At 37.9% G+C, this 72,089-nt stretch overlaps 2 protein-coding genes and 1 non-coding gene across 3 annotated transcripts in view; 1 reads left to right on the top strand and 2 right to left on the bottom strand.

Annotated features, from left to right (window-relative positions):
- Positions 1–4,814, bottom strand: part of PDCL2 (phosducin like 2) — a 23,138-nt gene extending 18,324 nt beyond the window's left edge. Inside the window, exons 1-3 of the mRNA XM_008701526.1 lie at positions 4,785–4,814; positions 3,647–3,761; positions 3,000–3,090 (exon numbers count right to left, since the gene is read on the bottom strand). Coding sequence (XP_008699748.1) covers positions 3,000–3,090; positions 3,647–3,761; positions 4,785–4,814 — 236 coding nt within the window. The remainder of the gene's footprint in view (positions 1–2,999; positions 3,091–3,646; positions 3,762–4,784) is intronic.
- Positions 2,534–2,606, top strand: TRNAK-UUU. Its single transcript has one exon. It is a non-coding gene; the product is annotated as a tRNA-Lys (tRNA).
- Positions 4,815–18,534: 13,720 nt separating the features above from the next.
- On the bottom strand, positions 18,535–47,552 carry NMU (neuromedin U). The gene is made up of 10 exons (XM_040624910.1): positions 47,174–47,552; positions 40,358–40,416; positions 33,406–33,453; positions 30,028–30,087; positions 28,368–28,397; positions 28,222–28,272; positions 26,547–26,621; positions 23,066–23,119; positions 21,771–21,810; positions 18,535–18,722 (listed from the first exon to the last, which is right to left on the bottom strand). The coding sequence occupies exons 1-9, from the start codon at positions 47,550–47,552 to the stop codon at positions 21,775–21,777; spliced, it is 792 nt and encodes a 263-aa protein (XP_040480844.1). The 3' UTR covers positions 18,535–18,722; positions 21,771–21,774.
- Positions 47,553–72,089: the final 24,537 nt, after the last annotated feature.

The raw sequence follows: 72,089 nt of genomic DNA, 5'->3' as shown, positions 1-72,089 counted from the left end.
CTTAGCTGGCTTAACATCTTTGTCTAATAACTCTGACATCTGGGCTTCCTCAGGTATATTTTGTATCGATTTATTTCATTCCTTGAATGGGCCATATTTTTCTGTTTCTTTGTATGTCTTGTGATTTTTTTGTTGAAAAGAACACTGGATTCTTATAATGTGGTAACTCTAGAAAGCAGATCCCCGCCTCCTATGATTTCTTTTATTATTGTATGGTGCATCTGTGCCAGAGATCAGCCTGAGATAAAAGCATTAAGGTTGTCTCAGGTCTCCTCTGAGCTTTCATTTTCCCAGGGCTTTCTAAATTCCTTCATTCATATGGTAGTTCTTGAATCTCCAAAAAAGAAGCAAACAAACTAACAGATGTGGCTCCTTTAAATCCTCTGGAAGCCACCTGAGCCACTGAAAGTTGACACCATGGCAACCACTCTTTGTGCCTATACCTCCACATTCAGAAGCAACAACTCATAATCAGAACACACAACCTGGATATTGAGGACAAAGTCTTTATTGTCCACTCTGGCTCCAGCACGCTGTGCCAGAAACACAGGTTGCTGTCCAAACAGTTGCCTACCATGGGGCTGGGGATAAGGGATGGATAGCTATTACCACACTGAGGACTGACATCTACCAATATTAACTACAACTTACCAGCTAAACTTTATCTTAGAAGCTGCAAGCGTTCAAATAGACTCCGGAAATCCAAAGCTGTTGCTTGAGACAGTCTCTACCAGTATAATAGTTATCTAGGTGGACATATGGATTCCTGGAGCTTTCTACTCTGCCATCTTTCCTGATGTCAACCTGATCAGCTGTTTTCTGAAAGTCTCTCAACCTTGGGTTTCTCTCATGTATTTTTATAATTTGACAGAGATTATGAATTATCAGCAAGGATACTACAGAGGTAATATGTCCTCCTCAGTGCATCCTATCAGGGGTTACTGGATGTCAACATACGTTATTGGTCTTGTTAACCTTGGTCACTTCCATAAGATGGGATCTGCCAAAACTCTACACTGTAGACTTACTATTTCCTCGTAATTACTAAATATTTGGGGGGAAATATGATTATGAAAATATCCTGCTTCTGTTTAAACTTCCCCACTCATTTCAGCATCTGTCAGCAGAGCTGGCCCATGGGGGATTATTATTTGGTGTTCTGATGGTGATTTTTCTTTCCCTTTTTTTTTTTTTTTTTGCTTTAAGATTTTATTTATTAATTTGAGAGTGAGAGAGAGAGTGAACACGAGCTGGGGGGAGGGGCAGAGGGAGAGAGAAAGAGAAGCAGACTCCCCTGTGAGCAGAGAGCCTGAGGTGAGGCTCAATCCCAGGACCCTGACTCAGATCATGACCTGAGCCAAAAGCAGACACTTAACCAGCTGAGCCACCCAGGAACCCTGATGGTGATTCTTCTTTTTTCCTCATTCCATCTAACACATATATTGGAATTTTCAGGAGGAAGAGGTGTTATTTTCTCTGATTTTGTTCATGTATTAAGTTATTTATTTATATCACTAGGGACTCCTGGATATTTATTTTCTCATCCAGTATTATGATTATTTATTTTGCTGTTCAAGTTGTTCCAACTCTGGCCATTCTCCAATCTTTAGTTTGGCTCCTATACCTTTAAAACACATTTTTTCTTTAGTACTTCTTTACTTTCTGGTACCACAAGATGCTCCAAACTCATATTGTACTTTCCCAATTCACACAGTGTTCTCCAAGGAGCACTGGTTCCTGTTATTAAAGAATAAGCATCATAAAACAAGAGCTAAGAGCTAGGTGTACTCATTGCTACCAGACTATTGCTGCTTCTAACCCAATTCACTGTTGTTGGTGTGTTTTTTTTTTTTTTTCATTTTCATGTTAAAACAAAGCATTCTTGGGGCCAATCCCACTTGATTAGGATGTACTGTTCTTCTTTTTTAATTGCTGAACCTAACTTGCTAATACTTTGTTTAAAAATTTTGTGCTTATGTTCATAAGAGATATTTTTGTGACATTCTGTTTTTAAAATTTCTTTATCTGGCTTCAGTATCAGGATAAGTTGGGAGATATATGCACCTTTTCTAATTTTTGAAAGAGTTTGTCTATGACTGGTACATAATTATTTATTAAATGATAGACATTATCTTAGAAGGAAAACTGTGGCTCTTATTTGTCTTTTATTGATATTTTCCACTTTACTTATATGTAACTTGATGAAGTTTCACCGTGTATTATTGGATAGTTTTTACTTTTTTTTTTTTTAAAGATTTTATTTATTTATTCGACAGAGATAGAGACAGCCAGCGAGAGAGGGAACACAAGCAGGGGGAGTGGGAAAGGAAGAAGCAGGCTCCCAGTGGAGGAGCCTGATGTGGGGCTCGATCCCATAACGCTGGGATCACGCCCTGAGCCGAAGGCAGACGCTTAACCTCTGTGCCACCCAGGCGCCCCGGATAGTTTTTTACTTAAGCAAAGGAAAAATATTCAAGAAAAAAATTTTCATCTTATATAAAGTGAGTTGGTTTTAAAAGGTTCTTAAAGGGGCACCTGGCTGGCTCAGTTGGTAGAGCATGTGACTTTTGGTCTCAGGGTTGTGAGTTCAAGCCTCATGTTGGGTGTAGAGCTTACTTAAAACAAACAAACAAACAAACAAACAAACAAACAAAAAACTAAAATGTTCCTGGGGCGCCTGTGTGGCTCAGTCAGTTAAGCATCTGCCTTTGGCTCAGGTCATCATCCCCGGGTCCTTGGATTAAGGACCCCCCATCAGGCTCCCTGCTCAGTGAGGAGTCTGTGTCTCCCTCTTCCTCTGCCCTTCCCCCTGCTCATGCTTGCGTGCTCTCTCTCTCAAATAAATGAATAAAATCTTTAAAAAAACTAAAATGTTCTTAAAAACTAGTTTTGTTCTTTTAAAAATCTATTCTGTAGGAAAAAATAGCGCTTTTTTTGTTTCATTCTTATAATACTTCTCCATTCAAAAACTCATAAGTTGCCCAAATAAATCACTGTACCTATATATTTCAATAGCTCTCATATCTTCTTCATCAAATTCATCTTCAGCTTCCTTCAGCTGTGCAAGAGTCATCTTTTCATATGGTTTAACTAAAACAAAATAAATTTTAGATAACTGAATTATTTAAAAACAATTTTTAAATACATGGCTAGAAAAAAACAATATATAGGTAAATGGAGATAAAGAATATCTTTAATGTTCCAGGTTCTCCAGTATATAAATCTATTTTGTGGCTGACTGATTCAGGTTTGTTTAAAGTGTGAGTTTCCCTCCAAGTTCACAGAACTATCAAGCTACATTTAAAGTAGATGTGAACATCAATTAGACCTGATTAATTTAGATTCCCCAAGTACCTGAAAATCTTGACAAATGAAACAAACTATATAAATGATCAAAATAGAAGATAATCACGAGGTAGAGCAATATGGCAGAGAAAAGGCTCACTAGATTAGATACCAGGACATTTCAGCTCTGCTACTAACTAGCTTGTGACATTTGACACATCAATTAAAAATTTTACGTGTCAGCATCCTAATTTCAAAAATATGGGTGGGATTTCTAATGTCCTTTCTCCCTCTAAGTTTATGAAATAAATTTTCACTATCATTTTCTCCTTCATCCAGCCCACTAAATGCATAACTGTACCCATTGCTTCTTTCTGTAAACGTAAAACCATTTCTTCAATTTCATCTTTTGGCTCTTCTTTTGGAGGAAGAATGCCAAAATCTCTTAAAATTTCATTCCATTCTGTATCTTCATTTGGATCCTATTAAAAAAATAGAAAATCTATTAACATAGTTATGCATTTTAATATGTGTATGTGAAATTGATATATAGCATTTTCGACTATGCAATTGTTCATGAGCTCTATGATAACTAGATAATTAGTTTCAAAGACTAGAAGAAAGGCCTACTTTTTCCTCACTTCCCAGCACTAGTGGTATATATACTTCAATAAATAGGATACATCTTCTATCCTCAAAGTTACCCTGAGATGTTTAATAAAAAATCAATTTGGAACACATATATCAAATATTAATGAAGTAAACTCATAAATCATGGAAAATTCTCTGATGACTATAGAGGCCAAAACCAATTCACATCATGCACAAATACTGTTTTGTTTTTCTACATAGGAATTTAAGACCTCCACGTGAACATGCATCTCTTTTCCAACTGTACAGCTTCAAGGGCTCCTACTCCCAGGCTAAATGTTAGAAGAGGCTAGGACTCAGGGCGTGATCCCGGCGTTCTGGGATCGAGTCCCACATCAGGCTCCTCTGCTGGGAGCCTGCTTCTTCCTCTCCCACTCCCCCTCCTGTGTTCCCTCTCTCGCTGGCTGTCTCTCTGTCACATAAATAAATAAAATCTTAAAAAAAGAAGAGGCTAGGAATTTTTCCATAGTTTAAATTCTGTCTAATCGTAGTTTCTTTCTGTGAAAGTTAATCTTTTCCTTTTACTTAGACTTTGATATTTTAATTGCCACTTTTCCAGAGGTTGTAATATATTAACTCTTTTCTTTCTAGTCTGCTGTCCATTTTCTCTGATATTTCCAGAAAAAGAGAGAACTTTATATACATGAAGGAATACTGTGGCAAAGTATTTCATGACCTTGAATGAGCTCCACATTCTGGTATTCACATCACATCATAGCTTCCTCTCCTTGATTATGGGTGGGAACTGTGATATGCTTCTAACCAAAAGAACATGGCAAAGATGAAGAAATGTCATTTCTGTGATTATACTCCATGTTATAACTCCATCTTGCCAGCATGCTTCTCACCTGGCTGGCTTTGATAAAGCAAGCCGCCATATTGTGAGGTGCCCTATGGAGAGAACTATGTGACTATGCATACCCCAAAATCAGCTAGACATTGAGGTCCGTAGTCAAATAGCCCCAAAAGAACTGAATTCTGCCAAATACCATGTAAGCGAACTTAGAAGTGGATCCTTCCTCTGTTGTGCCTTCAAATGAGACCCTAGCTTTGGCTGACCCCAGCCACCAAGTTTGTGGTGATTTTTCATGTAAAAATAAATCACAAATACAAGTATCATCTTATTTGTCCTCTTCATTTTATTCTTTGGCCGAAGTTTTGTTTTTCTATCTACTCTTTGTCTTTTACTGGTCTCTCCATGAGATCTTCCAATCCCTATTCTGTCTATATGTCACACAACAATAAAAAAAATCAGCATCAGTAGGAGTTCTGCACTTGGTAATGGTAGACTCAGTAATTTGAATCAAGCCTTTTGCTGAGAACATCTAGTAAAATTTGAAAGCACTGGAGAATCAACAAGGCAGTGAAGAGCATTATCAGGAGAAGATCTTAGAGGAGAAAGAGACCTAGTGAGGAGTTCTGTGTTTGGGGCCATTCCCCTTGGACCAACTACTAATTCTGGAAGAGGCCAAGAAGCTGAGAAATTGAATAAAGGCTCACAGATTTGAGCACAGTGACCAAAGAGAGAAACTGTTAAGAATATGATAACTAGGAGATCATCATATATTTGGAATTTAAGAAAACACTTTCTAAATAACTCATCGGTCAGAGAAAAAATCACAATGGGAATTAAAAAGCATTAGGAATTGAATGATAACAATAAAGCCACATATCAAAAATATGTGCACTGCAACTAAAGCAGTTCATAAAAGAAATTTTATACCCTTAATTTGATATTTATATAAAATAAAAAAGGTTTATATATTAAGAATCCAACCAAGGAAGTCAGAAAATCTCAGAAAATCAAGATAAGTGGCAAAAAAAAAAAAAAATCAAAATAAAGATAGAAAGACTGAAAATAGAAAATGGTGCAATGAAAAGTGAATATATAATAGGATCAACAATGAGAAAAGCTGATTCTTAGAGAAGATTAATGAAATTGATAAACTTATAAACATTTACCAAGACTGATCAAAAAACAAAAAGTGAAAAAGCACAAAAAACCAATACTAGCAATGTAAAAGGGGAACTCTTGACAGGTGATATGAACATTTTAAATGAGGGTCCTCTCTATTGTATTTTGCTCAGCTTTTTTTTTCTACTTTATTATTATTATTTTTAAAGATTTTATTTATTTATTTGACAGAGAGAGACAGCCAGAGAGAGAGGGAAAACAAGCAGGGGGAGTGGGAGAGGAAGAAGCAGGCTCCCAGCAGGGGAGCCTGATGTGGGGCTCGATCCCAGAACGCCAGGATCATGCCCTGAGCTGAAGGCAGACGCTTAACGCGAGCCACCCAGGTGCCCCCTTTTTTTTTCTACTTTAAGGTGGAAGCTTAGATCACTGACTATGAACTCTTATTTTCTAATATGACCACTGACGGCTATATATTTCCCCTTTACAAAAAATTCTTTAGCTGCACCATACAAATTTCGGTATGCTGTACCTTTATTATCATTCAATTTAAAATATTTCTAACTCTTTTGTAATTTTTTACTGCCATTGTAATTATTTGGAAGGATGCTGCTTAATTTTCAAATAATTTGAACTCTTCTAGATATCTTATTAATAATTTATAATTTAATTCTCTTTGGTTAGAGTACATACTTTGTTAAATTTTGATTTTTTGAAACATATTGACTTGTTTTATAACCCAGTATATAATGTATCTTCATGAATGCTTGAAAAAAGTGTGCATTCTGCCACTGATGGGATTTCTCTAAAAATCAAAGGACACTTGACAGATTTGTTCAAATCTTCTATTTTGTTAGCAATTTTTATATCTAGCTGTTCTATCAATTACTAAGAGGAGAGGTGTTAAAATCTCAAATTACGACTGCAGATTTGTCTATTTATCCCTTGAATTTTGTCAGATTTTGCTTTATGTATTAGAAGTATAATTATTATGCAAATACACAGCTATATTTGTTATATCTTCCAGAAGAATTTCTCCTTCTATCATTATAAAATCTTCCTCTTTATTTCTAGTAGTAATCCTCTTTAACTTTACGTCTTCTCTTAAAATTTGAACGATTTTGTCCATTATTTCTTTCAATTTTTTCTGCCCTCTGTCTTTCTTCACCTTGTAGGATTCCAGTTACACGTATGTTAACCCATTTAAAAATGTCTCCTCCGTTCTTTCAATCTCTATTCACACGTGCATCCTTAATGCCCATCACCCAGTTACCCCATATCCCCCACCCACCTCCCCTCCAACAACCCTCAGTTTACATACAAGTTTTTTTGCAGACTGTATTTGTTATGGATTTTTTTGTGGATAGTGAGGGCTCCTCAAAGCTCACAGTTACTTATAACTCAAAAGCAGAATTTCCTTTTCCCTTTTGTGGCTTATCCACCCATTTATGTTCAACTGTATCTACAAGTTTTAGACATATCTCATAAATAGCATATAGTTAGGGTTTTTTGTTTGTTTTTAATCCAATCTAAAAGTCTCTAACTAGAGCATAGAGTCCATTTAAATTGTAGGTAAATACAGATATATTGGGTTTAGATCTACCATTTTATTTTGTGCTTCTCTGTTGGTCCTTTCCATTTTATGTTTATAATACATCAATTCCATTTACCCTTTTCCAACTTATATGTTACTATCTTAGTTTGGGTGCTATAACAAATTACTGTTGACTGGGTGGCTGATAAACAACAGAAATTTATTTCTCACAGTTCTAAAGGCTGTAAATCTGAGATCATGGTGCCAACTCGGTTGGGTCCTGGTGAAAGCCCTCCTCTGGGTTGCAGATGGCTGCCTTCTCCTTGCAGCATTTCATGGCTGAAAGATAGCAAGCTAGCTCTCTGGCCTCTTCTTATGTGGGCAGTAATTCCATTCATGAGGGCCCACCCTCATGACCTGATTACCTCCCAAAGACTTCACCTCCAAATGCCATCACATTGGGGATCATATTTCAACATGAATTTTGGGGGAGGGGGAACAAACATTCAGACCATAAGTTACTCTTATGTAACTCATTTTAGTTCCATATTTTTTTTCTTTTAAAAAAATATTTTTTATTTTTATTAACATATAATGTATTATTTGTTTCAGGGGTACAAGTCTGTGATTCATCAGTCTTACACAATTCACAGCACTCACCAGAGAACACACCCTCCCCAATGTCAATCACCCAGCCACCCCATCCCTCCCACCCCACTCCACTCTAGCAAACCTCAGTTTGTTTCCTGAGATTGAGTCTCTTATGGTTTGTTCATATTTTTTCTTAATAATACATTATCATTTTTAGTATTGCTGTTATTTTAGTCAACATTTCCTTAGATTTACTCATATTATTTACCACTTTTTTCTTTATTCCTTGTTGAATCTCAGACCATCTGTCTGGAAATACTCTTTCAGCCCGAAGTATGACCTTGAGAATTCTTAGTCAGGACTTGCCAGAGCATTATTTTCTCAAATATCTTAAGCATGTTTTTATTTTGGTCTCTTTATAAAAATAATTTTTCTTTGCTTGGCCATAAAAAAGAATGAAATCTTGCCATTTGCAACAACATGGAAGGACCTAGAGGCTATAAGACTAAGTGAAATGCCGGAGAGATAAATACCATATTATCTCATTCCTATGTGGAGTTTAAGACACAAAACAAATGAACAAAGAAAAAAGAGACAAACAAACAAACAAAACCAGACTCTTAAATACAGAGAACAAACTGGTGGTTGCCAGAGGGGTGGGGGGTGAGGGGATGCGTGAAATAGTTAAAGGGGATTAAGAGTACCCTTATCTTCATGAGCACTGAAAAAATATATAGAACTTTTGAATCATATTGTATACCAGAAACTAATATAACACTGTATATTTATTATACTTCAATAAAAAACAATGAAATAGAATAGAATCTAACAAATCTGGAAGCCTAAAAAAATAATTTTTCTGAGTATAGTTTTTTTAAGATAGTCACTTTTTAGATCCACTGTTGAGAAATCAGTTGTCAGTCTCTTAAACTTTTGAAGATCATCTGTCTCTTCTTTGCCTGCATTTGAGATTTTCTTTGTAGTTCTCTGCATTTCGCATAATGTATTTAGCTGTGTATGTAGGGCCCACGGGCAGGCTGCCTCAAGATGGGCCACTTTGGCACACTGGGTATTTTAAAGTTACTTGAGAGACAGCCTTATGCAAGGACGCTCAGACTGTCTTCTGTCCCTCTGAAAGCAGGAAAGAAATCTTCCATGTGAAAAGTACCATCCCTGCACCAGGAGGTAAAGACACATCCTTATCATCAGAGATGGGAAATTAAGAGGCCAGAAGCCTGTATTAATAACCGTTTTTCCTTTTTACTAATTTACTACCACAGCCCAAATTCTGTTTAGAATTCGTTACTAACAGAAGCTCCCAAAGTTAAGTTTTCTTTGATTTGTCAATTCCTCACACATTTATTGTCTCTATCTAAAAAGTATAAAAACTGTCTGCCTTCGTCATTTCTTTAAATCTCAGTATCATCACTGGGTCTCCATGTGCACATAATAAAACTTTGGTTTTTTTCTCTTGTTCATATATCTCATGCAAATTTAATTTAGTCCAGCTGGAAGACCTTGAGGGTAGAAGAGAATTTTTCCTTCCCTTCACATATTTCTTTCATTTATCATGTGTGGAATCACTGGGCTTTTAGAAATTGTAGAATAGTATCTTTTAAAAGTTCTAGAAAATTCACCTCTACAAATGAAATCCAATTTGAAATGCCAGATTTTTCCTTATTTATTAATTTTTGTCTTTCCATATTTCTATAGTGACCTGATAAACCTATCCACCAATATTTTTTTACTTTTTTTATTGCACATTTTCACTTCAAGAGGTTTCATTTAGCTCTTTACCAAAAAAATATATATATATTTTTGAAGATTTTATTTATTTGACAGAGAGAGACAGTGAGAGAAGGAACACAAGCAGGGGGAGTGGGAGAGGGAGAAGTAGGCTTCCCACTGAGCAGGGAGCCCCACGCAGGGCCCGATCCCAGGATTCTGGAATCATGACCTGAGCCAAAGGCAGATGCTTAACGACTGAGCCACCCAGGTGCCCCTCTTTACCAAATTTTTTACTGTGGCAAATGTAAATAAAAAAAAAATTAGTACCTTAACCAGTTTTTAAAGGTACAGTTTAGTGGCATTAAGTACATTCACACTGTGGTACAACCATCACCATTATTCATCTTCACAATGTCTCATCATCCCAAACTGAAATTCTGTTCCTACTAGTTAATAACTGCCCATTCTTGAGCTGTACCCCTAGACTTGGTAACCACTCTTTTACTTTGTCTCTATGAATTTGACTGTTCTAGCTACCTCATACGAGTGGAATCATATGATATTTGTCCTCTTGTGACTGGTGTATTTCACTTGGCATGCTTTCAAAGATCACACATGTGGAAACGTGTATCAGAATCTCCTTCCCCTATAAGGCTGAATAGTATTCCATTTTAAGTATATACCACAGTTTGTTTATCCACTCATTCACTGATGGACATTTGGGCTGTTTCCACCTTTCAGCTAATGTGAATAATGCTGCCATAAATATCAATGTACAAATATGTTTGAGTCTTGCTTTCAAATCTTTTGACTGTATACCTCAAAGTGGAATTGCTGGATCATATGTTAATTCTATGTGTAAGTTTTCGAGGAATGTTTTCCACAGCAGTTGCGCTATTTTACATTCTAACCAGCAATGCACAAGGGTTTCAATTTCTCCACATCCTCATCAACATTTGTCATTTTCCGGGGCGCCTGGGTGGCACAGCAGTTGGGCGTCTGCCTTCGGCTCAGGGCGTAATCCCGGCGTTATGGGATCGAGCCCATCAGGCTCTTCCGCTATGAGCCTGCTTCTTCCTCTCCCACTCCCCCTGTTTGTGTTCCCTCTCTCACTGGCTGTCTCTATCTCTGTCGAATAAATAAATAAAATCTTTAAAAAAATTTTTTTTGTCATTTTCTGTTTTAATCGTTATCCTGTGAGTGTGGTCTCTCATTGTGGTTTGATTTTATTTTTTTTTAAAGATTTATTTATTTGAGAGAGAGAGACAGAGAGCACAAGCCAGAGGGGCAGAGGGAAAAGAAGAGAGAATCCTTTTTTTTTTTTTTTAAAGATTTTTTTTATTTATTTGACAGAGATAGAGACAGCCAGCGAGAGAGGGAACACAAGCAGGGGGAGTGGGAGAGGAAGAAGCAGGCTCATACCAGAAGAGCCTGATGTGGGGCTCGATCCCAGATCGCCGGGATCACGCCCTGAGCCGAAGGCAGAAGCTTAACCGCTGTACCACCCAGGCGCCCCAGAAGAGAGAATCCTAGGCAGATTCTGCGCTGAGCATGGAGCTTGATATGGGGCTTAATCTCATGACTTTGAGATCATGACCTTAGCTGAAACTAAGATTCAGATGCTTAACTTACTATGCCACCCAGGTGCCCCTATTTATTTTTATTTTTTAATTTTTATGTATATATTTTTTTTACATAAGCTCTATACCCAATGTGGGGCTTGAACTCATAACGCCGAGATCAGGAGTCATGTGTTCTACCAACTGAGCTAGCTCGGTACTGCTGTGATTTGGATTTATACTTCTCTACCAATTAATCGTATTGAGCATCTTTTTATGTGCTTATTGGCCATTTGTATATCTTCTTTGAAGAGATATATATTCAAGTTCTTTGCCCATCTTTAAACACCTTTTATTAATTTTTTTTATTAAGACAATTGTTTCAGAGCTGTTTTAGGTTTACAACAAAATTGAGAGAAGGGTAAAGAGATTTCCCATATACCCTGGTCCCCACATATGCATAGCCTCTCCCATTATCAACATCCTCCACCAGAGTGGCACCTTTGTTTAAAGCAAATTCCTCATTTAAACCTAAAATAAGGGGCCCCTGGGTGGTTTAGTCTGCCTTTGGCTCGGGTCCTGATCTCAGGGTCCTGGGATCAAGCCCCAAGTCGGGCTCCCTGCTCAGCAGGAAGTTTACTTGCTCCTCTCCCTCTGTCACTCCCCCTGCTTGCACTCTCTCTCTTGCTCTCACGCTCTCAAATAAATAAAATCTTAAATAAACAAAGAGATAAATAAAATGGTGGTTCAACATTTAAAAAAAAGCCAAAATAAAACAGCAACAAAATTTTTTTATTAAAACTTTATTTTTTAAGCAGTTTTAGGTTCACAGCAAAACTGAGTGGAAGATACAGTGATTTCCAATATACTTTCTGCCCCACACATGCACAGCTTCCACCATTACCAACATCCTCCATCGGAATGACACATTTGTTACAGGTGGTGAACCTACATCAGCACACCATAATCACCCGAGGTCTAGAGTGTATATTGTTGGTTCCCTCTTGGTGTATATTCTACGAGTTTGGGAAAGTGCATGATGACACGTATTCATCATTATGGTATCATACAGTGTACTTTCCCTGTGCTAAAAATCCTCTGTGCTCTGCCTGTTCATCCCTTCCCCCCTTTCAACCCCTTTCAACCTGTGATCTTTTGAATGTATCCATAGTTTTCCAAAATGGTATATAGTTGGGATCATACAGTTTGTGGTCTTCTCAGATTGCCTTCTTTCACTTAGTAATATGCATTTAAGTTTCCTCTATGTCTTTTCAGGGCTTGATAACTCATTTCTTTTTAAGCACTAAATAACGTTCTATTTTCTGGATATACCACATTTGTTTATCCATTCACCTACTGAAAGACATCTTGGTTGCTTCCAGGTTTTGGCAATGATGCATAAAGCTACTATTAACACCCATGTGCAGGTTTTCAGCTCTTTTGGGTAAATACTAAGGAATGTGATTGCTGGAATGAATGGTAAGAGTATGTATAATATTATAAGAAACTGTCTTCCAAAGGCTGCATTACTTTGCATTCCCACCAGCCATAAACAAGAGTCCCTGTTGCTCCACATCTTTGCCAGCATTTGGTGGTGTCAGAGCTCCAGCTTTTGGCCATTCTGAGAGGTGTGTCGTGGTCTCTTATTGTTTTAATTTACATTTTCCTGATGACATAGACGTGGAGAATCCTTTCCTATGCTTATTATTAACTGATTTGTCTTTCTGATATTGAATTTTAAGAGTTCTTTATATATTCTGGATATTAAAATCTTTTATCAAATATATAATTTACAAATATATTCTCCCATTCTGTGGTCTGTATTTTTCCTCAATTGATAGAGCAATGTCCTTTGATGCATAAAAGTTTTAAATTTTGATGAAGTCCAATTTATCTATTTTTTCTTTGTTTGCCTTTGTTTTTGGTGTCATATCCAAGAAATCACTGCCAGTCCAATATCACAGCGATTTCCCTGTATGTTTTCTTCTAAGTGTTCTATAGTTTTTGTTTTTACATCTAGGTCTTTGATCCTTTTTCAGTTTATTTTTGTTTATAATGTGAGTTAGAAGCCCAACTTCATTCGTTTGCATGTGGATATCCAGTTTTCCCAACACCATTTGTCAAAAGACTGTCCTTTCACTTGAATGGTCTTAGCATGCTTGTTGCAAATCATTTGACCAGTGAGGGTTTCTGTCTGGGCTCTCTAATTTATTCCATTGGTCTAGATGTCTATCTTTCTGTCAGTACCACATGGTTTTGATTACCGCTGCTTTGCAGTATATTTTGAAATCAGAAATTGGGTCCTCCAATTTGTTCACTGTTTAAAAGACTGTTTCAGCTATTTTGGGTCTCCTAAGATTTCATATGAAGCTTAAGATGGGTTTTTCTATTTTTACAAAAACTGTCATTGGGATTTTGGTAGGGATTACACTGAATCTGTAGACTGTTTTGGGAAGTACTGACACATTAACAATTAAAGTCTTCCAATCCATGAACATGGGTTGTTTTCTACTTATTTATGTCTTCTTTAATTTCTTTCAGCAGTGTTTTGTAACACTTTCTTTCAGTGTACAAGTCTTTTATCTTCTTGGATTTTATTCCTAAGTATTTTATTTTTTATTCTATTTTTTTTAAAGATGTACTTATTTATTTGTCAGAGAGAAAGAGAGAGCACACAAACAGGGGGAGAAGCAGAGGGAGAGGAAGAGGCAGGCTCCCTGCTAAGCAAGGAGCCTGATGTGGGGGACTCGATCCCAGGATCCTGGGATCATGACCTGAGCCAAAGGCAGACACCTAACCGACTGACCCACCCAGGTATCCCTAATCCTAAATATTTTATTCTTTTTGATGCAAATATATAAGGAATTGCTTTCTTAATTTTCTTTTGGATTATTCATTGTAGTGTATAGATATGTCTTCATCAAATTTTTAAGCTCACTACTCCCTGCAGATAATTTCAACTAGTCTTTTACTTTTTTAAACTAATAAACATAATTTATAACCTGTTTCTGATTATTCTAACAAAAGTCTTCTGTTGGTTCATGTTCATGGTGCCTTGTTTCCTTGTGTGCTTGGTTAGTTTTGATTATTTTGTTTGTTGTCCTTGAGAACTTACCTGAGGGAATTCTTTGAGGCCTAAGATAAAGATATCTCCCTACACAGAGGAATTTTTTTTTTAAAAACATTTATTTGACAGAGAGAGAGATAGCCAGCGAGAGAGGGAACACAAGCAGGGGGAGTGGGAGCAGAAGAAGCAGGCTCCCAGAGGAGGAGCCTGATGTGGGGCTCAATCCCAGGCCTCTGGGATCACGCCCTGAGCCGAAGGCAGACGGTTAACAACTGAGCCACCCAGGCACCCCTACACAGAGGAATTTTTTATTTCTTCCAGGCATTTATGGGCACTAAGTATATAACTAATATATATCAAATTCATAATTTGAGGCTTGCTAGACCACCCAGACAACATGCCTTAGGTTAAAATCTATGTGAGAGCTGCCTTGGGCCACAAATTCTTGGGGACAGGTATTACTCCTTTTCTTTTTCTCCCCTGTTCCACTAAGCATCAAGACAACCTTCCCTGAGTTCCCCTAGACATGAGTTTATCTCTTGTTCCTACTCCCATTAGTCTTCCATCCTTTGGTGGACCTTACTGCTTTGGTTCCTTCTCACCCTGTGATTATACCCAGGATGGAAACACAGACTGCTAATGCCTCCAGGGTAAAAGCGGCTTTGGAATTGTGGAAATCCATTTACCTAGCTTTCCAATTTGCCTTCAGTTCTGGTCTCATAGTTTCTTACCATCATGTCATCCCTTTGACGCTTTTAAGGAACTATGTTTTACATGTTAGCCAACATTTTTACTTGTATGCAGCAGGGGAGTAGCTCACTATCACCAGAAATTCCAGCACGACCTTTTTAAAAACTCCCTCTGCCTTTGACATCCCCTACCGTCTTCTCTTTTTTCCTTCATAAACTTCCTGAAACAATTGTCTACATAAGCTGTAACCATTCTCACCTCCCATTAACTCTTAAACCCACTCCAAAGTTTGCTTCCAATACTTTCAAAAGTGCTCTAGCTAATGTCACCTACGAGCTCCATGCTGTTCATTTCAATGGATATTCATCGTTTGATCTCTTAAGCAGAACTGGAGAGACTCTCATTCCTTTGTTAAAATGGTCTTCCTTGATATTCATGATACCACATTCCCATGGTATCCATAACTGATCTAGGAGTTCACTACAATGGAATTTAACAGTAAATGCTCTCTAGTCTATTCTTGCCTTCACTTTTAGAAATTATCTATGAAATTATATCTGATAGAAATAGGTACAAGGGGCGCCTGGGTAGCGCAGTCGTTAAGCGTCTGCCTTCGGCTCAGGGTGTGATCCCGGCGTTTCGGGATCGAGTCCCACATCGGGCTCCTCCGCTGGGAGCCTGCTTCTTCCTCCCCCACTCCCCCTGCTGTGTTCCCTCTCTCGCTGGCTGTCTCTCTGTCACAGAAATAAATAAAATCTTAAAAAAAAAAATAGGTATAATCTATTTGTTGAAATATTATGGCTTTTATCATATCACAAATAGTTACATCTGTCTCCCTCTTATTCCCCCATAGTAAACTCTTTTAGAATAAGTCCATAACTAAACATAAACACTGAATAACTGGCTATTGAATAAATCAATGAATAAATGAAAAAAGGTTAATGTGCTGTTAACTTCACTCTCAATTATTTGTTGGCCTACTTCTTGAAGAGCAGGTGTAAGTCCAGAGAAATCTGCAATGTTTTTACAGATTGGATAAAATGTACTTGCTAGGAATCTATTCACACAAAAGGGCTATCCATTAAAAATTATACATAACTTATGTTCAAAATATCCTAGTAAATTATACAGTATATGCAAATAAAAAAATACGTAAAACAAGAAAAATCACACTGGTTTTAATTTGGGGGAGCAGGTGTGAAGAAGCTGTTTCAGAAAGTCAGGAAGTGAGAATTTTACTCTGATAAAAGAAGAGACAAAGGCACAGGCTTCTGGTTAATAAGGAAGCTTTAGACAGAGGAGCCTCCTTCTGAGGAATAAATAGAAGTCTAATAGCTTTTGCGATCAGGTAGGAGAAACTCCAGGACAGCTGGTTTCTCTCAAAACAATGCAACTACCAGGTTTCCGTTCTGATCTTTTTTAAGATAGGGGAGCAGAATACTAAAATGGAATTACACTTGGGCTGAAGTTGCTGGTCTATTTCTCAAGTCAGAAATAGTGCAGCAGTAGCTCCAAGGACTCAGGCGTGACACACAATCCTCCACAACCCCGAATGCTTCCTCCCAGAGACAAACCGAAGTTTTGAGTGTTGAAAAATGGTGCTCTTCTGGAGCCAATTCGGACTTCCCTCAAACTTCGCCAGAGACGCACACAAAACACAGCTGGTACCAGAACAAACGTTAGAACCCACCCGTGGTAGGCCGCCCTCCACCTTGGTGCTCACTGTAGGCCCAGCCGGAATCCCCTGGGTGCCCACCTGCATGGTGTTCCCCTTCGCCCCTCGCGTGCCGACCTCGTCCTGCCCCTGGCGAGGGACTCCTGGTTCACACCGAAGTCTCCTTCCGGGCGGAGGCCAGCCAGGCCTAGCGCTTTCCACCGCCCAAGGGGAGGGGGAGGGGAGAACAACGCCTCCTACGCTTGTGCGCAGGGTGCGGCTCTGTTGCCAGGCAACGTGGAGGCGTGGCCTGGGGGTTGCTGTGGGTACAGATGCACCAGGTCTGCCGCTTGTATCCTAAGTGGTGCCTCACCTGTTGACAGTCTAGAACTGGTGCTCGCATTCTTCCCACCCTTCTTTCCACTACCACCAAATCAGCAAGTGGTTTCTGAGCCTCTGGCACCCTTCAACCCCGAGTCCTGTCTTCATGGAGAAATAACAAAATTTTGGGGAGACAACCCTCCAGAGGAGGGTTTCTTAACCCGAGCCCATAGCCTATATTTGGATGGATTTTAGGGGATCCCTAGCCCACAACCCCCAATGGTACATAATTTTGTGTATGTGTACATTTGTTGGTTGGAGGAGGGGGAGGGATTGGTGGTTTAGGACCAGAGCTTTCATCAGCTTCTCAAATGGCTCTCCAGCCCCATCTTAAAAACCCACTGCCCTATAAGACAGGAGCTCTGGCTTTAGGTAGGAAACCTAGACAGTCGGGTTCCTTGGTGGTTACGTTAGGGAAAGGATGTTTACTGGGAGCTGCCAGGAACATGAGGAAAACATTTGATATTATCACCAAATAAGGTTATATACATGGTCACAGAGATACACTGATAGGATTTGGAAAAGAAGAAAAGATGTTTTTAGTGACACAATTTTAATTTCTGATGTTGCAGGTGAAATGACTTATTTTGAGATAAATTGAACACTACCAGTTGGTAGAAAAAGCTAATCCCCTGATATGTTTGTAGCAATCAGACATCTCTTCTACGGTAGACAAATCAGAACTTGCTTCTTGGACTGTTTGGATGGATCACGGACAAATTCTCCAACTAGTGTAGTTTCAGTTGCTAGTCACATTCTAAGATAGTTAGCTACTGGACACTATGGTATTTATAAGAGCTGGTGATTTTGTCACTGATGAAATCCAAATAGGATGAACTAAAATATAGCTCATTAAATCTCAACTCTCTTCGGAGTGACTTTAATAAAAATAAAAAAAAGAGCACGTGTGTCAGTACACACTGAACAACACAGGGGTTAGAAGGACCCCCACACAGTCAAATCCCCCAAACTTAACTGCTAATACCCTACTGTTGACCAGAAGCCTTACTAATAACATAGTCATTGAGCACATATTTTGTATGTTATATGTATTCTATGCTGTTTTCTTACGATAAAGTAAGCTAGACAGAAGAAAATGTTATTAACAAACTAATAAGAGGAAACAGTGGTGCCTGGGTTGCTCAGTCAGTTGAGCGTTCCTTTGACTCTTGATTTCAGCTCAGGTCATGGTCTTGGGTTCCTGGGATGAGCCCAGCAAAGGGCTCAGCTGGGAGTCTGCTTCTCCCTCTGCCCCTCTCCCTCCTTGTGTGTGTGCTCTCTCTCTCTCAAATAAATAAAATCTTTTTAAAAAAAATAAGAGGAAATACATTTAAAGTACTGTACTGTATTTTTTGAAAAAAGTCTATGTACACGTGGCTCTTGCGGTTTAAACCCGTGTTGTTCAAGGGTCGACAGTACTGTCAGAAGCTGCAGGGATCTAAGGAACCGCATTATTTAGAGCTTTATTACATAAGAACAAACATTTTAAGATGCTTTTAAAATTGTCAACAAATTAAACATTTATAATCTCAACCAACTTTTATTGAGAATGTTTACAACCCAGGGATTCTCAAACATGGTAAGTTTAGCAAGAATTGTTTCTGAGAAGAAAACAAAATGTCAACATTTTGCATTCCCTGGGGCCGCTTCTGTGGAGAATAGTTGGTATCCTGTATAAAAAGAAAAATTATATTAGAGTCAAGTATAAGTAAGTATGTGAAGGTGTATATGTAATGTTAGTATATAGACATTTCTATAAATATTTCTTCATATATGATAAAATCGACATCAGAGAGATTTCTCAGCTCTTCTTCAGTCTGTATATTTTTAGCTATTAATATCTCTCTGATAGAACACTTCTATATGTTTGAATTTTCCAAAATTTTTTAGTATTTAACTATATAAAAGTGGTTTCCTAAAGTTCATTGATGTCAATAAGATATATGAATAAAATATTTCAAAAGTTGCAGTTACTCCTCATGTATTTATTTCCTTTTGTTTTGCAATTAAATCACCCTATTTTATGTCTAACCATTTTCTAAATAAATATAAGTCCTCAGAAGAGAAAAACAAAGAAAAAATCATTATTGAACTGTTTTGCTATTGACAAAATAAAATGAAATCTTTTAGTCCGTGTAAGCCCTAATCTTGAAAAAAATCCAAATAAATCTATTTTCCTCAGAGACAAGTTTTTACGACATTAACCAAATCACAGATTAAATTCCATTTCACATTTGTGAGCTCTCTACTGCTTAGTTTGGGGTTACAAGTACAGACATTTTTTTCCACTTAGTATCAAACTATTTTTTGTTCACATTTTATAAATGTCTCTACATTTGTAATATTATAAAAGATAGCTCCTTTTCCATTATCCTTTTGTTCTTAGTTCCTTAAAAAAAGAAAAAAATTCAGAATATATTTGCTCGTATTTCTGATGTGAACAGGCCTTTGCTGAAACAGGAATTAATGCCAAATATAGTCTGAAAATTTAAGTTCCTAATTATGTCCCATGAGCACATTAATTTCTTTCTTCACTTTTTCAATATATTTGTCTTTTTTCTTTCTTTCTTATCTAACTGAGTTGGCTAATGTATAAGAACTACATTAAATAAAAGGTGACGGAGTATTCTTGTTTTGTTCCTGACATTAGCAGAAATTCTCCAAAGTGTTTTACTATCAAGACTGCTACTGACTTTGAGACCATTATATAAATAATGTTAATAAAGATTCATCTCTTTCTATAAGATGTTCTTTTAAAACATCCGACACGGATGTGGAGTTTTGAGATGATCAAGTAATTTTTCTTCTAATAATGAAAATATTTTAATAGACCTAATGTTGAACCACCCTGAGTTGTTGGAACAAAGTTCACTTCTGTGGAGTTATATAATTTTAAAAATATACTGCTGAATACAATTTACTAATATTTCTTTACATTTTACATTGATATGTATAAATAGGATTGACTTAGAGTTTCTTTTTTTATACTACTTTTATAAGGTTTTGGTATTAGTATTTGCTGACTTTATAAAAAGTATTTTGAGATTTTCTTCTATCTCTGAGCTATAAAAATTCAAAATCTATTGGTCTAGTACTTTTGAGGGGGGAGTTTCTAGATAATGTTTTCAATTTTTTTTCCCATGGCCATTAGTCTGTTCAGAGGTTCTTTTTTCTTTCTTCTGACACCAATTTTGGTAGTACCTACTTTACCAGACAATCCTCCATTTTATTCAGGTTTTCAAGCTGATAGGCACAGAGATTTGCAAAGTACTGACTTATGATTTCCATTTCTTCTATATCTGTTTTAATTTCCTTACTTTCATTTGTATGTTTGTATATTTATGGTTTCTCTTTTTTTTTTTTCCTCGATTAGGGTAGGCTGATTAGGTTAGTTCATTTTATTTTTTGCAAATACTTGGATTTTGCTTTACCAATTCTTCTGTTTTACTATTTTACAATTTATTAATTTCATTTTTCATTTTATAATTTCCTCCCTTTTGCTCTCCTGAGGTTCACCTTGTTGTTCTTTTTTAACTTTTTGAACTAAATCCTTAATTCACTCATTCTTTCTGGCTTGATAGCATTTAAGGCCTTGATTTTCCACTGAATATGGCTTTGGCAGAGGCCCATAAGTTTTAACATGCAGTGTTTTTATTATCTCTTTATTTTCTAGATATTGTATAATTTTTGGTATTATCTTCATTAGTTAGAAATAGTGCATTTTGGGTGCCTGGGTGGCTCAGTCGTTAAGTGTCTGCCTTTGGCTCAGGTCATGATCCCAGGCCCTAGGATCAAGCCCCGCATCAGGCTCCATGCTCAGGGGGAAGCCTGCTTCTCCCTCTCCCACTCCGCCTGCTTGTGTTCCCTCTCTCGCTGTATCTCCTCTGTCAAATAAATAAAATCTTTAAAAAAGAAAAGAAATAGTGCATTTTGATTTTTGTTTCTATAAGAAAATACTAAGAATTTTAACATTCTTAAGCTAACTATGTATTTAAGTGTTGAGATAGTGATATGAAAAAATATTTGCAAAAATATGTTAAGCATAGAATCTGCATTTAAGATTACATGAAGTTAATAAAACGTACTTTTATTTGTGTGGTATAAATTTATCAATCTGCATTTGGGTTTAATTTCAAAATTCACAGACTAATAAGTTACTAGGATTAACGTATTTATTAACTATGTAGGGCCACCCATATATCTACTCTATCTCCAGGCTTGATGTGGAAACTCTGTGGGTCCCAAAGTAAAAGTCACACTCTCATTTCTTTCCACATTTTCTTAGTTCTCTAGAAGTGGTAAATCACAGCTTTTATAAAGAATCTTTGAATACAGGTCACTTGGAAGACAGAAATGCATTCAATCTGTGAGTTCCGGCCCATTATTGTGGACGTTAACACAATAATTATTACCAGAATAAGAACACAATCCCTGATATATCACTTGCACAATAAATGATAAAGTAAATGTCTACAAAACCAATGAGGACTATTGTGGCATAGTCTGAGGAACACACGACATGGGCAAAGAAAATCTGGCCCTAAAATGCTGACATTTTCCCTCATATAAAGCCCCCACTGCCCCATAATGGTGAGTAGATACAGAATATTAATGTACACATGCAATCAAGTAATAGAAATATACTGTGCATAGTTTAATTTGTGAATATCTGAAAATGACAGAAATTTTCAAACTGGGTTGAATTGGGAAATACATACTATTTTAAATGTAACCTTCTGACCTTCTTCCATTGCGTGGCTAGAAAATAATAAATAAGAAATAAATCAGTGTAACTAAGGAGTGAAGTTAACTTTCGTACAAAGCAACCTAACGATTTTGGTGGGAGTTCTTCTTTCTCCTTTTACCTAGTTTTGCTCTTCTTTCCATCCATTCTCCAATTTGTTGTTAGAATTAGTTTCCAAAATTTAAATCTTACTGTATGGCTCTTTTTAGCCTAACAATAAAGTTGAAATTCCTTAGTTAACTATTTCACGGGCTAATTCCTGTTGATTCTTCAAATTCAGCCCTTAAACCCTTCTCTGTACCTCCTCCACTCTCTGGCTTGGTTAAATGCCTTTCTTTTAGAAACCACAGCGCCTGGATTGAAGGTGCATTTAACAGAGAATTTTGTATTTGTTTATTTGTCAGTTTTCTGTATTCGGCTGTAGACTCTTAGAGCATAAGAATGGAATTCTATCTATCCGTATGCTTCTAGTCTTTGCAACATTGCCCAGCACCCAGGAGAAATTTTTAAAAGTTGCTAAACGAATGAATAAAAAATCTCTGGTAATGTAGTCAGGATACAAACATTATAGAAAGTAAAGCTGCTTAGAAAGAAACTCATAGGGGCGCTTGGCTGGCTCAGATGGTTAAGCATCCGCCTCCCGCTCAGGTCATGATCTCCAGGTCCCGGGATTGAGTCCCACCCTGGGGCTCCTAGCTCAGTGGGGAGTCTGCTTCTGCCTCTCCCCCTGCTTGTGCACTCTCTAGATCTCTCTCTTTCTCTCAAATGAATAAATAAAATCTTAAAAAAAAGAATCAAACTCATATTTTGTACACAATTTGGACATACAAAATACGAAATGCAATTACAAAGTTTTGTCTACTTACAGCCTCTAGAATAGTTGATTCTTTTACTTTTAAAAACTTATGAAAATAGTCATAACTCTTCCAGTCTCCTGAATCAAATATTTAGTAAATGATTCTTCGGAACTTAAGGAGTAATGCATCTTGAAGACATTTGTTTCCTGCACATGAAATTTTATAGAACTAAACTGTTTAATAGGTGAATGTCACTTGGGGTATTTACAAACATGAGGAGTGGATTAGAGAAAAGATCAGAGACACCATAATATTAAAACAATACGGTGGGGGAAGAAGTGAATCTCAGACTATAACACCTGATGTCAAATATCTATAAACAAACTTAAAAACTTAATGTAAATACATGCACAGTGAGGGTATTTTTCAATTTTAATGTTGAGTGATTTTTTAAAATATGGTATTTGCATACCCGGAACAAAAACTGTCTTCGAACTTGGCTTGCAATAGGACTTTGGAATTCTTCCTGGAAGAGAAAATGAGGGCATTACAAATCAACAGGAAAAATAAGTGCAAATTCTTAGTGAAGCTCCAAGTTATTTTTAACTACCATAATGAAACTCAAGGACTTGAGTACATCATTCCTATCAATAAATAATCCTTTTCACCTAGCAATATCACCAGAATGTTGTATTTTAAAATAATTCCCTAGGAGCAGCTGGCTGACTCAGGCGGTGGAGTGTGCAACTCTTGATCGCGGGTCATGAGTTTGAGCCCCATGTTGGGGGTAGAGCCCACTTAAAAAATTTTTTTATAATAAAATAATTTCCTTATCAACATAACAGCTTCTAGGAAGTTTGTCAGTTGTGTGTATATTCATCAGTAAGCAGAATGAGAAATGACAGTTCATAGATAACTACCTGTACTTAAAAATCTCCTCTCAGCATTTTGTTACAATGAAATAGTTTCCTTAAAATACATATTGTATGTGCTAACACAGAAACAGGAAAGAATATAAAATAGGATCATGTCAGAGCTAAAATATACTGTATTTCTATAGGAACTGAAATTGAAATTGAGGGACAACTTTGGTAAACTATATTTACTCAAGGAGACTTGAGTAGATTTTCCAAATATAATCATATTCACAGAAATGATCATGAAAAAAATACCAAATAAGAACAAACTAATTTTTCATAATGGGTATATTTTGAAGTTCTTCTTTTCTTAAAACATTTCATTTTAAACAATGGAAAAGAGGGGTGCCTGGGTGACTCAGTCCTTAAGCATCTGCCTTCAGCTCAGGGCGTGATCCCGGCATTCTGGGATCGAGCCCCACATCAGGCTCCTCCACTGGGAGCCTGCTTCTTCCTCTCCCACTCCCCCTGCTTGTGTTCCCTCTCTCGCTGCTGTCTCTCTCTCTGTCAAATATAAAATCTTTTTAAAAAAATAAACAATGGAAAAGATTTAATATTTTATGGTTTCCATAAAATAGGTTCTTATGGTTTCCTATTTTCAACAACTACTTCTTATAGTAAGTATGAGGATGGCAATCACCATGGAATTTGGCATGAAGGCCTTTTGAAATTATTCCATAATGTAAGTATAATCAAATTTTTAAATTCTAAGAAATGGCTCTGGCATCTATTAAAATTCTGAAATCCCATATTAATTTGGGGTGCCTGGTTGGCTCAGTCGAAAGAGCATATGACTTATCTCAGGGTCATGAGTTCGAGCCTCACATTGGGTGTAGAAATTACCTAAATAAATAAACTTAAAAAAAAACTTTGAAATCCTTGCTTTACAAGAAATGTATCTTAAATTCTCAATATTTTGTACCTAATTCTCATCCTGACTATAAACTCCCCAAATTACTTAATATTTTTAAATGTACACATAAAAACTATATATTTATATGCTTATATAAGAAAAGTTATGTATGTTATATTAAACAGAAAAAAAGGCAGGGAAAAATGTAACATAAATAGTGTCAAATTTTAAAACTTTCAAGCCCAAACAGACAGGTCTTTTTAGTCTTATTCGTGGTGAAAGAATTTGGGAAGTAGAGATAAAAAAGATGTGGGGATGGAAGTGAAGATGTCTAGCAAAGAACATTTAAGAACAGTATTTGAAAGCACTAAGATCTGAAAACTCATTTTCTTTAGGAACCCAAAACATTTCACCCTCAAAAATCTGTTTTAAAAATTAGGTGACTTAGGCCCAGCAAAGCTAACACTCTACTGTAATTTTTTTTCTGTTCATGTCTTACATTCTTTTCTTTCATCGGTTCCTTTGAAACTTGGCTTGTTGCAAAATACTTTTAGGAGTTATTTGTCCAACAGGATAGACTGCTAAGTCAGAGGTTACATATTCAGCTAGTTTTCTGGAAATATAGGCTCACTCAAGGTGGAACATTCAGACAAAGTACCAAACTGGCCACAACATGAGTGTTTAGCTCTGGTAAACAATGACACTGAAGTGATAGAGTAAACTAATAATTTATTGGTGTGTTTTAAGAAAGTGCATCTTTAAATTGAAATCTTACACTATTCATCAGTCAAGCAAAGTCTTCGGAAAGTAAAAGTTAATTCAAAAAAGCATATATTACTTCTAGGAAGTTTGTTGACAACAAATTCGATTTCCTTTTTTCATACTGGAAATCCTAAAATTTTGAGAGGCTATTAAGGTCCCTCTTACATTTCTTATTCGAGTTGGCAGCAGATATTGTCTTCCCTGATGGAAGCTTAGTTTAAGAATGTGAAGAATTTAGGAAGGAAATAGTGACCATAAAAATGAATTTTGAGGAATTTATTTGCCTAAACTGTATGCATTTTTAAAAAGTATTTGAAGACCGTTTGTTGGTAGTATTTTGAGAATAAAATTAACATGGTACTTAAATTAAGGGAAAATCTAACAATAAAATAATAGAAGTATGTGGGGTGCCTGGCTGGCTCAGTCGGTGGGGTGTGCAACTCTTGATCTCAGGGTTGTAAGTTGGAGCCCCATGTTAGGTTGTAGATATTACTTAAGATCTTTTAAAGAAACAATAGTAGTATCCAAGATTAGACAATAAAAAGACAGCATAGTGAAAAAAAAATATTTGCCTAGACTAGAAGTCAGAAAACTCTGCTGTAATCTCTAATCTCACTTACTAGTATGATTTGGGGAAACACCTTTATTCTGAGCTGTTTCTCTTTTAGTAAACTGGGGGATAGCAATACTTGTGTTAGTACTAACAGAATTGCCAAAAGAATAAACAGAGATAATATAAGACTTAAAACTATAATGAATTACGACAACGTAAGGCATTACTTAAAAATAATACTTAGAAACTTTCATCAATGAAAGAGTTAAACATTCTTTTTAAATGACAATTAAAACTCCACAATCTCTAGTTAAAAACGTATTAAAACTCAGTTGTATTCCTCTTAAACACAGATTCTGGATTGGGGCCATAATTCTGTTTCATAGTGAAAAGCCCAAAATGCCTGTGTTTAGTTTCTGATATATTTACCTCACAAGCCTTACTCTTCCTAACATTTTAATACTTGGGTAGAAAGTTTACCATCCTAGCCAACAGCCAACCTGTCCACCGAGGGGCGGTAAAATTGTCCTTCATCTTTTCTCCTGTTCCTACCTAAGGACTAGGCAGGTTGCTGTGTCCTTTCCTTAAACCAAGAATAGGTTTCCTCACTGGGAGGGTCACGGGCCTTGGTCGGGAATGTAACCCCAGCCTCCCTCATTGCCCTCAGCTTGAATGCAAGGGGAAGTCCTATGGGGCGGGGGAACCATTCTCTTCTTCCTGAGTGAAAACACTTCTGCAAACAGATGCTCTTCCAGAGGGTGTTTATGTCGGGCTTATCCTGAAAAAGAGTGTCTTACAAATCACCACAACTGGGAATTAACGGCCCCACGAAGAGTGGCAAAGCAAGCATGCAGTTTGTGTTACATACGTCCAGTCTGAATCTCTTCATTCTTCTCTCATGCAGTTGAGGCACAAGCTGCAGTAAGGGATGCACGACAGACGACTGAGAGACACGAACACACACACGTGATGAGCACAGAAGCTTCTCGGCATTGGGCATAAAGACGGTTTCCTATCTGTTTGGTTTTGGTTTTGGTTTTACCCACCCTACTTGCTCCAGACAAAAAAGAACAAGAAAGATGTTACGTAATGTAGCCCTTTGAGAGCACTTCAAAGAACGTGGAGACTAAGCCAAGAGATTGAATAAAATGTGGTGGCTCAATGCTAGGATCCTTGTCATTACGCTGAAGAAACACTTTTCTAGGGCCTCAGCTCCATCACGAGTTGCCAGCAAATAAGTCATCCGCCCGCGTCTCTGAGAGGCAAAAAGCTGTCTGCTCCCAGACTTACGCAAAATGGTTTGGACAGATGAAACCAACTCTGTGAGAATCAGTTTCCCACTATGAAGATGTCTGTCTGGAAAATTATTCTGGACACACGTCTGGGAATCTCCTTCACAAAATATATATTATATTTAAAACTGAACATACGGGACAAGACAACAGGGGACACAAAAAGTGACAGACGTGTCATTGATCGTGAACCAATGTGACTAAGATACATTTTCTCAAAATGTAAAGGTGTCAAGTGGAAGAAAATGAAAGTACATTTGAGACGTGTGGCTACCTGATACAGTTTCATTTCAAAGGCATGGCTTGAATTGAACCTTCTCACAAATATTAAATTCATTTATTGAATGGATTGCTTTAAGCCCTATGTAATGGTTATTTGTTAACTAATTCAACCTAACATTCAACTCCTCATACATAAGAATATTCAATATGACAAACATTTAAAACTGAGTTTATATTATAGTTAACTTTTCACAGGTACACATATGTTTAAAATACACTATGCTCCTCATTCCCTAAGTTGGTCCATGGGAGTGAGTCACAAGCATAGAGGGAACATTATAGTCGAATAATTACTAAGCATTCCAGATTGAAACACCAGAATAGCACTTTAAAAATCCATTCATATAAAGAGAAAAACTACCATGAAAACCACACAATTTAGGAGTGAACTGAATTCACGTTACTGGTATCTGGCTAATCTTAGTAAATTCTCACATTAAAAGCCTAATTACAAATACAGAGAGCTGAGGAACAGAAGTGGATAGTTCTAGTTATATTTAATGACATTTTTGGCAATCATTTTTAAAAAACTAATTCTTAAAATGACTTTGGTTAAATCTGTTTTTTTTCTTGTACTAATCGATATCTAAAACAATATGTTTTACTCATTTGTGCTTTTTTTTTTTTTTGTCATCTAGAATGTAAATTTCATACCAGGAGGGATTTCTTTTTTAATTTTATATTTTATTTACTGCTATATTTCTAGTACCTAGACTTGTGCTTAGCACATAATAGATACTCAGTAAATAACTGTTGAATGAATGAATAAGTAAACTTAATGTACATGTAGTTATTAAGATATAAAATAAATTAAATGTGTAATAAAAATTGAATTCCATTTGTTTATCCACATATAAACTTTTAAAGGAAAAAACATGAATTCTGATCTAGCTCTAGTAGAGAAACTGCAAAAACAGATTTTAAAAAAAATACCAGTGGTAACTAATAAGAAGTAATTCTACAACTTACCACAACATTTGAATTGCCCAACTTCCGTGTCTTCGAATAATGAAATAAGAACTGTTAAAAAAAAAAAAAGTAGTGAGATTTACTATAGATGGTTACCGGTTTCTTTTATTATTTTTTAGCACATGTATTTATGGAAATCACCTTACCCTTTTGGCATTATCTTTTTCATCTGTTTCCTGTTGAAAAAAGAGAAATAAATATCATATTATATATAACATATTATAAAATTATAATATATAATATATAAAATACTATATTATGTTATTGTAGAATATTTTATAATCCTATACTGTAATATATGTAGTATAAAGTTTACATTGTAAAATTAATTCTAATTTTTAAAAATATGTGACACATATGTTATATATAAAGTATAAGACTGAAATTGGTTAAGCATATATTGCTCTAAAAATAAATGGCAAACTAAATAAATACTGTTTATAAGTAAATAATAAAATTGGAAGCATCCTCATAGTTCAACGGGAAATTATGATATGATCACACGATAGACTAGTGAGAGAAAACGGCTATAAGGAATCACATCAAAATCCTTGTAGCTGTTACCACTAAATAATAAGATTACGAGTTAGTTTTGTTTTTTTCCATAAACTTTTCTATATTCCTCTCTCCCTCCAAAAGTCTATTTTATTAAGAATGAGTCATAGCATTCCTTTTTGTTGCTCTTTTTTGCTCTCATTGCTTTTAATACAAAAATAATCTCATGGGTAAACACCACTGTCATTTCTTCTATCTTAGTAAGAAAAAAAGTCAATTAAGTGTTTTGGAAAATAACACCACTAAAAACACTAAAAACAATACAGTTGTAAACACTTATTTTAGTTTCAGAAACATTTATGCTTTTAAAATATCAAGATTTCTTTGAATTATTGTATGTGAAAGGTGTAAGTCAGAATGCACCAATGATCATAGTTAGATAGAATTGTTAATGAAAAATGTAATTCTAAATCTGTGGCTCTTATCCTTAATCAAGTAGTTTTAAAATAAGTTCATCTATAGGATACAGAATACAATCTGAGGTACAGTGCATTATGCTATTTTTCAAGTTCTTACTTATCCTCATTCCAGGACAAAAAGTTCTCCTAGAAGAATCAAATAATTTTAATAAGAAACCAAGACATCACACTAAGAACATTATTTTCTTTTTTCTTTCTTTCTTTCTTTCTTTCTTTCTTTCTTTCTTTCTTTCTTATTTATTTATGAGAGAGAGTGTGTGTGAGGAGGGGGCAGAGGGAGAGAGAGAATCTTAAGCAGGCTCCACACCCAGCGAGGAGCCCAATGTAGGGCTCAATCTCACAACCCTGAGATCATGACCAAAGCTGAAATCAAGAGTCCGATGCTTAACCGACTGAGCCACCCAGGTGTCTCAGTAAGAATATAATTTTCAAGCTGATGTTGACAATATAGTTTGCTTTTTTCATATTCTCTCTGACAAAGTACAATGTTTTAACCTCTAAGTTGAGACATATCTGTTCTCCAATTGTAGTATAAGTTAGGAAGACCAAAAGAGCCAAAATGACCCCAAATTTCTCTCATCAGAACTAGAATACATCTTATGAGGGGAGGATATGATTTTCCAATTAGACGATTGTAAACTCCATTATTATTGATGCTAAATTCTCAGACATCTGAGAAGCTGAAGTATTTGTTTCTTATCCAAAATCAACTTAGGCTCTTTTAGCTCTTCAAGAAATGCTTCCTAAATTGGGCATGTTTTCTTCCAGAAGGAATTCCAAGGTATCACTGAGCAATTTTTTGCCTATAAATAAAACACTATTTCAACCTTACCTGGGGCTTTGGTGCAATCCCCATAATTGTGATGCAAAGCTCCTCCAATGCATTGGATGCCTAATGCAAATGAGAAGATACATAGGCCAAGCTTTTGCTTTCACAACACTGACGTAGAAGATAGAACTGTCGAATGTTAGGAGCGCAAGGATATTCCAAATACCCAGAATAGAATCCTTCTTGTGTCCCATTAAAACTCTGTAGGAATCCATTGCTTTCTCTCATGACAAAAACTTGGCTCCTGAAAGTAAAACCTTCCTTGCGACCAGAGGGGTGAATGTTATATGCTGGACATACGCGTGGATTAAGGCTTCCGCTATGGTCCAGATACACAGTTCTCAGTACTTGCTCAGGGCCCATGAAATTCTACGACTGAGGGAAACCAGAACAGGGCCAAAAGAGGATTATTCTTTCCAGCTTGTAGCAGGGTTTGAATCTACATGCCAAAGCTGTGAGCCTCGCAGAATATTACTCATTATTGGCTAATTTGAAAATCCTGCAGTGGCTCGCAAACAATGGGAGTTGGAGGGGAGGAAGCCGCACACGGTGCACCTAACCTGAGTTACCACCCTTCCAGGCTGCTGACTGCACACCCCAGGATCAGGTTTTTCAAAGCATCAGAGCACAGAAGTAGGGCAGGGCTCCCTGCGGTTAGGAGCCAGCTGGGTGTGGTGAGAAGTAACACAAATGGACAAGCAGGGGCGAAACCTGCTTTGCACAGAATTAAGCACACTAGCACCATGAACAATTGATTCCTTAATAAATGCATAGAAGTACGGAGGGGCTGGAACAGTGCTGAAGGTCGGGGGGGGGGGTGATAGCATTAGTAGTTAAAAACATGGGCTGTAGAGCGGAGCCGCGTGCAACTTGGAAGCAGCGCAAGTTCCAGTTCTGCTCTTCGGCTGTGTCACCCTGGGCTGGTTACCTAACCTCTCCAAACTTCGGTGTCTTCAGCTGCAAGTTGGTGATGACAACATCACCTCGGAGAGTTCTTGGAAGGATTAAGTGTAGGTAGAGCTCTTAGCACAGTGCCAGGTACATAGCAATTAGTTGACAATAATAGCATTAAAGAATGTGTGGCCTGTAAAGCTGGATTTACGATGGCAGTGACTCTTAATTTAGAAGACATGCCATAAAGGATTGTTTGGGGCCGCCAAGAGTCTCACCCTTGGAAGAGCAGAATGTGTTTACAGGGTGGGTTGTAGCTAGGGATCCAGACAGAGACCCGAACTGGCTTCTCTGAGCATCCCCCCAGCACATCAGAGATCCGCTTTGTTCTCGTCCACTTGTGTGCCTGCCATGCAGATTGTGGGGATATTTAGGAATAATATGAAAGGGCTCCTATTTATAAGTGTTTCAATAAATTGCAAAACACTTTCAGATACTTAATTCGCATACTGTCCTTAAAACACGACTGTGAGATCTTTCGTGTGTGAAGGAAGTGGCCAGTAGTTGATCCAGTGTGGAGCTCGGCCGTCTACATTCCTGTATCTCCTTGGCATTGACTGTTAAGCCTGTGGCTGTGGGGTTGGATGAGAGAAAGAGTAACACTGATATACTCCCTCCCACTTTTTCCCATCAGGACTGGCTACATAGGTCACCCCATAAAAATCTGGAAACAAATTCCTGAAACCTCCTTTTATGGCCCATCTAGAAATGCTGTAAAATACAAAACAATAAGAAGAAAATATCTAGTGATGTCATGTGTCTTTAACACACAGAATAAATTCAGTGTCTCCTGAGAACACAGCTTTGAAGCCGGACGAGGCTTGGCAACAAGACTGAAGTTTGACGGAAAAAGTTTCAAAACATGTTGCATTTTCTCCAGCCACTCTTCTCATGAAGTCATTATTCTCTGAACTACAACTATTCTTTAAGGATTTTTCTTATACTAAGTTTTTAATATTTTCTTTTTTATTTGTGGACCTTAAAGATCCTTTCTTTCCTCTTTAGTAAAAGTGTTTTGAATGTGAGTGTTTCATATGTGAATGTTTGGATAATCACATAAATAATAAAATTATAGTTAATGCGAAAAATAATGATTTTTAAAAGTTGTATCAGCAAATGTAAACGATTCCATAGTAAATTTACCAAAGCTCTCCTCAAAAGGTGCACAGTCTCCAAATCTAGTAAATCTTCGTCTGGCTTCATGGTGTCTAGGTGAGTGTTTTAAATTCATCCTTTTAGTACTGAAGAAATGATTCTGAGGGTGTTCGTGAATTTTAAATACAATGCAGAAGTTCATACGCTGGCTAACATCCTTCCTGTTACACAGCCATCAGTGTTCCTCCAGCAACCTGAGATACAAATCATAAATGTCATCTATTGTGATCCTGGTCTCGCTTTTCCATCTCATGCCACGAGCTCCGCGCACGAGGCAGGAAGAATATAGCCCTGCACAAGGCTGCTTCTGCACCTGGGTTGTGATGACACTCTGGAAGGACGACGTGACCTTGGCATAGCATGGCACCTTAGCCAGACCACTTAGGGGTTACGCCCCAGGCACACTGCTGACTGGTCTGAATGAGGCCCTCCTCTCCACCCAGGAAACTAGTGATACTGATGATGAAAGATACTAGTTACTGACACTAACTCTGCCACAGTCGCACTAGGAAGCAGAAGCAGCAGCACCTGGTCGAGATGGTGGAGAGAGGGCATGCTTATGTTCAACGCCTCACGCTTCCACGTACAGGAAGAGCTAGACAAACACTCCTCACTTCCCAGCCCTCTCTGAACTCTTTCCTGTGGGAAGAGGAGGGAGTCACCTGATCGATGACTGGGAGGAGGAAACCGGGCAGGCTCCGTTCAGCTCTTTCCTCCTCTGAAGCCAGCTTTCTGGCTGACTACTCTCGCGGGGGCTTTCTCTGCCCTGGGCCAGGAGACCTGACTGGCCGGGAGGCCTCGAGTCACTGTCTAAGCCCAGTTTAAATTCTGGGAGTAGCAAACACGCTTGGTGTCAGATCTAAGGCCACATTCATAAATTGACTTTTTAGTTACAGTGATATTTTGATCTCTGTAAGTCTGACTCCGTGTTTCTCTCTCTATGGGTTTCAAACTCAATTGAGGGAGAGGATATTGGCCTCCAAATGCAACAACAGATACATTAATTTTAATCTAACACAGAATTTGATTTTGAAATTAGCATTTTCATTTCCAAAATATGTGCATATTATCTGCAAATCTATTTCACTTAGAGAGAAAGGCCCCAGCATGACCTTACAACATAAACTCAGGGCACTGATTATTACCTGCCGATGATGTAATAATTTCTAATGTGTTGACATGTTTTAATGAGTCCATAAAGTTATGACGGGTCCAAAGGGAGAAATGGAGTGACACCTACTTATGTCACTACAAAACACCTCCAATCGGAATTACCTGAGGCTGAGAATCAAGGGACAGCAAGGCCGAACAAGCGTCATCTATCTGTAGAAAATAAAAATGCAGGTTACATCTTGGAAATAGAAAGAACGGCCTCAAGATTAAGGAGCATCCTGTTATCATGTGGTTCTTTATGACATAAATCTGATCACATCATCTACATGAACAAGATAATAGCATAAGTGCTAAATGATAAATAGCACACAGAAGAAACTCCACACAACAGCAGTCTACCCGTTCTCTAGCAGGGAGCCAGCATTAGGAAAGGGTTCTAGTTCAGCGAAGGTTTACTGGGGGATCAGTAAAGGTTTTGCCACACTCTTCACATTTGAAAGTTTTCTCTCCAGTTCAGCTTGTCATCCTTCTATTTAGACGTGACCACTGCCTAAAGACTTTCCCAGATTTATTACATCTCTATGGGTTTTTCCAGCAGGAATTCTCTGATGTTCAACAAGACTGGAGGACTGCTTTAAAGCTTTCCCCACATTCATTACCTTTATAAGGATTCTCTCCATATTGGATACCCTGATGTATAATAAGGTCTGACCTTTGCACATTTATTACATTTATAATGGTTCTCTGGAAAGTGACTCCTCAGGTGTTTATAGCATTTGAGCCTTGCTTAAACTTTTTCTCAGATTCGCTGCATTGATCTACTCTCTCTCCATTATAAAGGCTCTGGTAGGGTTTTAAAATTTTTATTTAAATTCAACTTAATTAGCATAAACTGTATTATTAGTTTCAGAGGTAGAATTCAGTTATTCATCAGTCGCATATAACACCCAGTGCTCATCACATCACGTGCCCTCCTTAATGCCCATCACCCAATTACCCCATCCCTTACCAACTCCCCTCCAGCAACCTTTGGTTTGTTCCCTAGAGTTCAGAGTCTCTTAGGTTTGCCTCCCTCTCTGTTTTCCTTATTTTATTTTTCCTCCAGGGGCTCTGGTAGTTTTGTATGTTTGACTCCTCTGTGAAGGCCTTTCTCATTTCACTGCACAGGTAAAGTTCTTCCCGATGACTGATACTCTGATACTTATTGGGCACTGATGGATCGTTAAGCATCGTCCCACGTTTAACAAGTTCATAGATTTCTGAATTCTGTGCTGTTCAGTAAGGCTTGAGTGCCAGTTAAAGAATGTGGAAAGACTTTAAACAATGCTAATCCCTGACTCGATATCAGAGCATTTATAGTGGAGAGAAATTTTACAAATATGAAGAATTTGGAAGCCCTTTAATCAGGGCTGAAAGCTTATTCAATATCGTGGAATTCATAGAGAAGCCTTATTAATGTAAAGAATGTGGTAAAATCTTTAAGGACTTCTCAACCCTCATCCATCGTCACAGAGTTCATACTGAGGAGAAACCTTACAAATAGAAAGAATGCAGCAAGCCTCTTGCTGGAACTCACAACTTACTCACCAACACAGATCTCATATAGGAGGGAAACCATAACATGTACAGAAAGTGGCAAACCCTTTAACTGAAATTCAGTCATTACTCAGGATCCCCAAAGTCACACTAGATTCAAACCCTACAAATGTAAAAAAAAAAAAAAAAAGACCTCTGTTTTAAAAAATACACCTTAGGAAACACCAGGGAGTGCATAAAGAAAAATAACTTTACAGATAGAAAAATTGAGAAAAGTATTTCATGGAACATCAAATGTCAATAAATGTCACAATCAACAGAAGTAAGTCAGTCACTCTTTTCAGACATTACTTCAGGTCAGAGCATTTATCACAGGGATATGAGTTAAATGCTTAGGTATTTGCTAGTATGCTTCAAAAGATAAAGGGGATGGGTTTTTGGACAGGTATAATTAAGTACAACATGCTTTTTTATACTGACCCTATTTGACAAATTTTAATGTACTTCTACTCTCCAATCACTTCATGAAACGCCTGTATTCCTAGTGGGTGTGTGAAGTCATGTGGGTGATTGTGCTGCGTCAAAGATAATATGATGCCCTTCTTCATTCCGGGGATTCGTGCACATCTAATTTTCCTTTGAAGATTAACGACAATATAATACACGATATATGATGAAAATCCAAATGGAGATACTGTTTGTGGCTGACTTATAACATTCATGTATGTTACCATGATAGAGATGTTTAGGAAATCTCCTGTTTTGTATTACTAAGGAATGTTTTGAATTTTATAAATAAAATGTGGTATCAGATGATCTTGATGAAAAAGAAGGTGGCAGTACAACAAAATATTGTTGCATTTTGTCATGGCAATAGTTAGGAGTAGGGAATACTAGCTGTTGTGGTTGAAATAAAGAAATCTTTACAGATTAAAAAAAAAAAGGTTTATTGAACTACAGTTGCAGCCGTTTGCAGGCTTTATCCTAAAGAGAAAAACTGAAAGACTTTAAACTGTAGTGTAAGAGATTTATATTAAACATTAAAAAACTGTGCTGTGAAGTTAAGCCCTAAAGCTGGATGTCTGGAGTAGTTTATGGCATTTATTTCTTTGGTGGCCTTTTAAAATGGGACTGGGAACAATAGTACTGATTTCTTGTCTGTATGGGATGATTTGAGTCCTGTTTATGGCCTAACATCTCAGAATTCTTTGTTGATCAGCTTAATTTAGTTTCCATTATTATACTGTACCGGAGAGGGGATAATCATACTCTTTGGTCATAATTCCTCACGCCTCTTATTGCTTCCAAGATGAACTTGTACTATAACATATGATTCTCCAATTTAGAGAATAACGAAGGGATACAATATTACAGAAAACCAAAGGTTTAATGTCTCTTTCCTTTTTATCTTTACAGAGCCTGTCATGTTCTCCATATGTCGCAAATATTTAGAAATTTTTTTTTTATTCCTCTCATCTCTTGTGCCCACCCTCCAGCTCCTCTTCCATGCCATACAAATTCGGAATCATGACTACAAAGGCACACACACACGGGGATAAACTTCTTGAGGGCAGGGGTTATATGCCATATCTGACTTGCCCAGAATAAGCGCTCAATCAATATTCTTTAATTAAATTGCACTGAACTTGTGGAAAGAAAATAAAAAGAGAAGTCAACTGAGAGGAGAAAGGCAAAAAGATGCCTTTCTAAAGATTCAAATTGTGACCGATGCTTTAATATATCACCTCCAAAAGTGACCTCGTTTGCACCAATAGGGTCGGAGTGGCTGGTTCCTCTGTAACGTTGTCGTGGTCCGCAGGTACCGAGGATACCACGTGCTCAAAGGCAAAGCTGCCCACCTGCAGACCAGGCTGCCCCCCAGGGGAGGTGGCCATGACCAAGAACCGCCAACCCTTGAGCCTAAGGGCTAACTAATCAGGCATCAACATTGAATAAAAATATCAGAATAAGAAAAAATACCAATTAATCAAATTAGGAGATAATTGCAAAGCTCTTCAGTCTTTGTTCTCTTTTCTTTAAAAGGCACAGCAACGCTGCTCACCCACTTTCCATTTGGATAAGCATTTGTTCATTTTACTCAGCTTGTGGCCCTAATGGTTTTAAGTGCCACTAATTGCTTTTGAGAACTCTGTAGAGTCTTTTGATGAATCTGTTTGAAAAGGTTAGGTCTCTGTCTAAGGTTTGAAAAGGATGTGTTTCTAGTGTCTGAATAGCTCAGTCATTTTTTAAAACCTCTAGCAAAAAAAGTACATGTTTTAGCATCTTAATTTCTTTAAATCTTTTTCTGTAAAAGAATTTATAGTGTTTTACAAGTCTAGTTTTTCCCCCAGCTTTATCATCTAAAATATTTTTTCAAAGAATTTTCACAGAAATAGAGATAATTTCAAGCTAAAATAAAAGTTTCTGTATTATACATTAATGTCTGTTGTCTAAATTACTCTTCATTTTGTTTATATACCTCTAGTATGTATTTTGATACACCAAGGCAGAGAAACTTGTAATAGACTTTATGAATTCCTATGCTGTTAGGGGTTGTATAGTACTTGGCACTTAACTATCCATCTTATCTCTTCCTTTATGTATTTTGTTAGAGGTGGCTCGGGTATACAGAATATTCTCCTCAGCTCCTAGTTCATGATCATTATTGAGCTCTCTTTATTTGTTCTTTTTTTTTTTTTTTGTAAGATTTTATTTATTTATTTGACACAGAGAGACAGCCAGCGAGAGAGGGAACAAGCAGGGGGAGTGGGAGAGGAAGAAGCAGGCTCCCAGTGGAGGAGCCCGATGTGGGGCTCGATCCCAGAACGCTGGAATCACACCCTGAGCCAAAGGCAGACGTTTAACGACTGCACCACCCAGGCGCCCCTATTTGTTCTTTTATATTTCAATTTCCTACTCCTATCCCATCCTTCCATGGGCAACTCTTCTAACGTATTTGAAGTGTATTCTTCGTTTATTTATGTTCTTGTAAAATTTGTATTGCTATTCAGTGTGCATGTATGGTATTTTCTTACCTTTTTTTTCACATAACACTATACTTTGAGATCTATCCATGTTCCTGGAGACATCTAGTATGTTGCTCCTAACTGCTATAGAATACTCTATAATGTGCACCTACCCTATGTTTGTTGCCTACCCACTCCCCAGTGATAGACAGCTGGGTTTCCTCCAATTCCACTACAAGCAAAGCTGTAACCAGCCTCCTTGTATCTGTCCCCCACTTCGGGATCTGTAGGAGGACATCTTTGGGCTACATGCCCAGGAGAGGGAATGCTAGATCCTGGGGCTCTCTTGGTTGCTTTCCAGATAGCTCCACCAGTTACACACTCTTCACCAGCAATGCATGAGGTTTGTACATCCCACATCCTTGCTAACACTTGCCATTATCTAGATTCCAATTTTTTGCCAGTCTAATGAGTAGAGAGTGACACTTTGTTATTGTCTTGATTTTCATTTCGTTATTACTAATGAATCTGAGCATCTCGTTAGATGTTTGTTGGGCTTTAGGTTTCTTCTTTGTAAACTCTCTGTTCTATCTTTTGACTACATTTGCTATCTTTATCCAATTGGTTTGATGGAGTATCTTAGAGATTTTAGAAATTAATCCTTTGTCAACTTTAGACATAGCCAACACCTTTCAAAGGCTCTTATTTTTTAAATGTAGTCCTTTAGAAAGAAATCTTCACTTTTAATGTAATTCAATCCATCATCTTTTTGGCTCTCTGATTTATATATGAAATTTTGTTTTAGACGTCATTTCCTGCTCCTAGCTCACAAAGATATTTTCCTAATAGAAAAGATAGATTCTATTAACTCTTATAATTTACCCTTTATATCTAGGTCTTTAATCCACTTAGAGCCCACTTGTTAGTTTTTTTTAATTAAAGAATAATTGGCATACAATATATTAATTTCAAGTGCAAACATAGTGATTTGTTATTTATATACATTACAAAATGGTGAATGGGGTGTTAGCTTTATTTTTCTCCATACAGCAAGCCAGTTTCTCAGCCTTCACTTGCCAAACAATCTGTGCTTTTTCCTCTGATTTTTAATGTTACTTTTATTGTAAGTTGTGCATTTCGGCCACAGTTTGGGTTCTCCCAGAAACAGACCTTGAAATAGTGATGTGGCTATGAGTAGATTATTAGGGAGATGATTGGTAGAATAGTGAAAAGACAAGCATGGAAGAGAAGGAAGCCAGGATATGTTATCAAGCAGATTACCACCATGCGTAACTGGGATCAGTCTGTCTGGGGATCTCTAGGAACCAATGCAGAATACATCTGTTATCCCAACTGAGGGAAGAGGCAGCTGTGCTATTTATCCACCAACTCCCTTGGGTCACCAATTGAGGGGTGTTCTTAGTGGTGGGAGCATTTACTCTCAGGTCCTTCTAGTCCAACTACACCCCACATGGGGCTTGAACTCATGACCCTGAGATCAACAGTTGCATGCTCTACTGACTGAGCCAGCCAGGTGCCCCCACATTTTGACTTCTAATGTTTTTATGTCATTTAATTCTAACTATTTTGTAATTTCCTCTTTAGTGTGGGGTTATTTACCAAAATGTTACTTATTTTCCAAACAGATGGGATATTGAAGTCATACTTTTGTTGTTAATTTCTAATTTTATTGCATTATGATTGGCAAACATTTAAAAGGGTTCCTTTTTAACTTACGGAAATTTTCTTTGTGTCCTAACCAGGGGTCTCTTTTTGTTTAATGTTCCAATTATACTCAAAATGAATGTGTATACTATTTAGTGTAGGTTTTAAAAAATATTTCTAAGAGATCAAATTTATTAATTGTATGGTTAAGTCTTTGCTATGTCTACTGATGTGTTATTTGATTTAACTATCAGTTTTGAGAGAGATATATTAAAAACTCTAACTACGAATGTTCACTTATCTATTTTTCCCTTAAGTTTTATCAGTTACTAAGTAAATTTTGAGTTTTTAAAAATACATATTAATAATGGTTGTATCTTTTGCCCTGTTCTTTTATCAGCATAAAACACTGAGCATAATTTAAGATCTGAGCATACTGAGATACTGAGCATAATTTAACAAAAGCATAAAATAAGGTTCCTCTTTGCTATGATGGTTTATTTATTTGAATTCTGTTTTATCAGATATTAAGACTGCTACTCCAATTTTTTTGCAATTCATATTTGCTTGGTCTGTCCTTTTCCATACATTTTGCTTAGCCTTTTTTTCTTTTTTGACTTTTATAGACAACTTATTGTTGGATCTTTAAAAGAAAAAAAAATTCCAATCTGAGAATCTCTATCCTTAGGTGGTATTTCTGGTACATTCACATTATTGTAATTACTCTATTATTAGGGCTTATTTCTGCCATCTTACTTTACCATTTACTATAATTGTTTTGTTTCTTTTTGTCTTTCCTTCTTTCATTTCAAGAATAATAATTCTGAATATTATGGTATCAGAATGTTAGTAAAATCATAGTTGTCCCAAAACTCAACTATCTTATTTCATTTGCTAATTCAAAGTAGGTAAAGTTTCCACCAGTTTGTATAAGGACAATGCTTTACCTCATTCCACAGCTGTAGTTCTTGGTCAGGCTGCAATCCTTGAGATAATACAGGAGCACCTAAAAATAAAGTTATACTTAATGTTATTTTTATAGCACTTCTTCTAAAGTTAAATATTTATATATAATTCAGTTCTGAATGACATTTTTCATTTTCACTGTACATCATTACCCTCCTATTCAAATAGATATTTCAGCATTTGACTTAGTATAAGGAAACATAATTATTAAATAAACCTTAATAACATTTCAAAGACATTACTCTAAGAATGAATTTCTTTTCGTCTATGCAAAAACATGTACGTGAATGTGCATAGCCGCATTTTCATAAGAGCCCCAGAGTGGAAACAACCCAAATGTCTGTTATCTGAGAATAGATAAACAAACTGTGGTGAGTGCCCATAATGGAATACTATTTGGCAATAAAAAGGAATGAAGTGATATATGCTGCATCAAAGGAATATCAGACATATTATGCTAAATCAAATAAGCCAGATGAAAAAGACCAAGTATCATATGATTCCATTCATATGGTATGTCCAGAAAAGGCAAATCTATAATAATAGAAGGATTGGTGGCTTCCTAGAGCTGGGGGTAGGAATGGAGACTGACTACAAATGGACATAACAGATTTTGGGGGGGTCATGGAAAATTGTATTATTGTGATAGCTGCGCAGTTCTTGAAGTCTACTTAAAACCCACTGAGTTGGGGCATCTAGGTGGCTCAGTTGGTTAAGTGTTCCATTCTTGGTTTCTGCTCAGGTATTGATCTCTGGGTCCTGGCATCAAGCCCCACATCAGGCTCTGCACTGAGTGTGGAGATTGCTGGAGATGACCTCTCTCTCCCTCTCCCTCTCCCTCTGCTCCTCCGCCTGCTGTCGTGCTGTCACTTTCTAAAATAAATGAATAAAATCTTTTTAAAAACCCCACTAAGTTGTATATAAAGTATATTTCAATAAAGGTCTTTTTAAAAAAAGAATAACTTGTTAGGCCCTTAATTATTATTGAAGTAAAATGTTAACTAGCTTACATCCTCTAAAATAATAATTTCTCCATAGATTCAATTTTCTAATTCATGCTATATAAGTTATCTCAGTAAAAACACTGAGATAATATTTATTAATATTAAATGTAAATACTACTTATTTTCCTATATATACACATTTATCTTTAATAAAATCAAGAAAACATCCTGTAGTAAAAGACTAAATTTTCCTAAGATTTCAAATGTAGCAAAGTTAAATACTTAACAGAACAGGCTTAAAGAAAAGAGCTTTTTAAAAATAATAAGATACCATCTACCAGCACCGATTGAACATTTACTTGATGTCAGTCACTATCCTGAGCATTTAAAATATGTCTTTTCACCAGAGTTTTTAAAAAAGATTTTCTTTATTTATTTGAGAGAGACAGCATGAGAGAGAGAGGGAGAGTGGGAGCACGGAGCATGAGCAGGGGTGGGGGGGTGGCAGAGGGAGAGGCAGACTCCCTGCTGAGCAGGGAGCCCAATGTGGGGCTGGATCCCAGGACCCTGGGACCATAACCCAAGCCTAAGGCAGACGCTTAACAAACTGAGCCACCCAGGTGCCCCTTAACCAGACTTTTGAAGTAGCTATTATCTTATTCCCACTTTAAGATGAGGAAACCGAAGGAAGGATGGATGAAGTAATTTGTCTCAGGTCACCAATATAGATATATAACAGAGACTGATTTCAAACTAGTTCTGGCAGACTCCAAATCCTGACAAATTTTTTTTCCCTAATTCTGCCACTTTTCAGTCAAGTCTTGCCTTAAGTTCACACAAATTTATACTATTATTTAAGTTCTAATAATATTAACGTTATTAGCTACATTTTCTGTGGTACCAAGCATTAAAAGTAACTTACAGGACTCAATGCAGTCTGTAATAGAGCTTTGATTTATCTCAGAACGTAATTGAATCCCCTTTTATAGGACAGCTGTTCAAGGTGGGTAAACCTCTCAATTACATATTTCTCACCATAGCAACATACGAACATATATCTCAAAGTTTCTGTTGCCTGGTGGACATTACCCTGAGCTGATTCTGTTTTCAAGAAGGGATTAAAGCAGTGCTTCTCAACTTTTCATACAAAACACCTGGTGATCTTACTGAATGAGATTCTAATTCAGTCAGTCAGGGCAGCCCCAAGAGTCTGCATTTCTAGCAAGCTCCCTGGTGATACTAATGCTGCTGGACCATGGGTAACGCTGAATATCCAGGGGGACAGAGCATTGCATTGTAGAAAGAAATGGAGGATGCCTCTTTACTCAACAGAACGAAGCAGCTCCAACAAACATTTTGGGTCTAAGCTTCTCTTTAACAAGTCTGACCATTTCCAAAAGGGGGATATGAATGTCTTCATGAAAACAGTCTTGAAAGGCCATAGGGGGGTGGGGGATTGGGATAGGCCGGTGATGGGTAGTAAGGAGAGCACGTATTGCGTGGTGCACTGGGTGTTATACGCAACTAATGAATCATGGAACACTACATCAAAAACTAAGGATATACTGTATGGTGACTAACATAACATAATAAAAATTATTTAAAAAATTAAAAAATTTAAGAAAAATAAAGAATATTTAAAAAAAATGAAAGGCCATTGCCCCATCCATTCCTCACAACTTGGATGCGCGTCTTGTCTACAGTTACTAAAACTGAATAATAGGAAGGTGAAAGAAGAGGAATGGAGGGCAAGAGCAGGATTTGACTGAAAAGAACAGAACGAGAGCCAAGTACTGATGCAAAGGGAAAACGCAAAGATTTCCACTCTGGATTCAGTCTTCCCCGGGACGTACTTCTGATTTCTCCACTCACTCTACCACTGTTCTGTGTGACAGGGTGTTCCTGTGAAAAGAATACAATTTTATATTCTTTCTACACCTGCCTGTCTCCCACCCTCTGGTACAAGTGGAAGCTCCTACCTCCACACTCTCTCCCAGCAACGGTGAGCTTGCCTGGACCACACAGAAATTGCCATTATATTTAACTTAGTCCCAAGCACTTATGTAATCAAAAAGGGTACTTTGTGGCTCTTACACAACACATGTAAATATAGTTCCAAGGTAAAAAGGTTAGAGGAGCCAACATTTTTAAATGTTTTTAATTTTAGAAACCCACCAGTATCTTAGTACCCAACGCAAACCTTAGGGGGAATTATTTTTCTCTCCTTTGTGTAACCGTTAAGGAAAGTTGATGTGATTCTCCACCTCTCCCCACCAAGATACCCTAGATGTGGGCTTTATATTGTCAAATACAGATACTAGATACTTTCTCAAATAATAGTCCGAGATACTGCCCTTATCTTCTAGATCATGAAAACTGCACTGTTTTTGATCAGTTTTGAGGTACTTATACTTACGTACTATCTAGTAAAGTAAAACCTTTAGCCTTATTTTTACAGTCTAACTAATGTAAATCATACAGAAAGACAGCTTTTGCATCTGTAAATACACCATCTGTAAGAGAAAGGAAAGCTGACCTTTTTATTGGGGTATAAGTGACATACAACATTATATTAGTTTCATGGGTACAACATAATGATCCTAAATTTGTATATATCGTGAAATGATCACCACAATAAGTCTAGTTAACATCCATCATCATACATAGTTACAGATTTTTTTTCTTGTGATGATAACTTTTAAGATTTACTCTTAGCAGCTTTCAAATATACCATATAGTCACCCTGCTGTACATTACGCGCCCATGGCTTATCTATTTTATAACTGGAAGTTTGTACCTTTTGACTTCCTTCACCCATTTCACACACCCCCACCTCCCACCTCTATGAACCGCTAATCTGTTCTCTGTATCCTCAGGCTTGGTTTGATTTTGGTTTGTTGGGTTTTTTTGTTTTGTTTTGTTTTCATTCTTTTAGATTCCACGTATAAGTCAGATCATACAGTATTTATCTTCCTCTGAAAAACAGACTTGATTAAACCTGGTGCTCATTTTCTCTTCTTGTTGCTAGCACTTCACTAGTGTAGGGTTTGAAAGGGAGAAATTGTTACTGCTGACTGAATTTTAATAATTACTCTATGGGTAGGGGTCTGAGTAGGAAAAAACACTTCTTCATTTAGTCTCGGGCACTCTGATCACGTACCATCACAAACCAAATCAAGGTTTGTTGCAGTTATCCAAAATGTGTCCTTTTTTAGGAAATTTCCTTCTTTATTTTAAAAATGTTCTCCGAAGAGTAAACTGCTTCATCCACCAAACCTGTAGCGGCTCTTCATCTTCTCTTGCTGTTGCAGGCTCGGCTAACTCGTTTTGCCAAGGATGCTCCGCTTACCGACACTTTTATTTCCCTCTGGCTTTGTGACATTTGTCTTGTTGTTTTTTTAGGTACATCCAGTTGCATCTTGCATAATAATTAATCTTGGTAGATTATCTCCCAGGTTGGTTATATATGTCATGCTTCCCCTCCAGTGCCATTTGTAGGGTCTCCAGATCAGGGAAGATCACACTATATGTCCTCCCACTCCCCTCCCCCACACATCTTTAGAGAGATAAGATTAGTTGTTTTTGTTTTTGTTTTTTTAATATCAAGAGCAGGTCTAAAGGGGGAAAAGATACAAAATGGTAGTCTAGGGGGTCTCTGTGAGGTGAAAAAACATCTTGTCCCTTTGCTTGAGAAATACTGGGGATATTTATGAGATGATTGGTCAGCCAGCAGATAGGCTCTTCTTCGAAATAAAACCCAAGACTTGTCTTTTTTGGAAAGCAGCCTTCCACAGTTTCTGCTTAATCACCAGCAGCCTGAAAATTCCCCCGCCTCCCAAAAAAGCAGTTGTCTCCAGCTGATGCAAATATCACTGTAAGCACATAACATGTAACATGCATGGCAAGTACATTTGCTTTACAAAGAAAAAGACACTTTAAAAACTCTAGGGGCGCCTGGGTGGCACAGCGGTTGGGCGTCTGCCTTCGGCTCAGGGCGTGATCCCGGCGTTCTGGGATCGAGCCCCACATCAGGCTCTTCCACTGTGAGCCTGCTTCTTCCTCTCCCACTTCCCCTGCTTGTGTTCCCTCTCTCGCTGGCTGTCTCTATCTCTGTTGAATAAATAAATAAAATCTTTAAAAAAAAACAACAAAAAAAAAACCCTCTAATTATCTGCTTCCTTAATAACATAGATAAAACTGCCATCCTAATTCTACCAATAACAAATTTAAAACATAAATAAAACAAAAAAACCCAAAAATAAAACAAAGTAAATAACGTTACTTTGCATAAGTTATGCTATATCATTGCTGGCTGTGTGATGGAGAAGATTTAGGTCTAGCTTCTGACTGCTTAGATTCCATAGCCACATGACCTCGTTTTTTAAGCAGGAGTGCCCCTCCTTGCCCCCTTCTCCAACGTCCCCAGGAAAGGGGGAAAGGTCACAACAATGAAAGGACAGCAATAAAAATAAATACATTGGAAAAGAAGACTAGCTTCAGTTTCTCCACTTCTTTTTTTTTTTTTTTAAAGATTTTATTTATTTATTTGACAGAGAGACAGCCAGCGAGAGACGGAACACAAGCCGGGGGAGTGGGAGAGGAAGAAGCAGGCTCCCAGGGGAGGAGCCTGATGTGGGGCTCGATCCCAGAACGCTGGGATCACGCCCTGAGCCGAAGGCAGACGCTCAACGACTGCGCCACCCAGGCGCCCCCAGTTTCTCCACTTCTAATTGAGGGCTGGCCTGCATGCTCTGAAAGGTCCCTGCAGTTAGGGTTTCAAGTCTCCAGTGTTCTGAACAATGATGAGATGGCCTGCCCACCTTTGCCTCACTGACAGGAGAGCAGAGGGAAGCTAAGAGAAGCTGCTGTGGAGTTAGAAAATTCGTGGTCTTAGCAGGATAGTGGCTGGCCCTGGAGAGGACTCTGGGTTAGAGGTGGGAGGTAAAGGATGGATCCCTCAAGGTCCCTAGAAACATAACCTTTAGGGAATAGGGAAGTGATCTCCCCATTCGAACATGCTGGGCTTGCCTCTACCTTGTCTTCTAAGCATCAGACAGCCCTCCCTGACCTCGCTTTTGTTTTTCCCACTTCTTTTCTCTAAACCACGCACAAGAAGTCCCTATTTTACCGATTCACATCTGCCTTCACTGGCTTTAGCTGTAGCAGGGACTGGAAGACCGGCTTGCGCACTTGCTTCTCCAACACTATGATTAAAAAAAAAAAAAAAAAAAAAGTCTCCATTCTTTTTCCTGATCTGGTTCATCAAAACCTAAAAGGCACAGAGCCCACCCATGGCCTCTTCTAAACGGCTAGAATGGGGCCTGTCAGGGTTATCTAGACGGAATAGGAGCTCACTCACTTAAAGATGCGCCCTCTCCAAGTTTACCTGGCATCAGCAGGTGAAATACCAAACTCTCGTTTTACTTCAGCCATCAATCCCTCTGGTAATTGCAATGAAAGGGAACGCATTTTAACTTTCACTATGTTAATTTATTAAAGTTTTCACGGGCCGCGGGCCAGGGACATCCCGAGTGTGAGGGAGGCCTACAAGTTTTCTCCAACCGCAGGCTGCCCAGGGCCTGGGGATTTCGGCCGGGCAGGGACTGCGCTCCAGCCCGGCCACTAGCACCTGCGCGGCTCGCTGCCCGTGGGCGGCGACGCGTGCGGGTTGTCAAAGGCGAGATGCTGGGGAGCCCCACAGCAGGAGGGGAAGGAGAGAACCAAAAGCCAACCGAAGAAGCGAGAAAGGAGGGAAGAGAGCGCGGCAGGTGGCCAGGAGAAAGGCGCAAGAAGCGGCGGGCGCGGGGTGGGACGGTGGCACGGGAGCCCGGGAGGCGCGCGGGGCCCGCTTACCTAGGCAGGTGCCCGCGCAGCAGGCGAGTAGCAGCAGCAGCAGGGGCCGGGAAGCGGCGGCCACCTGTCCGGGGGCCGGCGCGGGGCGGCGGTTGGCTGCTCGCGGCATTTCGGCGCTGGCGGGAGGCTCGGGGCTCAGAGTCTGCTGCGCCGACCAGCACTCCACGCGGGGGTCTGGCAGTGCCTCTGTGTCTCCGGCGCGCTGCTCGCGGGGCTCCGCACGCCGCCAACTTTTAAATCTCGCGGACACGTGGGCTGGGGCGGCGCGGTCCCCACGCGCGTCACCTCGCAGCCCACCGCCCCCGGCCTCCGTCGCGTCACTCGCGACCCGCTGCCTACCCCCGGCCCCCCACCCGCAGCAGGATCCGCCCCCGGCCATAGTTGTGACTCAGGGCACCGCGCATTTTCTCTCTGCCCGCCCTCGGGCTTTGGGATGAGCATGGAAATGAAACACTGCACGTCCATTGGCTTCTTGGCAAGGATTTGATTGGGAGCCGGAGGAGGATGGCAAACCAGGAGGCCGGGAGAGGCTGGGATCGGGGGGTTTTAAGCTTGCTGGTGGCGACGCTCTCTCATTTCTCACGTCTGCCAGGGATGCCCCTTCTTCACCCTCTCGGGAAGCCTTCTGTGCCCACCAACTGTGCATGCCTCTACCTTTGTAGAAGCGCCTCTGTCCTGCTCACGACTCGTTCATCCCCAGCTCCCAGCACCAGCTCAGTGCATATCAGCAGTGGTGATGTTGGTGTGCCCCAAATTACTGCAAGGTCTGAGATCATTTAGGAAAACGCAGTTATCTGTTGAAGAAAGTCGAGAAGAAAGGATTGCTGAGATTTGACCACACATACAAACGTTCCAATAGGTCTGGAAGGTCTTTGGCTGTCTTATGGATTTCCAAGTCCAAGGTTACTCCTTTGTCTATGCATTTCTCCTGCTGTCACGCCCTAGCTGTTGCCTTCTGTTTTCTAGGGTGATCGGAGCTCTGCTATCCCCCTCCATACTTTTCTTTACTTCCTAAGTGGAAATGTCCAGGAAGCAGTCTCTTCCAGAAATACTGGCTGATACTGTTTTAATTTCCTTCTACAGAAAGAGGGAAGACTGATCTCATCTGACCTCCTTTCGAAAGGAACACAGAGGAAAGAGTAGAAAGGATGTACATTAACATTTCTTAAGGGACATCTTCCCATGCTATTTAATTTAACACTCATGGCATCTCAGGGATATAAAAGTATTATGACTCTCATTTGATGATGCTTGGAGATATTAAACTGTTTGCCCAAGGACATCAGCCTGTGAGGGAGGCCCCTCTGTGAAGATGGTTCTTCTCTAAGTTGGGGATTTTAATGCATTAGACATGCACTGTGCAACCCACTTTCGGCAAAGCATGGCCTTAGAGACTAGGACATTTAGTAGCAGGAAGAAATCCCTGCTGTATTACAAGGCAGGTTGGGATAGTGCTCTGTCAGAAGTGGAGTGAGGCAGGCGTGTAATCCTGACAGGTAATGTGAAACAAAAAATAATAATCACTACCTTTTTTCAGTTCTTTATATTCAGGCAGCATGTGAGCAAGGCCGGATTAGAGTCATGGTTCAGAATCAAGGACGGATGAGGACAGATTTGATTCAAGATTCCTTATGCTTTGATTTATCCCCAAAGTAGTCAACAGGTAGTACAAAGGATGTCAGCAGGTGGAGGTGGCTCTGATTCCCCACTGCCTTCCTTGGGTTTGCTGGAGGTGCACTGAAAGATGTCTGCCTCAGCAGCCTGTGGGGGTTGAGATGTCAGTGAGAACAGAGAAGCCTGAAAATAGTGGCCTCAATGCTTTTTAGCAAAAGAAACAACTCATGTATTGCAAGTGCTTCTCTGCATGAACCTGGCAGCTTGGAATGTCCTTGTACATGCCCTCGGTGCACGTGCACAAGGGTTTTCAGGAGTATAGACTTAGAAGTAGAGGTATCATGGGAGAAAATCTGGTTAAATTCTACTTTAAATTATTTTCCAGTGTGTTATACCAATTTACACTCACCAGCAGTGCATGAAATGTCCTTGCAAAAAGCTTTGCCAGCCTGGTGGGTGTGGCATCTTATTATGGATTTAATTTACAGTTTCCATCATTAATGAGGGTGAGTGTCTTTTCACAAATGTATTGGCTATAATTGTTTTCTCTTCAGTGAAATACCCATTTGTTTCTTGTCCCCATTGGGACATGGCCCAAAGATCACTCTGGCTTCAATGGTGAACAGGTTCTTGAGGACCGTAGTAGATGCAGGTAGGGTGACAAGGTGGGAGGACATTGCAGAAGTCCATACCAGAGCCATAAAAAAGGGATGAAGGACTGATACTTGCTACAACCTCGATGAACCTTGAAAATGTTTTGCTAAGTCAAAGAAGCTAGTCACAAAAGGCTACATATTGTATGAGGCAGCTCCACAGAGACAGAAAATAGATGAGTGGTTTCCAGGGGCTCAGAGAGACAGGAGTGGTGGCTAATAAGTAAGGGGGTTTTCTTACAGGGTGATAAAGATGTTCTGGAATTTGACAATGGTGATGGCTGCACAATCTTGTAAATACTAAAAACCATTGAATTCCATACCTTAAGAAGATAAATTTTATGATAGGTAAATTATACCTCAATTTTCAAAGAGGAAAGAAGTCTAGGTCAGATATGATGATGGTGACCTGTTGGAGTAGATGGTGGCAGTCTTTGCTAAAAATTTAGCATAGGGAAGTTTTACCTGTTTTTGGCATGAAATATACAAAATTTGCTATTTAATTCCTGGATGTTCTTGGCAACTATGAGATCCTTCTCTCTCACTTGGTGAAGACATTCACCTAAGTCATGTTTGCATCAATGACTATGCTATAGTCGCTAGCTTTGATTTTTTTTCAGGTCAGGGAATACTTCATTACACCCAGATGGAGAACCTTGTCTTTATGGTCACTTTGATATAACTGTTAACTATGAATATTGTCATTATCTAAAACATGGGAAGTGGATACTATTTGTGAAATAATGATAACTTGAATGCTTTATAGGATGTTCATTCATTCATTCATTCATTCAGTGAGCATTTATTAAGCCAGTGTCAGCTGTAAGAGTTATAGACTCACAAAATGCTGAAAAGTCTGTGTCCTGTTTTGTCTTCTCTAAGACCACCTACCATCCATTTCTTTACTTCCTGTTACTTCCTGCCGAACTCATGTAGGATAAATCTTTTAGAAATACCAACCTAATATCAAATTTGAAATGTAGAGAAAACTTTTTGCTTAAGAGTTTCTAATACCTAAGAGTCAAAGCTCTATAGAGGTTATGGAAGTTGAAAGCTAACAATTCCTAGAGCACCTGGCTGACTCAGTTAGTAGAGCACACGACTCTTGATCTTGGGTTGGTGAGTTCAAGCCCCATTTTGGGCATTAGAGCTCACTTAAAAATAAATAAATAAAAAATTTTAAAAAGTAAATAAATAGGGGAACCTGGATGGCTCATTCGGTTAGGCATTCAACTCTTTATCTCCGCACAGGTCTCCATCTCAGAGTCAGGAGTTCGGGCCCTGCGTTGGCCTCCACACTGGGCGTAGAGTCCACTTAAAAAAAAAGAGAAAAGAAAAAAGTAAATAAATAGTTCACTCAAAAAAAATTTTTAATTAATAAATAAAACAGCCAGTGACTCCAAAGACCCAATTTGGCCTATGGTCTCCAAATAGGATTCAGGGTAGAAGCTAGTTGTAGAGCTACAGAGCTGAGGCTCAACAGGAGATGGTCATTTGCAACAGGAAAATGACCAAGTGATTGTGGATTTATTTGGTTCAGAAGATGGGTATTTATTATTTAGTGACAAGGATACCTTTCAGCTCTCTCCACAAACATCTTTGGCATCTGGATGAAATTCCCATTTTATAACTGAGTTTGCCTTCTCTTTGAGCACTAATATTGGCGTAAGTTCTATAGTAACTCCAATAATCCTAATTATTCCTTTTCCCATCTATCTCTTCAAACTATGTAGATATCAACCTCTCTGCTTCCAGGAAAATCTCTTGACTCAGAAGGACTTTTGGATGAACCACACTATACTGAGAAATCACTCCAGGAAAAACTCCTCTAGAAGACAACAGAAGAACAATGAATACAAAAAAATGGAGGACCAGAGACCAAATACATCTACACTTCTTGAGACTTTCTGTTGTTGGATAATTAACTGCCTTGATAATGACACAGCAGCCACATAATTGTAAGAAATACAACATCTTTTACAAGAAAAAGAAGCTTTTTAAAATTTTTCTCTAATTACTTGATAAAACTGATTTAATTTAATTTAATGTTTTGATAGAATTAATTTTAAACAGTTTCAGAAATAATAAGCAACATTATTATAAGTCCTTCTCCTTAATGGTGTTTTCCAAAGCACATGGTGACTGATATGGACTTATGACCAGTAAAAAATTTGTATGTCCAAGAGACATTCTTGCTAATGTTTTGGGGTTTTATTGTTTAAAAAAATTTTTTTTTGTTTTTTGCAAAAGGAGCTAGGTTTCATCTCTTCAACCTCCTGAAGTCAGGAGGCACTGTGGGTAGAAATATTGTCTATGAATTCTCCCAGCACAGTCCAGGGAATGTTAACATGCAGACTGAAAGCAGCACAGGTTTATCTCAAAGCCTTTTGAGATAAATTCCTTTCGAGAAAAGTAATAAGAGAATTTTTTAAAAGGCAAAAGTCAATAACTTTTTGCAGTTACATCAATGCCCACGGGGCTAGACTTTTCATATGATAGATATTCTGAGGGTAAAGCCATTACAGAGAAGCAGCACTGTTACTGTTAATTTGAAACATGATGACAAAAAAAAATTCAGTCAGTTGAAGGCAGAATCTCTTCTTTGTTCCTTAAATTGCAATTAAAATATTAATACATACTAATGAAAGATTTATTAGATTTTCTTGACATATTTATGAATCACATCAGGGCAAAGCTGGCAGAAAAACAAACACTTCCAGACATATGAGGTTTTATAAAAACAGAACCTACAATTAAATGATAGCTATAAAAATAAAAGGGCAAATAAAGTAAATTTTATTATTTCTACACGGTGAAATGTAAAACCATTTTTTAATCACTAGATGGTTTTCAATCTATCTAAAAATGCATTAAAACATTATTACATTTTCTAAAGATACCTGGTACTTAAAAAATACATAATTTCCTTACATAGACATGTTCAAGTAAAAAATCTTATTGCGTTTGGCCAAAGGTAATTGGAAGAAATAAAGAGTAGAAAATGGTATAATTTGATCTTTCTAAAAAATGTTAAAATAATCAAAAGAGACCTGGAGTAAATTTCTGAATATAAAAACTAGTGATATTTCAGTTAGTCTCATAAAAGGAGTAATCACTACTCATTTTATCTCTAGTGTCTCAAATAATTTGAGCTCTGATTTTTTAAGCGGACCATGCAGACATGAAATGCTGCAAGTGCTATATATATGTATGTCATACTGCTCTAAATCAAATACTAGTTGATATCATTTTAAGAAATTTCTGAAAAGGATAAAATTAGCCAATGCCATATCTTTGTTCATTTGTAATCAAATACCTTTCTTTCAAAAATGAATCACAGGTCCTTTCCCTATGTTTTCACCCATTGGTAGGATTTCAGGTATAAGCTACTTTCAATCTGACTGAGTTTCAACCCCAATTTAAGAGGTTTTAAACAGCTTAAGGGAAAAAGCAGAAATAGACTAGATAATATATTTACTTCTTAGAGAAAACTGCAAACTAAAGTGAAGGCGATCACTGCCTTAACTGAGTGGTTTCTAAGCAGGTCACCCTGGTCTTCTCTGTCATGACATCTATGTTTAATGTCTATGGGTTCAACTGCCAACAGTTGGTTTGTGGCAATTGTCATTGGTCAATCAAAATCAACCTGAACTTCTTTTTCTCACCCTTCTATTTCCTTGTACTTTCATTCTCTTAAAAATATATCAAGGAATTACCTCTAACTCCTGACCTATCCCCCCACATCATTAATTCTTTACTGGACAAAGCATTGGAGGCAGATAAGATGCTGCCTAATTGATGATGTCTTCCTTCTCTGATCACTTGATAATAAATAGCACTCTTCTTCCTCTCAGCACTTTCTACCTCCTTGACACAGCTTGACCTTTCCTCCTTGGCACTTACTACCATACTACCACCTGGTAGACCATACTAGATATCTGTCAATGTAGTTGTTGTTTTGCTTATGATCTGTCTCCCATTATGGGAGGGAGACTCCAAGTCAGGATTTTAATCTCCTTTATCATTTTATTTTTTATTTTTATTTTTTATTTTTTTTTAAAGATTTTATTTATTTATTTGACAGAGATAGAGACAGCCAGCGAGAGAGGGAACACAAGCAGGGGGAGTGGGAGAGGAAGAAGCAGGCTCATAGCTGAAGAGCCTGATGTGGGGCTCGATCCCATAACGCCGAGATCACGCCCTGAGCCGAAGGCAGGCGCTTAACCGCTGTGCCACCCAGGCGCCCCTCCTTTATCATTTTAAAAACACTTATTTTAGGGGCACCTGGGTGGCTTAGTTGGTTAAGCACCCAACTCTTGATCTCAATTCAGGTCTTGATCTCAGAATCATGAGTTTAAGCCCCCATGTTGGGCATGAAGCCTAATTTTAAAAAAATGCTTATTTTATGTTCACTTTCATATTGTTCTATTGTCTCTAGTTCTTGGTGTTGTTAAGAGTGCTTGGCACATAGTGGGCACTAAATATATATATATATATAGTGAATATAATACATATTATATTCATATATTATTCATATATATAAATATATATTCATTTATGTATTATTATATATTATATATATGAATATATGTCATTCATTTATATTCATTCATATATTAATATAATTAATATACATATGAATGAATTTAAGTATTTATATATATGAATAAGGAAAATAATCTAATTTATTAAACTTTTATTTATAATATTATACAATCTTTAGGCATATATCTACTCTATAAATGGTGATACACCTTTAAATCATAGGAGAATAATGAAGAGATATTTCACTGTCTAAAGCATTGCTTAGAATCTTCCTGGGTTCTGGGGTGCCTGGGTGGCACAGCGGTTAAGCGTCTGCCTTCGGCTCAGGGCCTGATCCCGGCATTATGGGATCGAGCCCCACATCAGGCTCCTCCGCTATGAGCCTGCTTCTTCCTCTCCCACTCCCCCTGCTTGTGTTCCCTCTCTTGCTGGCTGTCTCTGTCCTGTCGAATAAATAAATAAAATCTTAAAAAAAAAAAAAAAAAGAATCTTCCTGGGTTCTATTTCCTATTCTGTTCTACTCAGTTTGGGAGACTTCAGAACCTGAAATTTTATTTTAAAAAGTCAATAAACATATGGTAGAAAATAAAAATAAATGTGGAAATCTTGTTTGGAACTGGGATTATCTAACCAGGAGAGCAAGAATTCTTGGAGGCAGTAAGACCTGAGGGTTGACAACCAGAGCAGTGGAGCTGGCCAAACTGGCTTTGAGTCATGGCAACACCACCTGCTAGCTGGAAGACCTGGGATGATAACTGACCTTTGAAAGGTCCAGTTTTATTATTCATAAGTGTATAATTTTTTTTAAAGATTTTTTATTTATTCGACAGAGATAGAGACAGCCAGCGAGAGAGGGAACACAAGCAGGGGGAGTGGGAGAGGAAGAAGCAGGCTCATAGCGGAGAAGCCTGATGTGGGTCTCGATCCCACAACGCCGGGATCACGCCCTGAGCCGAGGGCAGACGCTTAACCGCTGTGCCACCCAGGCGCCCCCATAAGTGTATAATTTTTATGTAAGTTTTATATGTACTCGTGTGTGTGTGTAGTTTATGCAACTTTATCAAATGCATACATTCTTTTTTTAAAGATTTTATTCATTTGTCAGAGAGAGAGAGAGAGCACAAGCAGGGGGAGCAGCAGGCAGAGGGAGAAGCAGACTCCCCACTGAGCAGGGAGCCGGATGTGGGACTCAATTCCAGGGCCCTGGGATCGTGACCTGAGCTGAAGGCACATGCTTAACTGACTGAGCCACCCAGGCGTCCCCAAATGCATAAATTCTTATAACCACCACCAGAATCAAGATAGGACAATTCCATCACCATAAGGCTCCCTATGGTACACTTGTATAGTCAAACTCAGACCCCCATCCTCATTCTTTTTTTTTTTTTTTTAAGATTTTATTTATTTATTTGACAGAGACAGACAGCCAGCGAGAGAGGGAACACAGGCAGGGGGAGTGGGAGAGGAAGAAGCTGGCTCCTAGCGGAGGAGCCTGATGTGGGGCTCGATCCCAGAACGCTGGGATCACGCCCTGAGCCGAAAGCAGACGCTCAACGACTGAGCCACCCAGGCGCCCCCCCCATCCTCATTCTTAATCCTAGCAGTCATCTATTCTTCCTCTATATTATTTTGTTATTTTAAATAAGTTATATAAATGGAATCATATAGTATGTTACCTTTGGAGAATGGCTTTTTAAAAAACTCAATAATTCCGTTGAGATCCTTCCAAGTAGTATCATTAGTTTGTTCCTTTTATTATAGTATATTTAGCCATTCAACTGTTTAAGGACATCCAGTTTTTGGTTATTATGAATAAAGCATATGCTAAGTGCTTATTTAATTTTTGTGAGGTTGACAAACTATTTTCTAGAATGGCTGTACCATATTACTTTCCCATCAGCAGTGGATGATATAGTTTCTCTGTATACTTTCTAGCATTTGGTGTTATCATTGTGTTTTGTTTTAGCTATAGTGATATCTTCTTGTGGTTTTAATGTGCACTTCCCTAAGAGCTATTGATGTTGGGCATCTTTTCATTTGCCTATTTGCCATCTGTATGTCCTCTTCGATGAAATGTGTGGTCATGTCTTTTTGCCCATTTTCTAATTAGATTTTTTTTTTTTTTTACTGTTGGGTTTTAAGTGTTCTTTATATATAATAGATACAGGGTCTATGTTGAATATTTTCTTTCAGTCTGTAGCCTGCCTTTCAGCCTCTTCACAAGGTCCCTCACAGAGAGAAAGTTTTAATCTTTTAAAAAAATTTTTAAATAAACTCTGTGCCACAGGTGGGTCTCCAACTCACAACCACAAGATCAACAGTTGTATGCTCTACTGACTATGCCAGCCACAAAAGTTTTAATTTTGATGAGGTCCAATTTATCACATTTTCCCTTTTATGGATCATGCTTTTGGTGTCACATCTGAAAGAAAGTTTTTCACCTACTCTAGGTTCTGAATGTTTTCTCCCACTTTTTTTCCTAAAGGTTTTGTAGTTTTATATTTTATATTTAAGCCTGTGATTAATTTTAAGTTAAATTTTACATAAGGTATAAGGTTTAAGTCAAGATTTTGTCCAATCTTGATGGGTGGATGTCCACTTGCTCCTGCACCATCTTTTGAAAAGGCTCTCATAAACTTTTTTTTTCTCAATATTTAAAAAGATTTTATTTTTTATTTGAGATAGAGAGAGGAGAGAGAGTGATCATGAGCTTGGGAGGGGGGAGACAGAAGGAGAGGGAGAAGCAGGCTCCCGGCTGAGCATAGCGCGATATGGGGCTTGGTCCCAGCACTCTGGGATCATGACCTGAGCTGAAGGCAGATGGTTAACTGACTGAGCCACCCAGGCACCCAGCTCTCATAAACTTTTAAAAACATTAAGTTACCTATGGTTGTGTTTCATCCTTTTGGTATTTTCAAAGCTATTTAGAAAGTAGGATAACCACTTTTATTCAAAAATCACTTTCAGATAATCTTGTTTGTGTTGATTTGATTTTACTGTAGCCTCTGAAAGTCATTTTTGTTGACAGATCAATTGCATCTCATTACATCTCAGGAAAAGGAACAGCAGCAGCCCAGTCCCTCCCCTACTCCCCCACCCCACAAGAGCAGGAAAGCTATGACCTTTTCCAAACCAGGAAGAATTGCTGCTTGTAAAAGTAATACCCAAACCTCAAGGTTCCCATCATTTAACGTAGTTTCTTCTTCCTCAGCAAAACCTGGCATTTACATGGGAGTTAATGAGATTGCAGAAAGATCAATGCTTCAAGTGCTACATGGAAACTATTTTCAAAAAGCCCATGTGTGGAGTAAGTCAGCTTACAACAAGAGATCAAAACATATGCTGGGATGTAACTTCATTTTCAAGAAAACATACTCAGTTGAGAACCTGAAAATGTCAAAGGAAAGACCCGTACATTCCTTCTGTTAACTGGAAAACTACTGGAAAGTGAATATGGGCCTGTGTATGGAATAATTCCATATCTTTTCCCCTGAAACTCACACAAAGACCTTTGCAACCCTCAGAAACGTTTCAGCAGGTTTGTGTACACCCTAGAGAAAGAAATCAATCCATCAGAAGACAGGTGATTGTGCGTAATGCTGCTGCACACATGGATATCCTTTTCCTAATTACATCTTAGTTATGACCATGATAAAGTAGTATCAGATAGTATGCTTGGGGCTTCAAAATTCAATATGGTTGCATTACTAAGATTTATAGCTACAAATTTGACCATTTCCTCAGGAATATATGCCTGTGGAAGAAATAATAATAGTAATAATAATAAATACTGTATTTTACATATATCATTTCACAGAAGAAGAGGCAGTTGCATAATAAGATAAAAAGAAATACACCAAAATGGTAATTATGGTTGTTTTTGTTTTATTTTCTCTCATTTTCATATACTGCACAATGTGGTTAAATTACTTTTCTAATTAGAAATACATGTACATATTATAAGATCATCAAGCTATATACACTGAACCATTTGAATTTTATTATATATAATTTCTCAAAAAGGTACTAAAAATAGAGCAAACGAAATGTATGTGCAAAACACACTACTAACAAATCAATTTTGTTATATTTCTTTTTCTTTTTAAGATTTTATTTTTAAGTAATCTCTACACCCAATGTGGGGCTTGAACTTATAACCCTGAGATCAAGAGTCACATGCTCTAGCCAGGCACCCCTTGCTATTTTTCTTGAGAAAAAAAAAAAAAAAAGGTAAGAGACATACCAATTAAGGGCAATGTGTGGAATTTGTTTAGATACTAATTTAAACAAATCACGTATATAGAAATAAACAGGGGATTCAAAACTGGATATTTGGTAGTATTAAGGAATTATTGTTATACTTCTAATGAATATATAATTTGCATACAACAAAACACACAGATCTTGAGTGCTCAGTATGTCAAGTTTTAACAATTGTATCCCCTTTAACAATTTGAATATCAACCACCCAAAACGAGATGTAGATGTACAACATTCTCATCACTCCAGAAAGTTCCCTTCTGTTTCCAGTCAGTAGTCCCCCACTCTTACCTCAGGGCAACCAATTTCTAGCTCCTAACACCATTGACTAATTTTACCTATTCTTTAACTTCATATAAAAGGAATAATACATGAATATACTCTTCTACATCTGGCTTCTTTTACATATCATTACATTCACCCATTCTGAGTGTACAGTTGAATGACTTTTAGTAAATTTACTCAGATGAGCAATTATATAATCTAGTTTTAGAATATTTTCAGCATCTTAATAAGATTCTTCATGTTCGTTTTCTAGTAATTTCCAAACCCACGCCCAAGCCAGGCAACTACTAATCTATTTTCTGTCTTCACACATTTGCCTTTCCTGGAAAATCCGTGTAAATGGAATCCTACAATATGTGGCCCTTTGTGTCTGGTTTCTTTCACTTAGCACAGTATTTTTGAGTTTCATTAATATTGTAGCATAGATCTGTACCTCATTCCCTTTTATTGGCTAAATAATATTCCATTATGTGGACATATTTTATTTTGTTTATCCATTAATTTTTTTTCAATCCATTGATTTGTGGATGGGCATTTTGGGTTGTTTCTGTTTTTTGACTAGCATGAAAAATGCTGCTATGAATACTCATATGTAAGTATTTGTTTTCACATATGTTTTCATTTATCTTGGGTAGAGAAGTAGAAGATGAATTACTGGCTCATATAGTACATTTATGTTTAACTTTTTAAGAAACAAACTATTTTCCAAAGTGGTTACATAATTTTATATTCCCGCCAGCAATGTATGAGGGTGTCCGTTTCTTCATAACCTTGCCAACATTTGTTATTGTCTTTTTGATTACAGCCATTCTAGTGGGCACTTTGATTATCCCAGGAGCATGGAAAACTACTTAAAGACATTGTAATCAAATTTTATTAAATCATTAGCATTATTTTCAATCTCTTAAGGAGATTAAATAACTTGCCCAGATAATAGATGAATAAATGAGTAAGAAATATTATTTTTGGGTATAGACTTCTAATGTATTATTTTTGTTCTCATCTGTTAGAAATTAGTTTTTATATTTATTAGTGACACCACAACTGCCAACTATTAGCATTCTCATCTACAACGGTTGCCATTTTTAAAAATCACAGTAAGGACACTCGAGAAAGGACATCATCGAGACCCAGTCTCACAAAATAACTGATCATTTTTATTACGTCAGAGGATAGACCAGAGAAAATAGTTCGTTCTTAATATCATCTCTCAGAATTATTAACATTCTCTTGGGACAGAGAAGGGTCCTATTGCCTGTCAGTAGCTTTGATAGCTAGACTTTCATTTCCAGGCACACATAGTACTCATTTAAAACTTATAAAGATATCAAGTGCATAATGTCTCTTTTCTTCCCAAGGCTTGATTGATTATTTAATTCTGTGACTTTCTACTTTGTGAGGATATGATTTTGTGAGAGTCATTTTAATTCCCTAAGTCTGAAATAGAATTGAAGTGTTACTTTTTGGTTATTAATTACAAAATCTTGAAATTCATTTGACTCATTTTTGAATATTATATACCAAAAATGACACACTCCAGGCACCCTGAATTATTTAACTTTATCCTGTGCAACTCTAGATTTATGAACTGTACTTAAGCCCAGCTAAATTGTAAGTGATTATGGTAAATGCAAATGGCTCTAGACAGTCCCCAAATCCTATATCTCCTTAAATGGAGGATTCTTAAACATCACAAAAGTACCTGAAATTACATACTTGTCACTCATTATATTAAAAATAACAACCTCAGTGAAATGTCTATTTTCAGATGCCTTTTTTGTACAAGAAATACAAGTAACTTAAAAGTGAAAATTTAAGTTTTTGAAAGTTTGTTTTATGACAAAGCTTCCTGCAAATTTAAGTATTTAAATTTCTCTTGTTTTGGTAGGCATTATCTAAAAATTATTTACTATTTTTCCTCAATCTCTTGGGGGAAATTTTAAGTTCAAATTATTGAATTACTTCATGTAAATGACTGTTCTTTTCAATACTTTCCATACTTTTTTTTTTTTTCCAAGTAGAGACCTTCAAATGCACTTTCTTTTCATGGCATCAAAAGTTCCAGCTGGGGCATCTGGGTGGCTCAGTTGGCTAAGCGTCTGACTCTTGATTTCAGCTCAGGTCATGATCTCAGGGTCATGAGATCGAGCCCCACGTTGGGCTGTGTGTGTGGAGCCTGCTTAAGATATTCTCTCTCTGCCCCCACCCCCTCCTCATATGTACTCTCTCTCTCTCAAAATAAAATAAAATAAAATAAAACATTTTTAAAAAGTCATACTTAAGCCTCGTATTTTATTTTCATATTTGGATGTTTCTCATGGATATGTCATGCCCAAGGCACCATCCAGTTACATATAAAGAATAAAGCATGTCTCCACATAAATAATTTAAGAGTTGTTGTATGTGAGGTAGTGAAAAAACCAACAACAGTAATTTTTGTTCCAAGTGCTTTTTTGAATATTCATTTTTTATTAACTCTAGACTGTCTCACTACTTGTAAGTGCCAACAGATTAGCTAGTGGATAAGCAACTGGGTTCACTAAAAACAGATTGAATTTTGTGAGGGAGTTATCAAGCAAGATTCATAAGTTTGTAGTTTTATAAGATCTCAAGATACATCCTGTGGAATGTCGAAGGTCCACAGAGTTACTATGCACACGTTATAGATGAGAAAAATGAAGTTCAGGGAAGGTAAGCGATTTTCTCAAGATGGTTCAAACCAGGTCTGTCTAACAAAAAAACCTATTTCCTTCCTGCCGTATGTGGGGCTTTAAGCATTGACACTGAGCAAACATTCTGGGCGCAGGTGATATTTGCCCTTTTTAATCCAAGCTTGAGCTATAAAATGAAAATAATGGAAGAGTCCACAAACTCATAACTGCAATTTTAAAATCCAAAAAGCCCCAAGCTAGGTTTCATAACTCATTTGGCAGTGAAACCCGACATAAACTAAATTAATTTGGTAGCAAAACTTGGCCTGAAATGTAAAGACTACTCATAGCCGTTTATTTATATCATTTATACCATTTAGTGTGAATTTCCAACATTTTGTAGCATAAATATTTATTTGTTCATTCCAGGATTCTTTCCCAGACCAAATGGCAGTTGTTCTGTAATACACTGTAAATATATGGTATTACTTGTCAAAAGTCTAAAAAATTTTGAACTGACACACATCTAACTCCAAGGGCTTTAGACAAGGAATTATAGACCCGAATAATTAATAATAATAATAATAATAATAATAATAACAATGATGGTAAAGGTTAAGTTCTATAGATTTATCTCACTTCATGGGTTTTTTAAAAAAGATTTTATTTATTTATTTATTTATTTTTTAAGTAATCTCTACACCCATCATGGGGCTCAAACTTTCAACCCTGAGATCAAGGGTTGCGTGCTCTACCGACTGAGCCAGCCGGGACCCCTCACCTTATGTTTTTTACAAAATGATTATATATATAAGATTATATATAATTATATATAGCATTTGTCATCATAATGTGAATATGTCCTAACTTTTCTAAATAGGTTTGCCCTGATTATCTATTTAGAAGGAAGGAAAAACATGACTAAACTCTTGACTTCATGATGTTTTTTGGATAAATGTATATCTGACATCAAACTGAGTTTTAACTTCTTAAATAGGAAATTAGTTCAAACAGAAATAGAGAATGCTGTTATATATATATATATGGGTGTATATGTCTGTGTTTCTTCTTTCTGAGCTTTTCTTAAATCTAAGGCTCTCTGGTGATTTGATTTAAACAGGGATGGCATTAACATTTATTTTGTTGTCTTAATATAATTAGACTACTGTAATAGATTAGGGCCTTAGTGACCAGTGTTATGAAACAGGATTCCAGCAGATACTAAGAAAGTGACAGGGTATAATTCTCATAGAAGCATAAAACGTGTTTCTTTGTCTCATAGATTATGGATGATCAGTTGTACATATTTAATCAAGATATTTCTTTACTCTCAAGAAAATTTTAAATTTCAATCAGATTTTCAAATATTTGCTGTTTTCTAGATCAGTAGTTTTCAATCTCCTTTTTCCGCCTCAGAACACATTGAGGATACAGCGTATTCTCTTCAGTAACAGCAGTTCACAAAATAAATTGTTTATATAACCAGCAACCATTCCCATGCATGGGGTCCAGCAGAACCAGACAGTGTATCAGTTTGAGTTTTAATAATTTTATATACACATTTTATATATTTCCTTTTCAATGTTCTGGATGCTTACTTCCTACAGCTTGCACTTTGCTGGCCTAGGTTGCAGGCCGAGGGTGAAGGGAGTCTAGAATGGACAACAGAAGAGGTAGGTCATAAATATCAGCTGTAGCCTTGAGACCACTGGCCGCAGTAGTGACTGTAGTTTGTTCCATTAACCTCTTTTATAAAGATTGTGGCCAGCCACTATCTTGAGGGTTCTGGACTGGACTTAATGCAGGGCAACAAGTGGATCTTGTGGTACAAAGGGTGGACTGTAATAAACAGTTCTTATGCTCAGCCTCATATGCTTTCAGCCATCTTTTGCTCTAGCCATTACCATGGCAACCAGCTTTGCACAGCTCTGACAACACCCTGCCTAGGCTCTGCCAACTACCTCCTGCTTCCTACTGTGGAGCCTCTTTGATGCCTCAGGGTGGGATATACTCAGGAATTTATAATCTAAGTAATCAAAATTTAAAGGAGCCAATATCCTTCTGAAAAAAAAGAAATCATTGATGGGGAGCAGGGTGGATAAATGCTCCCGCCAAGCTTTAGGAAGACAGTTCTGAGACGTATTTTATAGCTCCTCGGAATGTCCCAGGAACATCAAGCCATAGACACTTACGATGATGATCGATGCAATAACACATACTTTATGTCCTTCTCTCTCTTCTGCTTTCTGGATCACCTCCCAAATAAACTTCCTCATGGGGAGATCCAGGATTAGTCTTGCCTGTTCCATGTTTTATCAATGGTTAAGACCACACTCAGGCTTGGTGATTTGTAAGAAAGACTCAACAGAACTCAGAAAAACTGTTATCCCATGGTTATTGTTATTACAGTGAGAGGACAGAGATTAAAATCAGCAAATGAGAGAGGTGCATGGGACGAAGTACAGGAGAAATCAGGCACGAGTTTTCAGGTGTTTCTTCCTAATGGAGTTGCATGGGGATGCATTTCATTCTCTACGCAATGATATATGACAACACATGTGAAGTATTACCAGCCAGAGAAACTCACTCGAGCCTTGGTATCCAGGATTATTATTGTAAGTCAGTCATGTAGGCATGCAGTGCCCACATGACAAACCTTAACTACTCAGACTGCAGCCCTCCAGAGGTCAAACTGATACAACATGGTCCAGGGCCTCAGGCATACAAAAACATGCTTAACAGGGCAGGATATTCTAAAGGCTCAGAGATTATGATCCAGGAGCTAGCCCAGGGCCAGTCCTATAAAGATAGGCTTTCTTTGGAATGTACGGGGTTCGAACTACCCAGACCTGCTGAGTTAACACTTTACTGCACACCTGTAGGTTTTATTTCCCTAACTAGAGCACTAGAGCATAAGGTCCTCAAAGAAAAGGATCATATATAGATTTTATATATCTATATCTATATCTATGTATATGTATATATTGTTCCCCCAAGTGAATATGTACTTTGTTGGCCCTTTGCCAGAGTCAGAGCAAGTTAGCATTTCTGAATTCCTGGACCTAGTTTTCTCCCAAGAACATGTTTTAGTATTATATTTTAAAAACCATGCCAGGGCTGTTGTATTAAAATGGTTTGACATCCATGTTGACTGCATGCAGTATTATTCACCTCCACAAAAAGCTCAAGGGTTCCCACTCTTGTTGACTCCCTACTCCAAGTCTGGATCAGGAGGGTAAGGTTATTTTATCACAACACCAAGGGAGAATTTCATTGTTAATGTAGAGGGATGGAAAGTCCAAACTTTCCCAGAATCATCTCTTTTTGACTCTTTTTTTTTTTGGCTCTGTTCCACCCATGAACCCCAAACCAATTAAATTAGAACATCTGGAGGTGGGGACAAGGATCCCAGGTGATTGTAATGTGCCATTGGGACTGAGAAACACTGATGTAGAGAGTCAAGATTCGGGTGAGGGCTCAGGCAGTCAGGGGCAGAAGAATCCTTTTGACTTACTTAGATGTAACCAGTTACAGCCTAATACTCACTCAAAGTGTGGTCCATGGACCAGCAGCATTGACTTCACCTGAGTGCTTGTCAGAAATGCAGAATCTCAGGCCCTACCCAGCTATCTCAGGCCCTACTCAGAATCTGCATTTTAACAAGATGTTTGGGTGACTTATTTGTATATTTTCAGAAGCAGTGACCTAGGCAATAGATTTCTCCTTGTACTCTCAGGCTCCTTGTTAGGGTTAAAGCCCAAATCTCTGGCTGATAAGTGTTCCTTGGCCTGGCACATTTCTTTCTTATAGATGATTGAGGAAGGATTGAATCAGGTTCCTGTCATTTTCATTTCACTCAGTCTATCATCTTTACTTATTTGGAGAGGGTAAAGAGAAGAATGGAAAGGTGCCAGAATCCACCAATGACATCAATTTATATAATAAGAAGATATGTTAACAGTGGCTTTTCACTATACTCAAGAAGTTTGTTTTCTCACAAAGTAGAGATAATAAGGTTTCAGGGAATTGGCTAAAAAATCTTCTGTGAATTTTAATGAATGGAATTTAGGGAAAGAGAGGTCAGTAATTAATATCCCATGGTCCTTACACTTGGGCACTAAGCTATTAAACAGTAGTCTCATGCCGGACCTAGACCTGTCCTAAAGGAGTTACAGACAGATCTGCTTATCTCAGCTTCTTCCAACTGACCAGCCTTGTCTCTGGACCATTTGGCCAGGAGCAGCCTTAAAGTAGGACATGAGGTTTTAAGAGAATGGCTTACAGGGGCGCCTGGGTGGCGCAGTCGTTAAGCGTCTGCCTTCGGCTCAGGGCATGATCCCAGCGTTCTGGGATCGAGCCCCACATCAGGCTCCTCTGCTAGGAGCCTGCTTCTCCCTCACCCACTCCCCCTGCTGTGTTCCCTCTCTCGCTGGCTGTCTCTGTCAAATAAATAAATAAAATCTTTAAAAAAAAAAAAAAGAGAATGGCTTACAAAACTCAAATTATGATGCTAATGAGTCTTTTTTGAACACTTACTATGTGCTAAGCACTGTTCTAAGAGCTTTTTTATTTTTTTTTCATTTCATTTTTTAAAGTAAGCTCCATGCCCAGCATAGCCCAATGCAGGGCTTGAACTCCCGACCCTGAGATCAAGACCTGAGCCGAGATCAAGAGTCGGATGCGTAACCAACTGAGCCATCCAGGCACCCCATAAGAGTTTTAAAAGTATTAACTTATTTAATCCTCACAACTGTTTGAGATACTATTATTATTCCTTTTATAAAGGTGGGAAAGCTGAGGTACGGAGAGGTTATATGAATGGTAAAGGCAGGGTTCAACCCAAGGTGGTCTGATATCTTCTACATGAAACAGTAGACCTCACTGCATAGAGAATCAATATGGGAAAGGAAAAGAGACCATCTGACTTTCTCTCTCGCCCATCTGGGGAGCATTTGTAAGTTCTACAATTAGATGGGAGAAAAAATACTCTTTAGTATATATTTTACCTCCCAATGCAATGCCTTTAAAACTTTAACGTGCATACAAATGAGTCAGGGATCTTGTTAAAATGTAGATTTGGACTCGAAGATCTAGAATAGAGCCCAAGATTCTGACTTTCTAACAAACTCCCAAGTAATACCGATGCTACTGGTCCAGAATCTGCACTTTGAGTAGCAAGGCCATAGGATGCATAAATATTTTTTTAATGCATAAACTCAGGCTCACCTCTTGTTAAATAGATTTTGTAAGAAGCATTTCACTCCAGAGGCCTGTGAAGCTGCTCCTATCTAATTGTTCATAGGATTTAGAAATGCTCTACAGATGGGCAGAAGGAGAGTCAGATGGTTCCTGATGCTGTGTGGTGATAATTGGAATCTTTTTCATTCTTGTAATTTAGTATCACTGATATGTTTAGGATGGAGGTATTCCAAAGTATGTTTCTTACCTCACTGATGATAATAGTTGCTAATATTATTTCCTTAGTTGGTACCTAACCTGCTTAATGTTTCAGATTTTACGTAAAATAATGAACATATTAACCAAATGGGTAGTAAAGAACAGTAATTTAATTTAACTGTAGACACAAGTATATTTTATTTTTCTCTGTTATAAGGAAAACAAACAATAACAATATTTTATAACATTATTTTGAAGAGATGCTGAAGTTTGTATTTAAAAAACAGAACTATAACATGTAGATTAAATACCATTTGTTGCCTACATGGCACAAGAAAGAACAAGTTGCAAAATAACATCCTTCTTAAATTTAAAAGTTAGGTGAACATCAAAGGTATTTTTGTAATCTGATGTTTTATTAAAAAAAAAAAAAAAAAAGAGGGTGCCTGGGTGGCTCAGTTGGTTAAGCATCTGACTCTTGATTTCAGCTCAGGTCATGATCTCAGAATCATGCGATCGAGCCCCTACCTGGGCTCTGTGCTGGGTGTGGAGCCTGCTTAAGTTTCTCTCTCTCCCTCTTCCGCCAGTCCTCCTCCCCCTGCCCCACTGCTCGTGCTCTCTCTCTCTAAAAAAAGAAAAAAAAAAGTGAACAGGTTTCACATCAGCATATATAGTATGATCTCAATAATACACAAATACACACACACACACACACACACACAAAAGAAAGAGACAAGGATATGTACTGAGATTATCAATAGTTATATACAGGCAGTAGGGTTATGGATTATGGATTTCCATAATGTGATTTGTAGAAATTTTTTTCTACAATGAACATATAATCAAGGAAAAATATTAAATTTAATTAAAAAAATAATGTGATCTATAATCTTTTTATTTTAGTAAGCCAAGAAAAATATGTACATTCTGGTCAATTAAGACTGACTTAGTTAACATTAGCAAATCAATAGTAGAGTTTTTTCCCCCCAAAATAACTCATTTGTCATGAAGCTAAAGATTTTCAAACTGTTCTTAGCAAACTTGCAGCACCTCAAAATTATTTTTAAATTCCACAGTTAATTCTGTGCTGCCATATTTTGCTTTTTTTATGAAGCTTAAAAATTCCCAAACACCTTAAAATTCCCTGAGGAGGAGGGGACTGTATCAGTGTAGACACAAACCATTAGCTGATTAACTTATTTACTCTCCAATAGAGAGGTATGAACATGATATAGAAAATACTTATGACTGGGATGCCTACGTGGCTCAGTTGGTTAAGCATCTGCCTTTGGCTCAGGTCATGATCCCAGGGTTCTGGGATCAAGTCCCACATTGGGCTCCCTGCTCAACTGGGAGTCTGCTTCTCCCTCTGCCTGCTGCTCCCCCTGCTTTGTCCTCTCTCTCTCTCTCTGACAAATAAATAAATAAAATCTTAAAAAAAAAAAAAGAAAATACTTATGATCAATTTTCTTAGTTGTGAGAGTAAGGATTTTGAAGCTGATATAAAATGAACACTTTCTACATACTTATGGAAATAAGCATTGGTCCATTTATTTTTTTTAATTAAAATATTTAGCCCACTTATTTAATGTAATTACTGAATATTTGTGGGGGTTTTTTTTGTTTGTTTGTTTTGTTTTTTGGAGTTTACACTCTTTTTTCCTTCAAATTTTTATTTAAATTCTAGTTAGTTAACAGATAGTACAATATCGGTTTCAGGAGTAGAATTTATGCGATTCATCACTTATATATAACCCCCGATGCTCATCATAACAAGTGCTCTCTGTAATACCCATACAGGTGCTAAACATTTAGAATGGATTAAATGAAGATTCTACTTTGTTCCAACTTTTTTTTTTTCCTTTGGGAAAAGCCTAGATTGATATGAAAAGGTAGTCATGGGTTCTTGATCTCTTTTCAATATTTAAATATTCCCAGTGGAAACTCCATAGGTCAAAGTCCATTTGTAGAGACAGAATCCACTCTAGCTAGATTAAGTGGGATGAGATATTTTACAGGGTATTTAATGGCTCATGGAATTGTTGGGAGGGCTGAAATAATAGGCTTCAGAATCATTCTGGGCCATCTCCTGAAGGCACTTCTCAAGAACTGGGCTGTCAAGGAAGCTGCTGCCCCTGACACAATCAGGGAGCTGCCTGTTGAATTGGGCAGCTTGATCCATGCTTCTCTAGTACAGTACACACCAGCCAGTGGGTACCAGAACACCCTGCCTCTTTCCCTACTTATTTCCATTCCAATTCAAGTCTCTTTGAAAGTGCATCTGTATGGCAGAATCCAGCTCACACCCAAATCTTCAGATGCAAGGAACATTTAGGAATGTAGGTCTTAACTTCTGAGCCTCTTCAGGATGGGAAGACACACTAAAAAGGTGTCAGAATGGATGGTGAGTTAGCCAATTGGGCTCCATTACAGAATTTATATAGTCACCTACGATTGGGTTATACATAGTAATGAGACATCAAGTATATTTGCTTTTGATTATAATTGCATCAATTCTGTCTCCTTCATTTTAGATTTCTTTCCTCTGATCCATTAGGCAATCATTTCAATTTCATTTTCCTTATATCTAAATTCTTGGGGATCCCTTACTATAATTCTCATGAACCAACAATTATTATCTCTCAGTAGAAGCAGTTTGTTTGGTAAGCAAAATCTTTCAAAACATGGAATCTATGTGGAGGAAGGAGGATACAATAATAAAAGTTTTCCTTGATCTGGGGTGCCTGGGTGGCACAGCGGTTAAGCGTCTGCCTTCGGCCCAGGGCGTGATCCTGGCATTATGGGATCGAGCCCCACATCAGGCTCCTCCGCTATGAGCCTGCTTCTTCCTCTCCCACTCCCCCTGCTTGTGTTCCCTCTCTCGCTGGCTGTCTCTATCTCTGTCAAATAAATAAATAAAATCTTTAAAAAAAAAGTTTTCCTTGATCTAAATTAAGGAACCATTGGTATAAACACACCCAATAAAATAGATAAATGGCCCAATTTATAGTAAACAGTTTTCTCCCATTGTTTTTAGGAAACCAGAAAATGGCCCATCAGTTCCATATGAACATGAAATTTCTTCTTCTTCTTCTTTTTTTTTTTTTTTAGGAGAGAGAGCTGGGGAGAGGGGCAGAGGAAGAGGGAGAGAGAGAATCTTAAGCAGGCTACATACTGATGAAGAGCCCAATGTGGGGCTCATTGCAGGGCTCAATCTCACAATCTGGTGATCATGATCTGAGCCAAAATCAAGAATCAGTCGCTTAACCAACTGAACCGGCCAGGTGCCCCATGAACATGAAATTTCTTAAGATTCAAGTTCCTCATGTTAATTGAGAAAGTTGAGTTCCACCTCTTCTACTCTCCTCAGGGTAGAAGATTTAGTGAAAAGGATAAAATAAGGAAGGATACATACAAGCAAGCAACATGGTCATGCAATGCTTTTCCATGAAAGTTAAAATTAGTTCAACTTATAATTATATAAAAACTAAATCACAGTACAGTGCACCTCTCTTTTTGAAAACCTCATTTGTTTCTAGAAATCTGAAAGCCAAGTTCTAATCCAAAATTATCATGGGTACCTAGAGCCCACATTCATAATTATGACTCTCAAATTTCCTAAGATCTGGGTAAGAAGCTTAATAACTTGTCTCTCCATAGTCTTCATTGTCTCTCAAGATGTCATGCCTGATTCTGGGGCACCTGGGTGGCTCAGTCATTAAGCATCTGCCTTCAGCTCAGGTTGTGATCCCAGAGTCCTAGGATCAAGCCCTGCATTGGGCTCCCTGCTCTGCTGGGAGCCTGCCTCCTCCTCTCCCACTCCCCCTGCTTGTGTTCCCTCTCTCGCTGGCTGTCTCTCTCTCTCTGTCAAATGAATAAATAAAATCTTAAATAAAAAAAAAAGATGTCATGCCTGATTCATTTGGGATATTTAGAACCATAACTTAAGCTTCAGAAATAAGGTCCTTCCAGAAGGAAACTCTCTGCAGCCCTCTTCACAATCAAAGCCATGTGAGTCTTCTCTGTGGGCTGGGCCACTTACTAGTTGCTCACTGGAGGCTCTACAGACAGCTCCATAGACAATAGAGCAGAAGCTCCTTGAAATCAAACACAGACAGACACTGCTCCAGGTTCTGACCCTGGAATTCACTTCCAATTTCATGCTTCCTTTATCTCCTAGATTCCAAGACCTAGAACACTGCTTAGGTGCCTTGGCTATTGAAAAACTTATTCTAACTCCTTCAGCACCTCCACTAATGGACAGCTCTCCAAAGGCCCTGGTCTAACAGGTATGCCACTTTTCCAGTGGAGAAAAATTCTTAGAACTGTATAAGAAAAGTAAGGCTATGCGACATTGCACCATATCATTCTCCCACCTGTTCTTTAAATGGGCCATGTGCCTACCAAGGATACTGTTCAGTAATGTCTGAACTCACATGTAGGAGAACTTAGCAAAGCCATGGATTCCCCTTAATAGCAGCTCTTCTGAGAGCAGAGGGGCACATATAATAATAACAATAGCATTTACTAATCACCTGCTACCTGCTATGTACCAGGCACTGTTCTAAGAGTTTTACACAAGTAAACTTATTTATGTAACTACTCTGCCAGACAGCCACATACAATATTGTCATTGAAATAATATCTCCATTGTATAGATGAGGAATCTGAAGGAAAAATGACTTAATAATTTTATATGTAAAATATCTAGAACTGTGCCAAGCACACAGTAGAATCAATAAAGGTTAGTTATTTTTATCACACAATTAGCAAGTGGCAAGCCTGAGATTCAAACAAAAGCACTCCACATGTTTAACCACTTACCTTCTACTGTCCCATCTATGTAAACAGAGCACCAAGAACAGTCTTAAGCCCCATAGTTACTCCACAGATATCTGGAAGTAGGATTTTCTTTTTTTTTTTTTAAGATTTTATTTATTTATTCGACAGAGATAGCGACAGCCAGCGAGAGAGGGAACACAAGCAGGGGGAGTGGGAGAGGAAGAAGCAGGCTCATAGCGGAAGAGCCTGATGTGGGGCTCGATCCCATAATGCCAGGATCACGCCCTGAGCCGAAGGCAAGTGCTTAACCGCTGTGCCACCCAGGCGCCCCTGGAAGTAGGATTTTCTAATGCAAAGATCTGATCTTAGTGCTCCCTTGCTTCATAACCTTTGACGTCTCACTATCACTTTCAGAAAGAGGCTGACTCCCCTTAGCATGACATTTGAGGACTCTCACTATCTCATCTCACTCACTGTTGCCCAAACACCCTGTGCTCAAGCCCACTGTTCCCTTTACCATGGCAGTTCTCCCAGCTTGTTCAAATCTCTCCCTCTCTCTCTTTCTGTTCATGCTCTTCCTTTTGAAATGCTCTTTTCCAACTTCCCTATCTAATGTTACCTCATCAATAAAACTTTCTCTGTAACCCCTCCTCCAGTCCCAATTCCATCCTGCTGAACTGTTAATTCACCTCTATTCTCCCACAGCAGGTTTCTCATACCTCCCTTACA

The sequence above is a fragment of the Ursus maritimus genome, unplaced genomic scaffold (genome assembly GCF_017311325.1).
Source record: "Ursus maritimus isolate PB19 unplaced genomic scaffold, ASM1731132v1 scaffold_8, whole genome shotgun sequence".
Classification (NCBI taxonomy): Eukaryota; Metazoa; Chordata; class Mammalia; order Carnivora; family Ursidae; genus Ursus; species Ursus maritimus.
This window is presented reverse-complemented; position numbering and strand designations above follow the sequence as displayed.

What these genes read in the sequence shown, in the direction of transcription:
- NMU (XM_040624910.1), bottom strand. Translation starts at nt 47,552, where the DNA reads ATGGCCGGGGGCGGATCCTGCTGCGGGTGGGGGGCCGGGGGTAGGCAG. An exon ending in GGATTGCACCAAAGCCCCAG is followed by an intron (nt 28,398 to 30,027) that starts GTAAGGTTGAAA and finishes TTTTTTCAACAG; the next exon opens with GAAACAGATGAAAAAGATAA. An exon ending in AAAAAGATAATGCCAAAAGG is followed by an intron (nt 28,273 to 28,367) that starts GTAAGGTGATTT and finishes TTTTTTTAACAG; the next exon opens with TTCTTATTTCATTATTCGAA.